Raw genomic sequence first — 71,213 nt, 5'->3', positions numbered from 1 at the left:
CTGCAGCCAGTTCAAAGCAGGATTCTCAGGGCCTGCCTGTGATGAGGTGCCCTGTCATTGCTCTCCTTCCTGTGCCAGAGGAGCTGAGATTTATCTAGAAGTCACCTTGGAGAAAGGAGAAAAAGAAGGACTAACATTTATTGTTTGCTGTGTACCAGGCACTCAGTTAATGATGTTTTGTTCAATGTCTAGTTGGATCTTTACAACAAGCCCATGAGGTTGGTGTAGAATTATTGTCTGCAATTATGCCTAGTGCACAGATGAGGAAAACGAGGCCCAGAAAGTTTACATGGTTACATTACTTGCCAGGGGCACACTGCTCACAAGTGGAAAAGCCAAGATTCCAGCTCAGGTAACTGACTCAAGAGCTACATTCTTAAATCTGACCCACAGGAGGGTGTCAGCTCTCAACACAATCAGTCTCAACAACCTGGCTGCCTTGTCCAGGTAGCCAGGCCCCCAGCAGAGTTGTGCCCAGCAGATTCCAGATCAGGGCACAATGTCACTGGCCAAAGCCAAGCCCAGATGCTTCTGGCCTGAAAGCTGACCAGTCCACATCCATCTGTCTGTCTCTCCCTCTCTGCCCATCCATCCCATTTGAGGCAGGAAGATACTGTGCAGTCTCAGCCCTGCAATTCCTTTCCTACCCTGCTCCCCTCCTCATTCATCCCAGACCAACACCTTTCTTCCTCTGCAAAGGGAGCGCTCAGCAGAAATGCAAAGACCATTCACCCATTGAAAGTGTACAACTCAGTGGATTTGAGTATATTCACAGGGCTGTGCAACCATTACCACAATCTGATTTCAGAACATTTTCATCACCCGCAAAAGAAACCCTGTACACATTAGCAGACATTCCCTATCCTCCCTTCCCCCAGCCTAATCAACTAACAATCTACTTTCTGTCTCTACTGTATAAATTTGTCTCTTCTGGATTTTTCCTATAACTGGAATATGACGTGTTCTTCTGGGACTGGCATCTTTGACTTACCATGATGCTTTCAAGGTTCATTATGTTGTAGCATGTATCAGTACTTCATTTCTTTTTATTTTTTAATTTTTATTTTATTATTATTATTATTATTTTGGCCACGCCGTGCAGCATGTGGGATCTTAGTTCCCCCACCAGGGATCGAACCCACATCCCATGCAGTGGAAGTACAGAGTCTTAACCACTGACCACCAGGGAAGTTCTATTTCATTTCTTCTTATAGCCAAATAATATTCCTTTGCATGGATATACTGCATTTTATTTATCCATTCATCAGTTGATAGACATTTGTGTTGATTCCACTCTTTGGCTATTATGAATAATGCTGCTATGAACATTCATATAAAGGTTTTTTGTGTGAACATGTTTTCATTTCTCTCGGGTATATACCTATGAGTGGAATTGCTAGGTCATAAGGTAATGCTGTTTAAATTTTGAGGAACTGCCAAACTGTTTTCCAAAATGGCTGCACCATTTTACATTTCTACCCAGCAATGTATGAGGGTTCCAATTTCTCCACTTCTTTGTCATCATTTGTTATTATCTGTCCTTTTGATTATAGCCGTCCTAGTGGGTATAAGGTGGTATCTCGTGGTAGCTTTGATTTGCTTTTCCCTTATAACTAGTGATGCATCTTTTCATGTGCTCATTGGCCACTTGTATAGAAATAACTATTCAAATCTTTTGCCCATTTTTAAAAAAATTTTATTTTATTTATTTTTTTATACAGCAGGTTCTTATTAGCATCAATTTTATACACATCAGTGTATACATGTCAATCCCAATCTGCCAATTCATCACACCACCACCACCACCACCCCACCTCTTTCCCCACTTGGTGTCCGTACGTTTGTTCTCTACATCTGTGTCTCATTTTCTGCCCTGCAAACTGGTTCATCTGTACCATTTTTCTAGGTTCCACATACATGCGTTAATATACAATATTTGTTTTTCTCTTTCTGACTTACTTCACTCTGTATGACAGTCTCTAGATCCATCCACGCCTCAACAAATGACCCAATTTCGTTCCTTTTTATGGCTGAGTAATATTCCATTGTATATATGTACCACATCTTCTTTATCCATTCATCTGTCGATGGGCATTTAGATTGCTTCCATGACCTGGCTATTGTAAATAGAGCTGCAATGAACATTGTGGTGCTTGTGTCTTTTTGAATTATGGTTTTCTCTGGGTATATGCCCAGTAGTGGGATTGATGGATCATATGGTAATTCTATTTTTAGTTTTGTAAGGAACCTCCATACTGTTCTCCACAGTGGCTGTATCAATTTACATTCCCACCAACAGTGCAAAAACGTTCCCTTATCTCCACACCCTCTCCAGCATTTGTTGTTTGTAGATTTTCTGATGATGCTCATTCTAACTGGTGTGAGGTGATACCTCATTGTAGTTTTGATTTGCATTTCTCTAATAATTAGTGATGTTGAGCAGCTTTTCATGTGTTTCTTGGCCATCTGTGTCTTCTTTGGAGAAATGTCTATTTAGGTCTTCTGCCCATTTTTGGATTGGGTTGTTTGTTTTTTTTAATATTGAGCTGCATGAGCTGTTTATATATTTTGGAGATTAATCCTTTGTCCCTTGATTCGTTTGCAAATATTTTCTCCCATTCTGAGGGTTGTCTTTTCGTCTTCTTTATGGTTTCCTTTGCTGTGCAAAGCTTTGAAGTTCCATTAGGTCCCATTTGTTTATTTTTGATTTTATTTCCATTACTCTAGGAGGTGGATCAAAAAAGATCTTGCTGTGATTTATGTCAAAGAGTGTTCTTCCTATGTTTTCCTCTAAGAGTTTTATAGTGTCTGGTCTTACATTTAGGTCTCTAATACATTTTGAGTTTATTTTTGTGTATGGTGTTAGGGAGTGTTCTAATTTCATTCTTTTACATGTAGCTGTCCAGTTTTCCCAGCACCACTTATTGGAGAGACTGTCTTTTCTCCATTGTACATCCCTGCCTCCTTTGTCATAGATTAGTTGACCATAGGTGCGTGGGTTTATCTCTGGGCTTTCTATCTCGTTCCATTGATCTATGTTTCTGTTTTTGTGCCAGTACCATATTGTCTTGATTACTGTAGCTTTATAGTATAGTCTGAAGTCAGGGAGTCTGATTCCTCCAGCTCCCTTTTTTCCCCTCAAGACTGCTTTGGCTATTGGGGGTCTTTTTTGTCTCCATACAAATTTTTTAAAATTAATTAATTTATTTATTTTTGGCTGTGTTGGGTCTTCGTTTCTGTGCGAGGGCTTTCTCCAGTTGCGGCAAGCGGGGGCCACTCTTCATCGCAGTGTGTGGGCCTCTATCATGGCCTCTCTTGTTGCGGAGCACAGGCTCCAGACACGCAGGCTCAGTGATTGTGGCTCACGGGTGTAGTTGCTCTGCGGCATGTGGGATCTTCCCAGACCAGGGCTCGAACCCGTGTCCCCTGCATTAGCAGGCAGATTCTCAACCACTGCACCACCAGGGAAGCCCCTCCATACAAATTTTAAGATTTTTTGTTCTAGTTCCGTAAAAAATGCCATTGGTAATTTGATAGGGATTGCATTGAATCTGTAGATTGCTTTGGGTAGTATACTCATTTTCACAATGTTGATTCTTCCAATCCAAGAACATGGTATATCTCTCCATCTGTTGGTATCATCTTTAATTTCTTTCATCAGTGTCTTATAGTTTTCTGCATACAGGTCTTTTGTCTCCCTAGGTAGGTTTATTCCTAGGTATTTTATTCTTTTTTTTGCAATGGTAAATGGGAGTGTTTCCTTAATTTCTCTTTCAGATTTTTCATCATTAGTGTATAGGAATGCAAGAGATTTCTGTGCATTAATTTTCTATCCTGCAACTTTGCCAAATTCATGGATTAGCTCTAGTAGTTTTCTGGTAGCATCTTTAGGATTCTCTATGCATAGTATCATGACATCTGCAAACAGTGACAGTTTTACTTCTTCTTTTCCAATTTGGATTCCTATTTCTTTTTCTTCTCTGATTGCTGTGCCTAGGACTTCCAAAACTATGTTGAATAATAGTGGTGAGAGTGGACATCCTTGTCTTGTTCCTGATCTTAGAGGAAATGCTTTCAGTTTTTCACCATTGAGAATGATGTTTGCTGTGGGTTTGTCGTATATGGCCTTTATTATGTTGAGGTAGGTTCCCTCTATGCCCACTTTCTGGAGAGCTTTTATCATAAATGGGTGTTGAATTTTGTCAAAAGCTTTTTCTGCATCTATTGAGATGATCATATGGTTTTTATTCTTCAATTTGTTAATATGGTGTATCCCATTGATTGACTTGCGTATACTGAAGAATCCTTGCATCCCTGGGATAAATCCCACTTGATCGTGGTGTATGATCCTTTTAATGTGTTGTTGGATTCTGTTTCTGAGTATTTTGTTGAGGATTTTTGCATCTATATTCATCCGTGATATTGGTCTGTAATTTTCTTTTTTTGTAGTATCTTTGTCTGGTTTTGGTAACAGGGTGATGGTGGCCTCATAGAATGAGTTTGGAAGTGTTCCTTCCTCTGCAATTTTTTGGAAGAGTTTGAGAAGGATGGGTGTTAGCTCTTCTCTAAATGTTTGACAGAATTCACCTGTGAAGCCATCTGGTCCTGGACTTTTGTTTGTTGGAAGATTTTTAATCACAGTTTCAATTTCATTACTTGTGATTGGTCTGTTCATATTTTCTATTTCTTCCTGGTTCAGTCTTGGAAGGTTATACCTTTCTAAGAATTTGTCCATTTCTTCCAGGTTGTCCATTTTATTGGCATAGAGTTGCTTGTAGTAGTCTCTTAGGATACTTTGTATTTCTGCTGTGTCTGTTGTAACTTCTCCTTTTTCATTTCTAATTTTATTGATTTGACTCCTCTCCCTCTTTTTCTTGATGAGTCTGGCTAATGGTTTATCAATTTTGTTTATCTTCTCAAAGAACCAGCTTTTAATTTTATTGATCTTTGGTATTGTTTTCTTTGTTTCTATTTCATTTATTTCTGCTCTGATCTTTATGATTTCTTTCCTTCTGCTCACTTTGGGTTTTGTTTGTTCTTCTTTCTCTAGTTCCTTTAGGTGTAAGGTTAGATTGTTTCCTTGAGATTTTTCTTGTTTCTTGAGGTAGGCTTGTATAGCTATAAACTTCCCTCTTAGAACTGCTTTTGCTGCATCCCATAGGTTTTGGGTCATTGTGTTTTCATTGTTATTTGTCTCTAGGTATTTTTTAATTTCCTCTTTGATTTCTTCAGTGATCTCTTGGTTATTTAGTAACGTATTGTTTAGCCTCCATGTGTTTGTGTTTTTTATGTTTTTTTCCCTGTAATTCATTTCTAATCTCATAGCGTGTGGTCAGAAGAGATGCTTGATATGATTTCAGTTTTCTTAAATTTACTGAGGCTTGATTTGTGACCCAAGATGTGATCTATCCTGGAGAACGTTCCATGTGCACTTGAGAAGAAACTGTAATCTGCTGTTTTGGGATGGAATGTCCTATAAATATCAATTAAATCTATCTGGTCTATTGTGTCATTTAAAGCTTCTGTTTCCTTATTTATTTTCATTTTGGATGATCTGTCCATTGGTGTAAGTGAGGTGTTAAAGTCCCCCACTATTATTGTGTCACTGTCTCTTTCCTCTTTTACAGCTGTTAGCAGTTGCCTTATGTATTGAGGTGCTCCTATGTTGGGTGCATATATATTTATAATTGTTATATCTTCTTCTTGGATTGATCCCTTGATCATTATGTAGTGTCCTTCCTTGTCTCTTGTAACATTCTTTATTTTAAAGTCTATTTTATCTGATATGAGTATTGCTACTCCAGCTTTCTTTTGATTTCCATTTGCATGGAATATCTTTTTCCATCCCCTCACTTTCAGTCTGAATGTGTCCCTAGGTCTGAAGTGGGTCTCTTGTAGACAGCATATATATGGGTCTTGTTTTTGTATCCACTCAGCAAGCCTGTGTCTTTTGGTTGGAGCATTTAATCCATTCACGTTTAAGGTAATGATCTATTTGTATGTTCCTATGACCATTTTCTTAATTGTTTTGGGTTTGTTTTTGTAGGTCCTTTTCTTCTCTTGTGTTTCCCACTTAGAGAAGTTCCTTTAGCATTTGTTGTAGAGCTGGTTTGGTGGTGCTGAATTCTCTTAGCTTTTGCTTGTCTGTAAACGTTTTAATTTCTCTGTCGAATCTGAATGAGATCCTTGCTGGGTAGAGTAATCTTGGTTGTAGGTTCTTCCCTTTCATCACTTTAAGTATATCATGCCACTCCCTTCTGGCTTGCAGAGTTTCTGCTGAGAAATCAGCTGTTAACCTTATGGGAGTTCCGTTGTATGTTATTTGTCGTTTTTCCCTTGCTGCTTTCAATAATTTTTCTTTGTCTTTAATTTTTGCCAATTTGATTACTATGTGTTTCGGCGTGTTTCTCCTTGGGTTTATCCTATATGGGACTCTCTGCGCTTCCTGGATTTGGGTGGCTATTTCCTTTCCCATGTTAGGGAAGTTTTCGACTATAATCTCTTCAAATATTTTCTCAGGTCATTTCTCTCTCTGTTCTCCTTCTGGGACCCCTATAATGCGAATGTTGTTGCGTTTAATGTTGTCCCAGAGGTCTCTTAGGCTGTCTTCATTTCTTTTCATTCTTTTTTCTTTATTCTGTTCCACAGCAGTGAATTCCACCATTCTGTCTTCCAGGTCACTTATCCGTTCTTCTGCCTCAGTTATTCTGCTATCGATTCCTTCTAGTGTAGTTTTCATTTCAGTTATTGTATTGTTCATCTTTGTTTGTTTGTTAATTCTTCTAGGTCTTTGTTAAACATTTCTTGCATCTTCTGGATCTTTGCCTCCATTCTTTTTTCAAGGTCCTGGATCATCTTCACCATCATTATTCTGAATTCTTTTCCTGGAAGGTTGCCTATCTCCACTTCATTTAGTTGTTTTTCTGGGGTTTTATCTTGTTCCTTCATCTGGTACATAGCCCTCTGCCTTTTCATCTTGTCTCTCTTTCTGTGAATGTGGTTTTTGTTCCACAGGCTGCAGGATTGCAGTTCTTCTTGCTTCTGCTGTCTGCCCTGCCTTTGTTCATTTTTAAGTTGAGTTATTTGTCTTTTTATAGTTGAGTTGTAAGAGTTCTTTGTACTTCTGGATCAAAGTCTCTTATTTGATATAAGATTTGCAAATATTTTCTCCCATTTTGTGGGTTGTCTTTTTCCTTTTCTTCATGGTATTGGTAGCACAAAAGTTTTAAGTTATCATCAAGTTTGTCTATTTTCCATTTTGTCACTTACACTTTTGGTATTCTAAGAAATCTTTGCCTAACCCAAGGTCACAAAGATTTATTTGTATGTTTTCTTCTATGAGTTTCATAGTTTTACCTCTTACATCTAGGTCTATGATCCGTCTTGGGTTAATTTTCATATATGGTGTGAGATAAGGTTCCAACTTCACTCTTCTGGCATGTGGATACTCAGTTGACCCAACACCATTTGTTGAAAAGACTATTCTTTCTCCATTGAATTATCTTGGCACCCACATCAAAAACCAATTGACCATGAATATAAGGGTTTATTTCTGGACTCCCAATTTTATCCTGCTGCTCTATGAGTCTATCCTTATGCCAGCACCATGCTGTCTTGATCACTGTAACCTTGTTATAGGCAAGAGTGAGTCCTCCAACTTGACTCTTACATATCAAAATTGTTTTGGCTACTCTGGGTCCTTTGCATTTCCATATGAGTTTTAAGATTAGCGTTTTGGTTTTTTTTTTTTTTTTTCAAAGCTATCTGGGATTTTGAGAGAGATTGCATTAAATCTGTATGCCAATTTGGGAAGTACTGCTATCTTAACAATATTTAGTCTTCTGATCCATGACATAGAGTATCTTTCTATTTATTTAGATCTTTTAAATTTTCTTTCAGTAAGGTTTTGTAGTTTTTAGTATAAAAATCCTGTACTTCTTTTATTAAAATGTGCCTAAATATTTCATTATTCAAATACAATTGTAAACAGAATTGTTTTCTTAATTTCATTTCTGGTATGTTCATTGCTAAGATATAGAAATACAATTGATTTTTGTAGGTTGATCTTATATCCTGAAACCTTGGTGAACTTATTTATTCGTTCTAATAGGTTTTAGTGGATTCCTTAGGATTTTCTATATACCAGATCATATCATCTGTAAATATAAGTAGCTTAGTTCTCCTCTCCAATGTGGATGCCTTATATTTCATTTTCTTGCCTAATTACCCTGGCTACAACATCCAGTGCAATGTTGGATAGAAGTGGCCAGAGTCTTGTTCCTGATCTTAGTAGGAAAGCACCTATCCTTTCACTATAAGTTTGATGTTGGCTGTGGACTTTTTGTAGATGCCTTGTATCAGGTTGAGGAAGCTCTCTTCTGTTCTCAGTTCATTGAGTGTTTTTATCATGAACAAGTATTGGAGTTTGTCGAATGCTTTTTCTGCATCGACTGAAGTGACTGTCCTTTACTTATTAATATAGATGTTAATTCTTGGCTTTTGAATTTCCAAAGGTAGAGCTCCTAGCTATAGGGGGAGGAAGTAATAGCCTATGGACCATGGAAGAGAAGTTAGAGAAGATGATAGCAGACACTGGTGAGTGCCTCTCCCCCAGCTGAGCTTGGAGTGGTGGTGGCAGAACTCCAGGGAGGCTTGAGGACCTGAGAAGGGCGGGCTCCTGAGCCACATGTCCTGTGTGCCCCGGGAGATGACAATCGGAAAAGAAATTGTCTCCTGCCACCCATTACATGGTGTGGCATAGGGAGCCCCAGGAAGGTGGGCCTGATGCAGGCCCTTGAGTAGTTCCAGTGTGGAAGGCAAGGCTTTTCCCATAGGACAGAGAGGGGCATGGATGTGTCATGGAGCACGGTAAGGCCAGAGGGGCCTCGGGGTTGGCAGATATGGCAGGCAGGGACCATGTGGCCAGGACCAGATGGGAATGAAGATGCTTCCACAGAAGCCACCATGGAGGGAAGGCCATGCTCCAGGACTAGACAGGAAGAATGCTAGCATAGGATGGAGCATCTCCCAAGAGCAAGAAGCCTCTCCCTATACCCCAAACCCTGAGAATCTAAAGTCACCCCAGGAGAGGGAGAAGAAGGAGAAAATCCTGAACTGGCTGTATTTAACTTGGAATTTCTGAGTTTTACATCTGAAATGGCAAAATTACTTTTTCTGCCACCAGGTAGAATGGAAGCTTGAAAAAAACTAAATTAAAAAAAAAAAAAGCAAGCTTCTTTTATTTTTTGTACACCTGAGGATGTGGCTGAGTCAATCAACAAACACCAGTAAAGCACGCAAGGAGTGCCAAGTGCTGGGTTCGACACAGTGGTGTCTTCATAATCTACAGGTGTGGAGGGGAGCGACAGCCGGCACAAGGCAGTTAGGGGTGGGTCCTGTGACTGGTGAGGGTGACTGGGCCCAGAGCATGCTGGCCTCTCCCCACTCTCCACCAGCAGCCTGAAAAAGCAGACATTCTCTGGATGGTTTTTCCGGCTCCCAGGTGCTCACGGGCTGGACTCCTCTGCTTGACCAAATGTTTCCTGGAAACTTCATTGATATCAGCCTGTCAGAGAGAGGCACTGGGAGTCAGAACCCTGGAGGACTTGAATCAATGACTCGACAGATATCCTGGGCATCAGAAAGGTCACATCAGCATCTGCATCCACCCCACCCCAAGCACGCATATTGGAGGTCTACTTGGGGGTCCAGAGGCCTAGGAGCCGAGCATCTGTAGAAGTCAGAGTTTTAGAGGCAGAGACAAGGCTCAGGGACCACCGACGCAGCCACTCTGTATCATCCCATGAAAAATGCCAACAACCCAGACTCAGAGAGAGGAAGACAGCCTGAAACCGAAACAGGAAAAATCACAGAGTACCCAACCTCCACCACGTTCCTCTGACCCCTGTTTAGCACTTCACAGTTTAGAAAACCACTTTAGCAATAGAGTCTTACTGAATCCCTGGAAGATAGGTAAGGGAGGTCCACCCAGTGTGGCCATTTTACAGATGAGGAAACTGAGGTCCAGGAGGGCCAAATCTTGCCAAGTTCATGCAGGTAGCAGATTACAGACCTGGAGCTGGAACCCAAGGCAAGGTCTCCCTGGTCTGAAGTTAGTTCCACCACAGAGAAGTAAAAGAACAATGACAACAACGGAGATGATGAGACCCCAAAAAAACAGGAAGAGAAGTGTCATGGGGCCCAGATGCTCTAACCACTGAAACCAACGTCACGACGTACCAGAAGCCCCAACCTGCGGTGCATTTAGTTGACCTCTGCTGCCACCTAGTGGCGATTCTACAGCTCATCAGCCGAGAGCGCTTTTGGGTGACTGATTTTGTTCTGTAGAGCAGGAGTTCTCAAAGGGAGACACGTGCTCAAAACTATTTTCATATGACACCAAGATATTATCTGCCTTTTTTACTCTCATATTATCACAAGTGTACAATGGAGTTTTCAGAAAACTACGTGTCAAGGGATATCGCAACCGACCGAAAGCAGAAGCAAATATGGGAATCCAACTGTCCTCTGTTTAAGCCAGACATTAGGAGATTTGCAAAACTGTAGAACAGTGCAACTTTTCTCATTATTTATTTTTGTTTGGAAAGAATAACTGTTTTCATTAAAATATGTGTGCTAAAATGTAATGGGCTTATTATACTTTAAACAAATACTTTAAAAATTCTCAGTTTTTACAGATGGCCAAAAGATGCTCAACATCACTAATTATCAGAGAAATGCAAATCAAAACTACAATGAGGTATCACCTCACACCAGTCATAATGGCTATCTTCAAAAGTCTACAAACAATAAATGCTGGAGAGGGTGTGGAGAAAAGGGGACCCTCCTGTATTGTTGGTGGGAATGTAAATTGGTACAACCACTATGGAGAACAGCATGGAGGTTCCTTAAAAAACTAAAAATAGAACTACCATATGTCCCAGCAATCCCACTACTGGGCATATATCTGGGAAAAAAACATGGTTCAAAAGGATACATGCACCCCAACTGCAGTGCTGTTTACGATAGCCAAGACATGGAAGCAATCTAAATGTCCATTGACAGAGGAGTGGATAAAGAAGATGTGGTGCATACATACACTGGAATATTACTCTGCCACAAAAAAGAACGAAATAATGCCATCTGCAGTAACATGGATGGACCTAGAGATTGTAATACTGAGTGAAGTACTGATAAGTCAGACAGAGAAAGACAAATATCATATGATATCACTTATATGTGGAATCTAAAAAAATAGTACAAATGAACTTATTTACAAAAGAGAAATAGAGTTACAGATGTAGAAAACAAACTTATGGTTACCGGGGGGAAGGGGGAGAGGAATAAATTGGGAGATAGGGATTGACATATACACACTACTATATATAAAATTGATAACTAATAAGGACCTACTGTATAGCACAGGGAACTCAATACTCTGTAATGACCTATATGGAAAAAGAATCTAAAAGAGTGGATATATGTATTCATATAACTGATTCACTTTGCTGTACACCTGAAACTAACACAACATTGTAAAAATTCTGTTTTAATTTCTGTAAATGTTATAATCTATATAAACAAAAATTCCTTGCGGCCCTCCGTAATTTTACAGAGTGAAAGGACTGCTGTGGAGAACCTCTGCTGTAGAATAATGGTTACTGGTATTCTTTTCGCCGTCCCCAGGAAGGCAAAAGGGCAAATCTGAAGTTCTTCAAGACCAGGATACAGGCACCAAACCTGGTGCTTAGCGTGAAATTCTGTTCTGTCTTCAGCCTCTCTGAAAAATGGAATTCTGGGACTTCCTTGGCAGTCCAGTGGTTAAGACTCTGCGGTCCCAATGCAGGGGCACGGGTTTGATCCCTGGTCGGGGAACTAAGATCCCACATGCCGCAAGGCTCAGCCGAAAAAAAATGGAATTCCATTTGTAAACATACTCCTGATGATGACACAGATCAGCCTGTACTAAGCTTCCCGAGGGCAGGATCCCTGCCATGGTCACCCAGCATGCCTAGCACAAGCACCTGGTACAAAGTCAGATTCAACACACATCTTTTGGGTTGAGTGTATAACGTGTGGACTAAGGAAAACCCCCAAACTGTTGGTCCCAATTATTCCACAAGATTATCTCCTCCAGGAGAATCTAACAGGAAGTGGGGCCATTGCTGGTTGACCCCTCCCAGTACTGGCTACACATGAGGTTTGTCTGGGTTGCGGTCGAGTGCCTTCATTAAGATTGAGGCCCATCCTTTTGCTGTCCAGGTGTTCCTGTGTGTGTGTGTGTGTGTGTGTGTGTGTGTGTGTGTGTGTGTGTGTGTGTGTGTGTGTGTGTGTGTGTGTGTGTGTGTGTGCGTGTGCAGGAAGTGTGCTGTAGGCTGTGTATAACTGGCACTGGGGTGGGCAGGGCAGGCAGAGGAAGGGCTGTTACTTAGAGCCTGAAGTTGGCCTGTGCAGCTGAGCCAGCGGGAGCCTGAGAAATAAGTGCCCAGCATGGAACCCAGCTCTGCAAATAGATGTGCCTTTATTTCTAAAAATTATAAAATCAATATATGCTCACTGTAAAAGATTGAAACACTATAGTGGTGCACAGAGAAATCACCATCATCATCAAAGTAGAAATTGAAAGCCTTCCCCCAATTCCATATTCCCAAAATAGCCACTATTAAGTTTGGTGTGTATCCTTCCAGATTCTTTTCAATATCTATATAATTATGCATAATTAGAATATATTTATATAACATATATATATTTTTTTTAATTAATTTATTTTTATTTTTGGCTGTGTTGTGTTGCTGTGCACGGGCTTTCTTTAGTTGCGGCGAGAGGGGGCTACTCTTTGTTGCAGTGTGTGGGCTTCACGGTGCCTTCTCTTGTTGCAGAGCGTGGGCTCTAGGCACGCGGGCTTCAGTAGTTGTGGCTCATGGGCTCAGTAGTTGTGGCATGCAGGCTCAGTAGTTGTGGCGCACAGGCTTAGTTGCTCCGCGGCATGTGGGGTCTTCCTGGGCCAGGGCTCGAACCCGTGTCCCCTGCATTGGCAGGTGGATTCTTAACCACTGCGCCACCAGGGAAGCCCCAACATATATATTTTTAAAGGAGTAACATCACACATTTTACTCTTCCACTTCATTTTTGCACTTAATATACGGCCAGCATCATATTTCCATGTTAACTTACCTCCTTCAATCATGCAGAGGAGCCAAGATGATCAGAAGAACCTGGGACAGGTTCTGACACCTGAAGAAGGTTGTTGCGGATCTCAGCTCATCAGGAGCACCCAGCAGAAGACCCCACCTGGCCTCGTGAATACAACACTCTTCTGAACAAACTGGCAACCAGCAGCAGCGCCAGGAAATGGTCTAGCTGAGGAGGACTTAAGAAACATGTTCTGGGTTGTGTTATACAAAACACCTCAGGTTCCCCCGGGAATGAACCAGATGCTAGTCAGCCTCTCTTCACCAGCATCCATAGTGCCTGCCAGGCCCAGCGATGCATGCAGACCCATCTCTCATGTAAACAGAACCGTCTCTAATACGCCAGAATGGAAGTACCACAGGGGCCCTTCATGGCTGTCCCCAACATCAAGGACAGCGTCTGCATGTAGTCAATGCTCAAAAATGTTTGATGACTGAAGGAAGGAGCGAACATCCTGCTGCTGGCGGGATGAAGAGTTTAGATCGCAGCCTATAGAGCTGCCCGGGGACCCCACAGTGCCAGGGGCAGTAAAGGAGAAAAATCAAGGAGACCATACTGAGGGTTTTATTTCAAGCAGGGAACCCTTTGCTACAGTAACAGCATAAGTTGAGGAGACTGAACACTTTCAACTTGGTGCCAGAGCCATGCTTTGTGCTGGTGCTGGGTCTGTTGGGGGAGGGGATTTTCAGAGACATTCTCCAAATCACTCAAGGGGGATGGGAGGCAGTGGAAAAATCAAGGAAGACCCTTTCAAGGGGGAAAAAAGGGGTGGTGGTGGGGAATCTAAGGATATTTTCCCCACCAGGATCTAAGCCAGGAATAGATGCATCACGCTGGCTGGTGGCGGCTTCCCAGGGCACTGTGTTGAGAAGGATTCGGGAGCGGCATTCAGCTCACGAGGAAGGGGCTGTATGACTGATTAGGGACGCTCCTGGGGGCTTGGAAGTGGCAGTGACATCATGGACACATAACAGCAAAAGAGCAGTGGCCTCCCCACATGGTCCCAGGGAGAAGTAAAACTTAGATTAATGACATCATAATGGAAATCAGACTGTGGACAAAGAGTTCATTTTGTTGTGTTTTGTCCTCCATGTGAAAATAAGGCCCAGAGAACGCCCACCCGACCTGCACTCAATACTGCCATCCCGGAGATGCTGCAGCCGCGCATGCCACTGTCCAGGGAAGAGAAACCTGCTACAAGGCTTCCCCGCCGCCCTGCCCACCTGAGGCAGCTGGGGAAAAAGGAGCGAGCTTGCCATCTGAGTTCCTCTCCTCACCTGTGTTGAGAGGGCTCCTCTCTGGGCCGGTGACATCCACAGGGGTCTAAGCAGAGGGAAGAATGAGGGTGGCCAGTCTCTTGGAAGCCAGGCGGAAGCATCTGATACAGAAATGTTTTTATTTGGGAACTCAGAGACAACTCCAGCTCCTCTGTGAATTCCCAGCGAGTTTACAGCAGTCTTGGGGGCAGGGTCTATTTGACCCTGCTTGATATCAGGTGCCAGTGAGGATCTGAAATAGATGGTCATGAATCAAAGGTCCTTCCAAGGCAGCAGCTCAGCGGCCCCAGCCCAGAGGTGAGGAAGAGTGCTTGCAACTGGGAAAGCAGGGATTCTGGAGGTGAGACCGGGTGGCTGAGGGTCGGCAGGGAGGCATTCTTCCTCTTCAGTAAATTCGCTACCACAGGTTCTAGAGACGCCGCCATCAGCATCAGCTGTAGCAGAATGAGGCCCTGGTCAGGTGATGCTGGCTCTGGAAAGAAAGAGGAAAGCTAAGACTTTCATCTAACTGGGGTTATCAGTCAGCGAGATCCAGGAGTCAATCTATCTGAAAACTGTTTTTGTGAAGCAACACTGGGCAAAGTATCGCCATGAGAAAAGACTGGGGAAAGGCTATGAGGTTGTCCGGGGTTATTTGTAAAAGTTCGATAAAAGATATTGTAGGAAAACATGTATCTTCCTGCCTTGAAAATGAATTTTCCTGAAGTTGAAAAGTGGGCCAATGAAGTCTGAATGTCACAGCAGAGGGCGAACAAGCATCATTCCAGGAAAGTTCTGGGGGCAGGGGATGCTGGCAGGCCGGTAGCGATGGTGCAGTTGGATTCACAGGCCTCGGACCTGTGAATTCAGGTCAGTGCTTGGATTCACAAGTGCTGACCACTGAGCGGTGGTTGGGACCCCACTTCTACCACCAAAGGTCATCTTCCTTGTACAGTCTGATCCTGGTTTCTCTACGTGAACAGACAAAACTAACCACATCACAAAACCACCACCTTGTGCGGTATTTACTGGGTTTCAAATGATCCTTGGGTCACTCATATGTGTGATCTGGGAGCGAGATAACTGAGTGGATGAGTGAGAGGGAAGTGCTCTTCCTTCCCAGGACTTCGTGGGGGCGGGGGGAGAGCTCTGTATCTGGTGGTTGGAAGGGGGCTGGAGCTGCTTGGGGCTGGACTCTATTCCCTGCAGGCACCTGGAAACAATTCCACGCCGTTCCCACCACCTGTGCCCAGGAATCGAGATAGACAGCGTCCCACCACTTTTTAGGCTCCCTAATTCTCTAACTACCTCATCCCACTCTGTCCTCAGTCTAGGTTACGAGGCAGGCACTGGCTGCCTTGTCTTCAAAAAGTGGGTTTTACTGCTGCCTGGGGCATGACCTGCCCGAGATTTCAGCGCTACTTGATAAATTCAGATCCAGGACTCATTAAAGGGCTTTGGTGTTCTTGGATTAGAGCAGGAAGTTGAACTCCTTGGGTGAGGCTTGTTCAAGATGAGGCTCCAGAAGAGTCACTGGGAATGCCCTCCTCCACCTGAGAGGCACCAGCCCCCTCGCCACCCCAGCAGAGAAAAGGCACACAGACATCTGTGCCCCTTGTCCTATCAGAGCACTTTCAGAAGGAAAAGCTTCCAGTTGGGGCACTGCTCTGAAAGGCCAAATCCAGGACAATCAGGATTGGGCTTGCTAGAAACGCCTTCTTTCCTCCTGAAGTAGCCAATCACCAGGGTGGCCACAAGTGGCAGGGTGCCATGGCTCAGGCAAGCGTCCAGTGACTCTGGGATCTGTGAAGCCTTGGCATTAAAACCGCTTTGCAGCTGAAGATTTAATGACATGGAAAAATGGTCCTGAACTAGTAAATGGGAGGAGTGAGTTATAAAATACTGAGTAAAGTTGGATCCCATTTGGGGGATAAAAAAGTTGGAAGAATATTAACAAGGTCATGAGATTACAGGTATTTTTATTTTGTTCTTTTTGTTTATTTGTATTTTCTATTTTTTCCTACAATAAAAATTGATTTTATGATAGAATTTTTTTAAAGTCACTTTCATCTGTTAAAAGGGGGATGTGGCCAGTATCTGAGCACAGCTTTAAGAACCAGACTTCTCTTCCCTGTCCTGGACATAACCCAAGTTCAGTGACTCTTTACCCAGGATATTTAATTATGCAAAATGTGTTGCTGCCCTTTTCCTTTTGTAAAAGAGGGTAAAAAGCCAGAAAGCTGTGGATACAGGTGCTTTAGTGAAAAGCTAAAGCATGTGATTTAAAGCCAGCGTCCAGGGCTGGGCCTGGGCTCACTCTCATGAGCCTGATCCATCCTGCCCTTCCCTTGGCTCTAGGGTCTGGCCCCATCCACGCATCCTAGCCAGACTCTGATGCCCCAGGGCAGTCAACAGGGAGGTTGGTTAGACCTTCCTGATGAAGACAATCCTTTTTGAGAGAATTTGCAGTCACCACGACCGAAGCAAAATGGTCTCTTGTTTTCTAGAAAATTCAGTGACTCATCCCACTTTGTCTTCTGAGCTCTGCAAACAACTAGTTTGGGGCTAGAGAAGGAGAAACAAGGGAGGAAAAGAAGGGATATTGGAAGTTGATCATCCATCTACTCAACGGTGTTTCTGAGTGGCCATTTGTGTGCCAGGCTTCGTGAGAAGCACTAGTGATACAGAGGTGAAAACATAGTTATAGCTCTTCTGGAACCTTCGTGCTGGCTGGGGAGTGAGGAAAGTTGGCAGGCAGTTATAATGCATGGGCATGTGGTAGGGACAGAGCAGAGCCTACAGCAGGCACACATCCTCCTGGCTGAGACATCAGGGCAGGCTTCCTGGAGGAGGAGACCTCTACACCAAGGCCTGGACAACAAAGAGGAGTTGGTGAGGCCAAAAACAAGAGGAAGGCCTGAGAAGAGGGTGTCAGGCAAGGGCGGCATGCACAAAGACCCTGAGGCGAGAGTGAGGATGGTATGTCTAAGATGCTGGTGAGAACGAGGTTGTTAAGGACTGACACATAACCTAGAGGGCAATGGGAAGCCATTGAGGACACTGGAGCAAGGGAGTCACTTGTTCAGATTTCTGTTTTTAGATCCCTTTGGCTGCAGTGACCTTTCTACAATGAGAACAGGAAAAGGAGAGGGTGAGGGAGGCAGGGATGGTATAGCAGAGGCTGTCCTCTAGACTCTGGGAGCCTGTCCTCAGACCTAGACTGAGTTCAGTAGGGAGGTGGGGAGATGGTGCCTGTGTAACAGGCGGTGGGCACCCTGGTTCAAGTCCTCAGTCTTGAGCCTAGGTTATTTAAATTGTACAGTGAAGCTAAACACGCGTCTCTCCAAGGGCTGTTGAAGCTACTGAACGGGAAACAGATAGGTGAGCTCACTATAAACAGGTAAGTTCTGTGTCGACCTCAGTCACTGAGCGTCCAGCTCACCATCAGCCACAGGTGGGCATTTCAGAAGGGCTTTTTGATGACAAGAAGGGTGGCAATTCTAGCCCAGAATTAACACAGATTAAACAGGAAACAAATGACAGAGGGATATTTCAGAAGGCCACACCATTTTGACCTCAAAGAAGAAAGTTTTAAGCTCCAGGAGGGCACAAGTGGCTGGGAAGGAGGTGCACTGACCTTGCGCTCAGGGGCTGGTCGCCACGTGGTCCCCGCGGATCGCCTGCAGCGAGAGCTCGTACCCAAGGAACATGGCCGCGCTCATGGGGAAGCCCCGCACGGCATTGACCGTGATGCCTCTGAAAAACACCTTTGGCAGGAGGCGGCGTTATCACAGGGCACTGACCTGCACCTTCCGCAGGGCTGCCACCGAGGGCAGAGCCAGGGCCGGCGCTGCTGCCCACCCACGCAGCCCCCTGTCCCAGGCTGGACCCTACAGAGCCCAAAGGACCGGGAAGGTGGAGACCCTCCCCCGCCAGCACACACACACCCCAGCCACGCCCCCACCCTCAGCCACGTCACTTCTGAAGGCGCGTTCCTTCGCAGGCCCGGTACGCATGCGCTACATACTATGCGCCAACAGGTGAGTCCCGCGAACACCACATACACTCGTTTAATTGTGGCGCTCTCTCGTGAGCATGCGCACAGATGCTCGGTTCTCGGGACTCTGCAAGTCAGAGCTCCACACGCTTTGCAGGGGTAGAGCACCCGGCCATGACCAACAACTGTGACAGGTGCTTCACAGGACGTCCCCAAAGGGGCAGGGTAGGGGGAACTCAGGCCCTGCTCAAGATGACACACCTGGAGTCCAGGTACAGTTTGCCAGTTAGTAGCTGTGTTACTTGGGAAAATAGCAAAGTCTCTAGAAGTCAATTTTCCCAACTGTCAAATAGGGGTAATAATACTATTGACCTCCTACAGTTTTTGAGGGAATAGATGAGACGTTGCTTTTAAAGGCATTTTCACAGTGCCTGTCAGGCAGTAAAGCACTCCTTAATTGTTGACAGTCACACCACCATCCTTATCATCAGTACTCACCACTTCATACAGAGTAGCACTCCACTTTGGTCATTAGTATGAGTGCTGAGGAGTATTAGTACCAGTGGCCTAAACCCGGCCTTTAATACAAGACTGTATTTGTCTTCACCCCTAGGGAATATGGTAAGATGCTTCCCTTCCACCCTGAATCTTCCTGCCTGGTGCTGGGTAGACACTGATCTTTGTGACGTGGTTCCAGCCCTTGGGAAGTTTATAAGCTACTAGGGAAGATAAGCCCCATTCAGGAGTAACTACAGTATAACCTAGAACATGATGAGAATAAATAAAGGCCTTGGTGAGGGGTGGGATGGGGAGGAGCTGTCATTAAATGTCTTCTCTGGGAAGAGATCACATGTCTGAAGGTAAATCACTACCCAAGTGTGAATGACCTGAGAACTGTCAGGTATAAGATGTAAACTTGTTTATTGATGCCTGTATAATTTACTGTTTACGGACTAGACCTGGTACTATAATTTTCAGAAGGTAGAAATCCCTTGCATGTCCCCAGTTTTCTTAGTTGTTGGACACTGTGATGTCAGGGTAGGTGCAGGCCACTGTCATGGGCCAGGACGTCAGGTGACAGACATCCCTTCAGGAGAGGCGCCTGCACCATGGCACTCGTGGCAGCCTGGGACATGCAGCTTCGTCAGGAAGGAGAGAGAAGGGCCTCAGTGTACCTTGGTGGGTGAGGGAGCCTTGGCCCCAGGGAAGGGAGCTTAAGATCCCCAGAGGTGAGCAAGTGGCCCAGCCAAACCCTGGAGCAATTCAGGTAGGGGGCAAGAGGGCTCCTTGTAACATTAGTACTCCTCTCTAATGTCTAACCTTTCTGGAATTCCACAGGCTCAGCCAGGGTGACTGAATAGCAGCAAGGAACTGGGTCAGGCTCTGAGAGGAAAATTCCATGCCGGGTGCACACAGAGGCTCCCGTGTGCACCGGGGTTTGGCTCTGCAAGGCGAGGCAAGCCAGGCAGGACGCAGCTTGGAATGTGATCCTCCTCTCCCACGGCACTGGGCCATGCAGGAGCCGTGGGCCACTTCAGGCAGCCAGAGGTGACCTCCCCCTAGCTATGGCCTGCTCTGCTGTGAGGCCCAAAGATGGCAAAAAGAGTGCAGAGCTACTGGCTATCACCTTGGCTTTTGGAACACAAAAACAGTAGACAGAGTCTTTCCTCATGAATCCTCAATGGCTCCCCACTTTCCAAGGTCAAGTCCATACCCTTCCCTGGCCTGCCAGGACCCACATGCTCTCTCCTTGCACTTCTCTGAGCTGCCTCTTACACTTGACATTGTGGGCAGTATATTGGCCTGCCATTCATTCCTCCTAACAGGCCAGCTCTCTCTCACCACTGAGCCTCTTCTGGTCCCCTCTGCTGGAATCCTCCCCAGACTCGGCTATACCCTCTGGTAGCCCTGCCATGGCCACCCCAAGTAGGATTATGGCCCGCTGTCTTCTGTGCCCTCAGTATCTCTGCCATCACAGCACTTCTCACACCATCCTCCAATCACCTATGACTTGTCTGTCCCTTCATTAATAGTCCCAGTCAGAGTAGTGACAGCAGGGCTGTGTGTGCGGCTCACATCTGAATCCCTAGCATCTGCACGGTGCTTGGCCTAGAGGAGCCTCTATAAATCTTATTAAATGAATCAATGGATGGATGGACAGGCAGATGAATGAATGAGTGAATGAATGAATGAATGCATGAACGAACAAACTCCTTGCTGTGAAAAAAGAATGGTCTCTGGGCTGAAAGCATCCTGGTGGTGGTTGTGGTAGTGGGGGATTCCTGGAGTGGAGGGAGGCCTTCAGATCCCCCAAGTGGCAGAACCAAAGAGTAACCAACACTGGTGCCTACTTACAAATGGTCCCCTCCATCTCTCCTTAGAGTCATCCAGTCTCATCCCACTGTCACAAACCCCCTCACAACAGTCACCTCTGTGGAGCTAGAGGACATCAAGTCACTCCTCCAGCCTCCTTATTGCAGATGACAGCTCTCCAAGTGTGAGCCATGGCCCATGTGGTTTAGGACGATCCTCTCAGCAGGCAGAGAATGGATCCAAAACTACCCCACCTTTCTTCCGTTCTGACTTGGGAATGCCCCAGAAGTCCATGGACTTACTAATTCCCCTACCATAAAGACTGCTTTACTTGTAATCACTGAGTTACAAGGGGCTACTAAAATTGGGTACCATTGCCGTTATTTGACTCCTTTCCAATTCTTTACTATCACTGAGTTCTTCTTCCATAGGGAAGTGAGAATAGGTTGCAGCCTCAGTGAGCTGCAATAAAACTGTTTGGGAATGGGTACTCCACAAAGCCAGCACTCAAGCTCACTAGGATTGGAGCCATTCCTCAGCCTTGGGAAAAGGTGCTCCACCTGCCGCTGCTGGGGATCTGACTGTGAGACCACCCAACTTTCCAGGGCTGTATAAGATTATTTTTTTAATCATGTTGCTATGTATGTTTATATGCAAACACATATACAAACATACATAAATATACACACACACATATATGCTTGCATAGGCTGTGAATATTTTGAAAATATATCACAAGAAACTTATAACAGTGATTGCCTTTGAGAGAAGACTGGCAGGGGGTCACAGGAGGGACATTTAGACAGTATATCCTCTTATACCTTTTGAAGCTTCCTATGTTCACATACTACAAATTTTTTAAGCAACTAATAAAAAATAATTTCAGTCAATGATGTGGTTAATCAAGTTGAATATTGCTATCTCTGCTTAAAACCTGTCTCTGAATATAAACTGTGGGTCAGACACTTTTGAGGTTAAGAAATCAATCATCTGACCTCAGTTGTTTTCTAGGACTTTGCTTTTAACAGAACACAGTAAATTTTTGGAGGAAATAATATCTGCAATATATTTTGCTTCTACAGCACTTTTTGGAAAAATGATACATTAATATTTGGGGAAATAGAAAAAAAATCTCAAATAAAAACTGAGCATCTCTTTTGAATCTCTCTTATGTGTCACTCTGTATTTATTGGTTGAATCACAAACTGTGCTTCTGCTAAAAAAATACAAAAGACAATTGATTCAACATCTATTTATGATAAAAATAATAAAGGCCATATGTGACAAGCCCACAGCTAACTTCTTAATCAATGGTGAAAAGCTGAAAGCATTTCCTCTAAGATCAGGAACAAGACGAGGGTATCCACTCTTGCCACTTTTATTTAGCATAGTATTGGGAGTCCTAGCCACAGCAATCAGAGAAGAAAAAGAAATAAAAGGAATCTGAATTGGAAAAGAAGAAGTAAAACTGTCACTGTTTGCAGATGACATGATACTATACATAGGAAATCCTAAAGATGCCCCCAAAAAACTACCAGAACTCTTCAATGAATTTAGTAAAGTTTCAGGATACAAAATTAATACACAGAAATTTGTTGCTAACAATGAACTATCAGAAAGAGAAATTAAGAAAACAGTCCCATTTACAATTGCATAAAAAATACCTAGGAATAAATTAACTAAGGAGGTAAAAGGTACTTGGTAAGCTATAAGACATCAATGAAAGACAGTGAAGATGACACAAACAGTTGGAAAGATATACCATGCTCATGGATTGGAAGAATTAATATTATTAAAAAGACCATACTCCCCAAGGCAATCTACAGATGAAATGCAACCCCTATCAAAATATCAATGGCATTTTTCATGGAACTAGAACAAATAATTCTAAAATTTGGATGGAAAAACAAAAGACCCTGAATAGCCAAAACAATCTTAAGAACAAAGAACAAAGCTAGAGGTACCATGCTCCCTGATTTCAAACTATACTACAAAGCTACAGTAGTCAAAACAGTATGATACTGGCACAAAAACAGCCACATAGATCAATGGAACAGAATAGAGGACCCAGAGATGAACCCATGCTTATATGGGCAATTGATCTATGACAAAGGAGACAAGAATATACAATGGGGAAAATACAGCCTCTTCAATAATGGTGTTGGAAAAACTGGACTACTTTCTCACACCCTATATAAATGCAAAGTGGATTAAAGACTTAAATGTAAGACCTGAAACCATAAAACTTCTAGAAGAAAACATAGGCTATACATTCTTTGACATCAGTCTTAGCAATATTTTTTGAGATCAGTCTCCTCAGGTAAGGGAAACAAAAGCAAAAATAAACAAATGGGACTATATCAAACTAAAAAGCTTTTTCACAGTGAAGGAAACTACCAGCAAAATGAAAACGCTGCCTACTGAATGACAGAAGATATTTGCAAATGATATATCTGATAAGGGGTTAATATCCAAAATATACAAAGAACTCATATAACTCAACATCAAAAAACCAAACAACTCAGTTAAAAAATGGGCAGAGGACCTGCAAAGACATTTTTCCAAAGAAGACATACAGATGGCCAACACGCACATGAAAAGATGCTCAAAATCACTAATCATCAGGGAAATGCAAATCAAAACCACAATGAGATAGCACCTCACACCAGTCAGAATGGCTATTATCAAAAAGACAAGAAATAACATGTGTTGGTGAGGATGTGGAGAAAAGGAAACCCTTGCACACTGTTGGTGGGAATGTAAATTGGTGCAGCACTATGGAAAATAGTATGGAGGTTCCTCAAAAAAAATTAAAAATAGCACTACCATACAACCCAGCAATTCCACTCCTGGGTATTTACCTAAAGAAAATAAAAACACTAACTAGAAAAGATACATGCACTCCTATGTTCATTGCAGCATTATTTACAATAGCCAAGACTGAATTAAATGTTGACATCTGTGAAAACATGGATGGACCTAGAAGGTATTATGCTAAGTGAAATAAGTCAGAGAAAGACAAATACTGTATGATTTCACTTATATGTGGAGTCTAAAAAACAAAACGAACAAACATAACTAACCAGAAACAGAGTCATAGATACAGAGAACAAACAGGTTGTTGCCAAAGGGGAAGGATGTTGAGGAGGAGAGAAATAGGTGAGGGAAATTAACAGGTACAAACTTGCAGTTACAAACTAAATGAGTAATGGGTATAAAATGTATTGTGTGAGGAATATAGTCAATAATTATGTAATATCTTTGTATGGTGACAGACGGTAACTAGACTTATCATGGTGATCATTTTGAAATGCATAGGAACATCAAATCACTATGTTGTGTACCAGGAACTAACAAAGTGTTGTAGGTCAATTATACTTCTAAAACAAACAAATAGAGAAAAAGAGATCAGATTTGTGGTTACCAGAAGTGAGGGGTGGTGGGAGGGGATGTACAACATGTCATGTACAACATGATAAATATAATGAACACTGCTGTACATTATGTATGAAAGTGGTTAAGAGAGTAGATCCTGAGTTCTCATCACAAAGAAAAAAGTATTTTTCTATTTCTTTAAGTTGTATCTATATGAGGTGATAGATGTTCACTAAACTTATTGTGGTCATCATTTCATGATATATGTAAGTCAAATCATTATGCTGTACACCTTAAACATCTACAGTGCTGTATGTCCATTATATCTCAGTAAAACTGGAAAAGAAAAAAAAACAACTGAGGTGAGAATTCTAGGAACATGGCAGAGTAGAAAATACCAGGACTCTGTCTCCTCACCTAAATAACTATTACACAGACAGAATTTGTCTGATGTAACTACTTTAGAACTCTGGAGTTTACTGAAGGCTTCCAACTTGCAGGGGAGGGTTTGGGCAGTGGTTAATTTCAGTCAATGTCAGCATTTAGCACAGTAGCAGCTACCCATCCCCCATCCCAAGCCCTTTGGCAGGCATCTATGCACGTGTTCCTGGAGTAACCTGCACACAGCTTGTGGGAACCAGGGTGGGCAATGAGAACCTTGTCCTCCAAATACTGGACATCTGTGTTCTGGTCACTGATTGCTGTTTCTGATCATGAGGTGCAAAGAGGAGGGCATTCATTCTTGTTTAACCTCCCCCTCCATCTTGCAACCCCCTTGTTCACTGGCTGAAGTGACTTCCAGGGAATTTAAAGGGATGGTGCCCCTTTCCCTTCCCTTCATTTCTCTCTTTTTCCTCTTTTGGGAGCCAGACATTAAAGACTAGGACATTCAAAAGCAACTGCATGTATGAGGAAAATTAGAAAGTGACTGCGTATGCCCAGGGAAAGGCACGGGCTCAGAAAAACACTGAGAAAACCTTAAGTTTACACCTCAGGTTGATCATTGGCACAGAGATAGCCTACAACAATCAAAAACAATAACGAAACCCACCACACCCTGCGGAAGACTGAGAATTGGATTTCCAGAGTTACCACATTATTAGATTCAAATGTCTAGTTTTCAATAAAAAATCACAAGGCATATAAGAAACAGGAAAGTATGGTCCACTCAAAGAAAAATAATCAAAATAAAATGTCCCTGAAAAAGACCTGATAGCATATCTACTTGACAAAGACTTTAAAATATCCTTCTTGAAGATGCTTGAAAAACTAAAGAAAGATGTGAAGAGAGTCAAGAAAATGATATGTGAACAAAATAGAAATATCAATAAAGAAATAGAAAACCCAGAAAGAAAGCAAACAAATTCTGGAGCTGAAAAGCACTGAATGAATGAATGAATAACTGAAATGAAAAATTTACTAGAATGATTCAAAGGTTTATTTGAACAGGCAAAGGAAAGAATCAGCAAACTTAAAGATAGGACAAGAGAAATTATTGAGTCTGAGAGAAAGAAAAAACATGAAGAAAAGTAAACAGAGCCTAAGGGACTTGTGGGAAACTATCAAACAGAGCAACATATTCATTGTGGGAGTCCAAGGGGAAGAGAGAGAGAGAGAGAGAGGCAGAGAATATTTGAAGTAATAGGGCCAAAAACTTCCCAAACATGATGAAAGACATGAATACAAACATCAAAGAAGCTCAATTAACTCCAAGTAAGATGAACTCAAAGAGAACTACAAGAAGACACATTATAATAAACTTTTGAAAGACAAAGAGAGACTCTTGAAAGCAGACACAAAGTATCCTCTATAAGACTTTCCGCAGATTACTCATCAGAAACTTTAGCAGCCAGAAGGCAATGGGCGAATATATCCAAAGTGCTGAAAGAAAAACACCAAAACTGTCAACAAAGGATTCTATATCCAGAAAAACTATCCTTCAAGAGTGAGAGAGAAATCAAGACATTCCCAGATAAACAAAAGCTGGAGGAGTTCATCACCACTAGATCTACCCTGTAAGAAATGCTCAAGAGAGCCCTGCAGGCTGAAATAAAATATCACTAGACAGTAACTTGAAGCTGTATGAAGAGATATTGTAAAAATCTCACAAAAGGTAAATACATGGGGAGAGTGACGCTAGCATCATGGCAGCCCAAAATGTCCCTTATTTTGTCCTCACTTCAACAACAAAAATTCAGCATCCATCCATGAACAAAAGTGCCTCTGTGGGAGTTGTGGGATCCAGCACTATACACCAAGGGACCCAAGAGGAGTCTTGCCCACCTGTGCATCAGCTAATAGGCAGACAGACCTCAGTACTGGCAGCAAAACCTGCAGTAGCCTGTGAATTGGCTCCAGCCACTCTTGGCTGTAGTCCAGGAGCAGCTGGAGAACACTGACTTGGGAGGTCACACACAGACGAGAGAGCCTTTGTGGAAGTCCAGGTTTCCAGAGGAGAAGCTCTGGCACTCCATTGGAGCAAAAAAACAGAAGTTTGGACACACTGGCGTGGCAGTTAGTAAGGATTGGAGGGCTTGGGATGAGGCAGTCACGTGAGATAAGGCCCAGAGATCAGTAGTAACATTAACGCTAATAAAACTACTACTAATAATGCTAATGATAAACAGATGACTCTTTCTAAATGTTCTCTATGTGTTATACATTAAACTGAGCACTTTTTATATGCCTAATTTAATTTAACCTACAAATATCTCTGCTGTTCATGGTAGGGGTGATTATCATTGGAGAAATTGAGGCCCAGAGAGGGGAAGGTTGCCTGGATTCCCCCAGTTCACAAGTAGCCAGGCCTGGCTTTCAACTCAAGTCTGCTGACTCTAAGAGGCATGCCAAGAAAGCCAGGGGCCCATTCGAGGAAGAGCAAGCATGAGGGTACTAGGGGGTATAGTGGGAGGCAAGATAGATGGGGATGTTTATAACTTTGGACACTAGATGTGGAAACCTGATCTTCATTCTGAGATAGTTTAGAGGCAAGTAGAGGCTTGGGTTTAGGATAAGCCCTTTAGGTTCAGGAGAAGGAAGACAAGGCCAGGCTGGAGGCTGCCTCAATAGCCGAGACCAGAGGTGATGGGGTCTGGACTTGTGTGGGGTGGAAAGCAGAAGACACATCAGGGAATTGGAACCTGCAAGATGTGATGATTGAGGTGGTTCTGGGAATTCCCACTTATAGGAGGGGTGAGGCTGAGGTGCTGAGCAGGGAGTGAGGAAGGAGCTCCTAGCCTTTCTGGATGAGGAGGCAAGCTTCGGTAACACAGATGTGGGTCCAGACCCCGGCTCTGCCACATACCAGCTGTGTGACCTCAGGTAGGTTACCGGTCCTCTCTGAACCCATCAGCTGGGTGCACACCCACTTCTTCCTCCAGCCCGGGGCGAGGACTGGATGAAACAAGTGTTTCATAATTTAACTGCCAGCACCTCGGTTTCCTGATTCCCTTCTCTGTAGTCTCACATCTTCCAAAATCTCTGACCCTACCTTCCAGGGACTGACACTGACCCTGCATGACTGCTGTGGGGCTTACTTTAAGACCTTCCTTCTGGTAACTCTGGGAGATACAGTCCAGGACACCTTTGTATTTGTTTACATAAACCCCGTCAGCTTGCAGTCGACTCTTCACGACATCCATAGGAGTTGCTGTCCCCCAAGAAATTGCTCCTGTTAAGAGAGAGACAAATAGGTATCAGGGGCTGGCTGGTTGGGGTGTGGAGGGGACCTGGCTCCCTGCAGATTTCCACCATTCAGAGGCTTAATATGCTGCTGGGGGACGTGGAAAGAGCTCAAGGTCAGGACCTAGGAAGGGGGTTCTTGATCCTCCCTCGCCATTTGCTGTGGGACTTTGCAGAAGTCTCCTGCCACCTCTAGGCCTTGGGTTTGTCTTCTGTAAAATGGGCCAGCAGTACCTATCTTCATGGGGTTGCTATGAGGACAAATAACCTGATGCATGTGAATCATTTAGCACAGTGCCAGGTCCATCGCTAGTGCTTCCTAAGCAGAAGGCTTTATTAGCAGCTTTTATTGGAGCAACAGGCCCCATAGTACTTTCTGGGCACAGGGGAGGGAGACCAGGGTGAGGCCTGAGGCTGAAGGCTGGCAGCTCCCCAGAGGCAGGATTTACTCTGAACATGAAGAAGATGCTAAACAAACACTTTCAGATAGCCTGCTTGCCAAGGAAGGGTTAGCTTAGGGATTGCAGAGAAGAGCAGGGGCAGGTCTTTAAAAAGCTCTTATCTTTTCCAGTGATGTGGGATAGAGGCCTTAGGACCATGTGCCACTGGGTCATCTCCATTGGATAAGTTCAGGTGTCCTGGTTTCAGTACTTTTGTGACTTTAAAGGACTCTATGAAAACAACGCCAGGTTATTGTATAAACAGAGAAATTGGCACATTCTTTGATGGGGAGAGAAAAACAAACCGATGCCAAAGTCCAAGGCAGCTGGTTTGCAAGGTTTTGTAACTGCTGCCCAGCGGCTCCCAAAAGAGGCCTTAGCCTGTCCCCAGACCCCTGCCCATCCCAGCCTCCTGCCCTTGGTCCTCTGGGGCCCCTCTGGACCTCTCCTCCCTCCTGCCTTCTTCCAGGATAAATGGGGCCGCTTTCCCTGGAGTCAGCCCAGGTGCTGCCCTGGCACACTCCCCTGTTCTCAGCCCATGGGAGAGGGTATTACAAAACCATGTTTGACTGCCAGGCCACACGCACCTGCTCTCACCAGAAATGAGAGCAGCTGGGGCCTGTTTGCCTTCTCAGTCAAGAAGTATTTATTGAGCACTTACTGGGAGCTGGCACAGGCTAGGCCTCAGGCACAAGGCGGGGGAACAGGAACACTGGGGTCTGGTGGCTAAGATGTGGGCTCTGTTATGTGTTTCCTAAGTTTCAAGCACAGCTGATTAGATGATGAGGAGGAGGAATGACAATTTTCTTCTCTCCAGTGGATCTTTCCCATCAGCATCAAACATACCATGTTATCTGCCTTTTTTAAAAAAATTTTTACTGGAGTTTGGTTGTTTTACAAGGTTGTGTTAGCCTCCACTGCACAACAGAATGAATCAGCCATACACATACAGATATCCCCTCCCTTTTGGACTTCTCTCCCATTTAGGTTACCACCGTGCATTTGATAGAGTTCCCTGTGCTATACAGTATGTTCCCATCAGTTATCTGCCTTCTTGAGAAGCAATCCTCTCTTGACTTCCGTATCCCTCTCTGACTATAGCTGTGTTTCTCTCTTTCCCAATATAGCACATTCAAATCTCTCAAAAGTGTTGTTTGTACTTGGGTTCTCCAATTTCTTTCATCCCATTCTCTTTTGATCCCACTTCAATCAGGTTTTCACACCCTTCTCTTCATCAAAATGGGTCTTGTCAAAGTCCCTGATGACCTATGCATTGCTAAATCCAAGCAGTGGGAATAGCAAGTGCAAAGGCCCTGTGGTGGGGAGAGAGCCAGGCACGGTCAAGTTGTAGGAAAGAGACCAGTGTGGCTGGAGCAGAGCAATGTAAGGGGACGGTAGCAAAAAAATGAGAGCAGAAGGGTAACAGGCAGCTGAAATGCTGATGGTCTTGAAACCATTGCAAGGTCATTGACTTTTACCCAAAGTGAAATGGGGATGCAGCATGGGTTCTGAGTAAGGAGGTTAAGTAACCAGTCCATGGTCACAAAATGACTAAGTGTGGATTTGAACTTGGATCTTTCTGACTGCAGAGTCCCTACTATACTGTCTACATTAGCTGTGTGACCTTGAGTTGGTCACGCTGAACCTGTTTTCTCACCTGAAAAATGGGGAGACTGATTCCTACCTTCTGGGGCTAATGAAAATGTCACATTGGAAAGGTTTGCAGGGTGCCAGTATTCAAAAAAGGTGAGCCATGATAACAGATTTTCTTTTCAAAGCTCAGTGATACCTGACACAGAGTAAGTGCTCAAAATATACCTTCCAGCTGAAAACTGTAAGAGCCTAAATAGGGACTCAGAGAGAAGGGGATGGGAGAAAGAGGGGGGACCATTCCCCATTCGTAGCCCTTCGTCTGCCTGGCTAGGTCTGGCCATAGCAGGTACTTAACAAAGAATTGTTGGATGAGTGGCTGGATGAACCCTGCCCTTCCCCCGGGCTGAGAAGGGCACGGTAGGCTCCCCAGCTGTCTCGCTGCCGTGGTCGGCACGGGGTCAGGGGTCGGCCATGCCGCCCTTACCTGCCATGCCGCCCGCCAGCCACACAGCACAGGGGCTGGGGCCTGTGTGGGCCTCGGGCGTAATCCAGTCGCTCAGGAACACATAGGGGATGAAGTAGAGGCAGTAGCCCGGGATGTCCCGCAGCAGCATGGCACTGGCGCCCCGGTACAGCCCTGCCAGGCCTTCAGTCCGCACGATGGTTATGATGCAATGCACAGGCCCCTGGTAGGCTGGCTGCTCCCCAAGAGCTGCCACCCTGTTCTTCAAACCGAGGTTGGCTGCAAAGACAGGGCAAAAAGATGGCAAGTGACCTGGGGGCAAGAGAATGACCATTGTCTGGCATTGGAGTCAGCCCAGCCCATTGACAGTTCCCACTCACGTCACCAATTGATTTTTACCAAAACTTCTGACTGTCTTGGCAGCTCAAACGGGGATTCTGAAGTCCCAACAGGGAGCTCCTGCCAGCATGTGCAGCCAGACTGGACAAAATCCCAGCCAGGTGATAAAGCACCTGTTGCCTTAGAATGCCCAGAGGTTCTCGGTCAACCATCACTATGTCTTTTTGAGTAGATGTGATTGCACGATGCCTTGGATCAAATATGCTGAGGCATACCAAGCTCCTTCTTGAAGCAGAGGCTGGAAAACCCAACACACTGTGTGTGTGTGTGTGTGTGTGTGTGTGTGTGTGTGTATGTGTGTGTACTCGTGCATAGTGTGGTAAAAAGTGTATGAGATTTGGACCCAGACTGTCCTGGTTCCAAATCCTGGCCCTGCTTACCAACTTTCTGACCTTGGTAGGCACCTTTTTAGCCTTTGTTTCCTTACCTTTGAAAAGGGGACAGGCCAATACTGTATTGTATACTTGAAAGTTGCTAAGAGAGCAGATCTTAAACATTCTCACCACATACACACACAAAATGGTAACTATGTGAGGTGATGGATGTGTAAACTGACCTTATCTTGGTAATCATTTCACTATACATACGTGTACCAATTCATCACATTGTGCACCCGAAACTTACACAAGGCTATATGTCAACTGTATCTCAATAAAGCTGGAAAATTGTATTTTTTAAATAAAAAAGAGAACAGGCTGTTGTGAGTATAAACAAGGTAATACCTATAAAGAGCTCAGCATGGTGCTAGGAACACTGTAGGGGTGCAATGTTATCACCAGATTATTACTGAGGCCAAGTTGACTGGTGTGAGTTGGGTGCAGGATGCACTGGCTGGAGGGCTGGACATGTTCTCACTGACTCTCTCCAGCCCTGGCCAGGCTGTGCCCTGAAACAGCTGTAGGGCAGTACTGGTGCCATTGGCCCCTCAAAGTCCAGGGGCACAGGGTGCTGTCTCCTTAGCTGACCTCTGGGGTCTCTGCTGGCAGATCATCAGTTGTTATATCAGTAGCTTCTTTACAGGATGTGTGTAGCCAGCAAGTAGCGACTCTGTCTGTCCCTCTAATTCTTCCATCGGGCTTCTTGCATCTCCCTGTCTGATGCCTGTCTACTCTGCTACGGACCTTTTAGCACAGCTTTGACTCATGGCCAGAGAGACCTCCTAGTCCCAGTGCAGATAAAGCAGACTCATGTTCTCAACTTTCCCTTCTTGAAGAACTAACATGACATGGCCAGGACAGAAACAGAATGAAGCTTGCCTGTGACCACATGCGTATTTTGCCAACTGGGTTTAATTCCCTGTAAGCACCCTCTCAATGGGGTTTTACACATGCTGGCTAAAAGACAGATCACTTTTGTTATATAGGTGAATATCCAAGCCCCCTACATAGCCCCATCTTTATCAAATGAAGGTTAGGAAAAAATACTCAGCTTCATGATGCCACAGTCCAAACCGGAGATTTAGGAGTAAAGTACAACCTGTCCTTTTCACTCAACCCGGAAGTAGACGAGGTCCAGGGGCAGGTTCCTATTTGCCTGGAAAGTATGCTTGAACAAACTAATCCTCTATTTTCTTTCTATGTTGGGGGAACAGAGGCATCCTGGCCACGTGCATTAGGTCAACTACAGCGTGGGCAGGAGGCTGAGTCTCATTCTATAGTCTATAGCAGGGAGTGAGCAGGGGTGGTGGCCACTTTTAGGGGCACAGGGCCCTCTGAGCTCAGAGCAAGATCAGACACTGTGGTCTTTGAGAGTCCACTGAGAGGTCACTGAACACCCCTTTCTCTCCCAAATCCACTATGATACCACCAGGGTCATCCCGGGAAATTCTGACATTAGCCCACATAGATGTTAATTGTCCCAACATATAAACTTTGCCTGGGCCATGCTCATGTCAAAGTAACAGTGATCTGTACCAGGAGTCAAGGTTTTCATGAATCAACTGTGGGTATCATGTAGCTTTCAGAAGTTACTGATTGAAAGAGAATGTCCTGATAACATTCTGCTTGTCTGGGGGACAGATGTTGAAAAAAAAACTTGTCCAACCTCCAACTGACTTTGTCAACAAAAACCCTGTACTTTTTTCCTTTTCTTTTCAGAATAAGCAATAAGGAAATTCTCTCACATTCTCCTAGGGTTGTAACATAAGCGATCTAGCTTTTATTGCTTGAAAATGATCCATTTACAATTATTACAGCAATAGAATTGTCATGGTGACCTGGAATACTGACATGAGTCTGAACTGGTGGCCAAGGCCATCTGGACACAAGTTGATACTGTGAAGCCCTTGGAACTCCTTCCACCTCCCTCATCCCCAATATTTTTAAAGAAACTTTTTATTTGGAAATAATTTCAAATTTGCAAAAAAAAAAAAGTACAAAAAAGGAAAACTGTACACAGAACACCTTTACCCAGATTCACCTATTGTTAACATTTTACCTTATTTGTTTTATGGTTTGTGTGCTCTCTCCCTCCCTCCCCCTCTTCTCCCACCCAGCCCCCCCCCCCACTTTTCACTCAAACACGTGTGTGCAATTAAACTGAACAGATGCCTTTGTCCCAGTGCCTAAACTTTGCCTGGGCCATGTTCATCTCCAGGTAACAGTGACCTGACCTGGAGTCAGGGTTTTCACGAATCAGCTGCGGGTACAATGTGGCTTTCAGGAGATACTGATAGAAGGAGAGAATCTGATAAAATTGGAAAAACACTTGGCCAAACAAGAACTGGCCTTGACATCAAGACCCAAACCAGAACCAAATCTGTACTTTCATTCTTTTTCTCCCAAAATAAGCAATAAGGAAATTCTTTTGCACACACATGCATACATAATTTTATTCTCTGACCCATTTCAGGGTGAGTTACATACAAAATGGCCCTTTACCCCTAAATACTTCAGTCTGTGTTTCCTAAGACTCAGGATACCATTCTACATACTGTGGGACAACAGCTGGGTTCATAATCTACATGGACAATACTTGTATCTAATGTACTGCCTATGCTCATACCTTCCTGTGATCTCATGCTGACCTTTAGAGTGTTCCTCCCCAACCCCCAGGACAGGATCCAGTCTATCAGGTATTATATTTAGTTGTCATGTCTCTTTAGCTTCCTTTCATTTGGAGCATTTCCACAGCCTTTCTTTGTTTTTTTTATGACACTGCCATTTTTCAAGACTACACCGCCCCCTTTCTTGTTAATAGAACTTTCCTTATCTGAGGCTTGTTTGATGTGTCCTTGTTATTACATTGAGATGATGCATTCTTGGCTGGACTTCTTCCCTGTTCTTAAGTCTCACCTTTTTTCCCATAAAGACCAATCACTCTTAAGAGCCCCTGTCTTCTCCTCTGGCCTCCTCTGCCTGTTTTTATTAGTTTGTTTTTTAACTGAGGTATAATTTACATTCCATAAAAGGTGTAGCTTGTACGTGCACAGTTGGTGAGTTTTGACCATGGCATGCACCAGACACCATATCCTATTGAGAAAATGACGTCTTAGACTTGAAATAAACTGTTTTGGTCACTCAGGCAGAGCTAAGAAGCCTACCTAGCCTCTCCTGCTTTTCAAGGCAAAAGGATTCTGTGACATCAATGACGTGTCACTCAATGAGAAGTAAATCTCTTTTGGGTGACAGTTGTTACGGGCCCACCTACTTTAGCAATAGTGGTATGGACAATTCATAAGGGACCACAAGGCAGAAGACCGCTGGGATTCTGATCAGTTGCTCAGAGCACAAGATGCTCTGTGGCTCAGCTGGGGAAGGAGTTGCCCAGGAGCCTTGGCAGCTAGACTTAGAAAAGCGCCGAATCAGAGCTTCCGGTAACTCTAGCAGTGGACCAAATTTAGTTTGTGTAAAACAGATTTTGGTGACCCTTAAGAACTGACTTGGGAGGTTGCTGGCAAGCAGCTCTTGGAAATATGCACAACTGATACATGTGGATTTGTCTTTGTGCAAGGAACCCAAGGAAGGAAGTAGGCACCCTGCTCACACTGAACCACTGTCCCTCAGCCTGTTGTTCTGGAACCTTCAGGGCTTTGGCTTGGGGTGTACACATGCAAGTGAAGGGTTCACATTAGGTATATTTACTTCTAGAACGAAATGTATTTAGTTTCTCTAATGAGAATTTTTTGTTCTAAGATGAGGATAAGATGATGAATCAAATTTTGATTATTTCTTATCATGAGCACTTTGCCATTAAGGCCATTTTTTGCTGTACTCTCTAAATCAAGAGCCTTTTACTATGATAGGTAGAGTTACACTCAGGATGCCTGTGGTTTTCTTTGTTTTCCCAAATTCATTTAGGGTCACAGTTCTAAAAAGACCCCTCCTCCGGGCTCCCCTGCCTTGTCCAGCTCAGTCCCCGCCATTGTTCCTCGGACCACACACTGTGGCCGTCTGGCTCCACCGCTCAGCAGCAGTGTCTGGTGCCTTGCTTGCTGGCTCCTGCCTGGGTCAGGAGGTCCCTCTGTAGGCAGGTGCCTCTGCAGGGAGCTCTGCAGCGAGTGCGGGTGTCCAGGTTTGGCCACTTCTAACAGGTACACATGCAGCCACTCCTTGGGGGATCCTCCTACCTCAGAGAGGCTGCACTGGCCCAGATGCAGGCTGAGGTCCCCTCAGATCTGCCACTAGTGCCCCTCTTCTCAGAACCCAGGGTCCTGCCACTGCATCCCGCTGTACCCTTCCCAGACACAAACACGAACAAGTTTCACTTCTTTCCTTTTTCAGGCAATGTTGTTCAATTTCTTCAGTGGGTCATGACCTTGGAAACAGGAAAGTCAGCTGAAACACAGTGACTGGTCACTGATCCACTGAGGTAAGGAGGGCCCAGGCCTCAGGAGCCTCTCTGGAAGGGAGAGCGCCACCAGTCCTCCTCTGTGTGCCTATGTTAGGGTGGGGTGGAAATACAACATCATTTCTCAACAGGTCACTTTCTCCAGAAAATCCTTAACAAGTCCGCCACCCACTGATGAGGCCCTGCTGGTCCCCAGTTAGCGATGTGCAGGCTCACCAAGTGTTCTGTGCTCGAATGCCTCTGGGCCAGCAGGCTCTCAAATGGAAGGGGGCAGCATGGGGTGATTTCAAGGGACCCACCAATCCACAAGCATTATAGATTGACAGAATTCCTAAAATATCTCACATACATGTCTGGCCATTTTTCTCATATGTGTAGGTGCTATTGTGGGAACACAATAACAATTACTTAAATACACTGATGATCCATGGTAGCTTCTTGTCATATGTGTTTTCTTAATCTGTGGACACAAAGTAAACAGCTGTTCTATGGGTTGGACTCCATTTTATATATTTAAAAGGTACTTGTAGAAAAAGCTGGGACCCCTTGTCCATACCAAGGCTGTACCCGCTATCATGGTCTGTCCTGGCTGCTGCTGTTTTCTGAGCATGTTGTTTTGCCTTAACCGGTTCAGTGAGTTTCCTGATGATAGGGATCACACACTGTGGCCTGTCCCAGGCACTGTGGCCCTGTGCCTGACACTGTGGGCCTTATGTGCCTCAACATCCATTCAGTGAACACTTGAGCATCTGATCGGCAGCTCTAGCACCGGGGCCTCCCAAAGCTTCACCTCCTGTGTTCGGCATTCCTCCAAGCCCAGCCCTGTCTGGTCCTTGTGCCAGAGACTATAGACGCTAAAAGAAACTTCCAAATCATAAGCTGCCACACTTGTTGAAGAAGCTATGGAAGCATCCAGTAATGTGGATGGACATCCTCCAACAAACAGGTTGGGTATAACCTCTGTGGTTTGGGTTTGAACAAGCTGAGGGACCCCTCAGTTCACTTCCCCAGGGTATTACCAACTGGGAAGCTCTGGCCCAGTTCCTGTTTCTAAAGAGTCCAGCAGTTTTCTCATGATCTAAAGAGTCCATGATAGGCAGATGGTTTAGTAGAAAGAGCCCTGGATTAGGAGCAGCTGGGATTTGCTCTGTTGCTCAGTTGCTATTTACTGTACAACCTGGTGCAAAGGACTCAACCACACTGGGCTGCAGTTTCCTCATCATACACAAAAGGCGAAGAATCAGTGGCCTGTCCACATCATTTGGCTTTTGTGAAAATTGAGAATGTTGGCAAATGTACTTTACTAAAATGTGTGTTGTGCAAATGTACTTTACTTGAGGCAAATAGTTATCGTTCCTGTCTTTATTACCTTGCCCTGATGTGACTTCAGATTCCGGAAGTGCTGGACCTGCTAATCTCAGGCAGCCATGCCCTGCTGTCACCTGCCATGACCTGCCAAGCCTGCTGTGGAAAGATTGTACATACCGACCCAGCTCTGAGAACTACCAACACTAGTGTCAAGTCTAGAAACCAGGACAATATTTGTCCTTGTCAATTGATTGGAAGAACAAATGGATGTGTCCCCACTGTATGTAACTTATACAATGGTGTGTTATGTTGTGTACACCTCCATTAATCTTGGCAAGCTATGTGGGACCACAGTTTGAAAAATATTCAGTCACACTGTCCAGAACTCAAGGGCGCCTCTTGAACTGCATGGCTATATGCCTGGCCTCTTCACAAACCTCCTCCCTCCACTTCTGGGTTGCCATTGCTCCAGCCCTCACTTCCTACTGGCACACAGCCTACTTGAGAAGAAGGCCCCGACTGTATGGTCCTGGCTAGTCTCCAGGTTTTTGTGCCCCTTATCACATTCCAAGGGTTCCTGCCTTCCCAGAGGCTTCCTTCTTTAGGAACTGAATGGAGCAATGTGTATCTCTTTACGGAGCTTAGCATCATTAATTCCTGCCCTGAACTGGGAAATTCTTAGAAAGTCCACTGTATCAAAAGGGTAACCTGCCTGGAGATAAGTATGCTTCGGCAGCCACACATCTTTATGGGAGCAATAAAACTGTGTTGCCAAAGAGACAAACTGATGTAGTCAGGGCCTCTGAGGCACAGTTGTTGACCTTCTCAGCCAGACATTTCAGAAGATCCAGGGAGAAATGGTTTCACCCCATTTTGCCATCATGCAGATTCTTGAGCTCAAACGGGCTTTGTGTTCAGGTGTGTGGCTGATGATCTTACTTGCCCAGATCACCCCGCAGCTGGCACTCCCACTGTTACCATCCAGTCCAGCTTGTCTCCTCTTGGCATGTCCAGATATTAGGACCTTCTCCTCCTCGAATCCTGGCCACACTCTGTCCCTTTCATTCCATCAGATTATCTTAAGTATGATAGAGTCAGCCTTCCTCAACTTCCTTCCTCTTGCCTCAAAATTCTCTCGCAATTGTCTCTTTCCTTCTCCCCTCCCAACTTGGAAAAGAAAGTCTTTTTCCTTCTTTACCCATTGGTCTCCGTCCCCACTGTCACCCTGACTTCAGCAACTCTCCCTCCTTCCCTCTCCTTCCCGACGTTGGTGACACGAGTCTCTCAGGACTGTGTTCCCAGGGTGTGGAGCTGCATGGCCCGGGGCGGAACAGCCCAGGGAGCAGGGACAAGTCACTTAAGCCCAGCCTCAGTTTCCCCACCTGTCAAATGGAGAATGACAGTGCGGATTTCATAGAGTTGCTGTGGTGACTGAATCACGGGATTTGTGTTATCACAGAGCACATGGCTGGGGCGCAATACTTGTTAACTACAGCTATTAGCATCAGTATAGCTCCCGCCCAAACTCCTTTACAGCGTTTTCTCATTGACGTCTACCCTGGTGGTTATTGCAGCTCACCTTGGCATTTGCATCTAACGCCATGACTTCAGCTGTCACTTCTATGTCTGTCACACCCCTGTCTAGACCTCCAGCCCTGACATTCCATTTGCAGTCCCTCCCTCAACAGGAACCAAGGTCAAGTCCCCACGTTCTCACTCGAGCCTACCCCTCCAGCCAGGGTCCAAACCAGCAGCAGCAACAATGGGTATGTGTGCTCACCCACTCCACGCCAAGCCCTGTCTTGCATGCTTCATCTGCTGGTTAATTCCCTGCGTGGGAGGTACCACCTCCCTCATCGCCACCCAACGTTGAAATCCTGGGTCATTTTCGACACTTTCCTCTCTCCTGCTTGGCCTGGTGGTTCTACATCATCAATGCCTTTTCCGTCTGCCGCTCCCCTCTACTCCCAAAGCCCACGGCCCTGGGTCCGGCGTTCCCAGCCTCTCGCCTGGTCTGTGGAGCAGCCTCCAAATCAGCCTCCTCACCTCTACTATTCCCACCCCCTTCCATCCCTTCTGAAGGCCAGGTTCACTTCCTACCACACAGCTTTGCTCAGGTCATGCTGCTGTCCAAGACGCTCCACTGCCTGCAGAATAGAAAGGAAACCCATACTCGGCTAAAAATCCAAGCTCTTCACAACTGACCCTGCATCTTCCACCCCTCTCCCCTCATCCTGCCACATGCTTGCCTTTCCTGCCACTGACTCTTTTTTTTTTTAAGATTTTTTTTTAATGTGGACCATTTTTTTTTTAGCATCTTTATTGCAGTATAATTGCTTTACAATGGTGTGTTAGTTTCTGCTTTATAACAAAGTGAATCAGCTATACATATACATATATCCCCATATCGTCTCCCTCTTGCATCTCCCTTCCACCCTCCCTATCCCACCCTTCTAGGTAGTCACAGAGCACCGAGCTGATCTCCCTGTGCTATGCGGCTGCTTCCCACTAGCTGTCTATTTTACATTTGGTAGTATATATAAGTCTATGCCACTCTCTCACTTCGAATGTGGACCAGTTTTAAAGCCTTTATTGAATTTGTTACAATATTGCTTCTGTTTTATGTTTTGGTTTTTTGGTTGCAAGACATGTGGGATCTTAGCTCCCCGACCAGGGATCAAACCCACACCCCCTGCACTGGAAGGTGAAGTCTTAACCACTGGACCACCAGGGAAGTCCCCTGCCACTGACTCTTTCCTTACATCGTTTCTCAGTCTGAAACACCTCTCCCTCCCTACATCCCCACCTCCAAATCCTAGCCAGTATTCAAACACCCAATCAATAGCCACTTCCTCTCTGGAGCCTTCCCGGTCTGCAGAGCCAGATTCTGAGGTTCCAGGGCCTTCCTGGGGCCCTTCTCATTCTGGTGCACACCTGATTCCCCACCAGACTGAGTGCTCCATGAAGGCAGGGGCTGTGTGTGTCTGATACCTGATTTACCTACTCTGCTTGGCTCAGAGCAGGGCCTCGGGAAATGCTAGTGAATGAATGAATCAAAGAGTGAATTCAATCAAGTGTAACCCTCAGCCCTTTGCCTCCAACTGGGCCTGGTGAAACTACTATGATGGTCAGCACAGAGTTAATGCTGAGTCCTCCTCTGATTCCCCAAACTCTGGCCTCCTGTGGTGTTGAGGGCTTTGTGATCTGCACATTAATTAGGCTCTTAATGAAAACACAGACCTGAAAGCTCCCAGATGGGGGAGGAGTGAGTGCCATTGGCCACTGGGCTCCAGGATGCGACTTGGCCCAGGCAGCAGAGGGACCTCACCCCTGAATTCCAGCTCGGGCCCAGCAGGGTGCCTAGTGAGGCTCATGCCTGGGCGAAGGGTAATGATAACTTGAAAACGGGACCTTCACAGGCACCTTACTGTCAAGGCCAGATCTGAATGAATTCAGGCCAAGTGACAGAGGCCCCAGGAGAAAACCTCTGTGAAGCTGGAAGAGTTTTCATGAGGATAACTGCCGTCTAGCACGTACTGGTAGGCAGCGCCAAACGGACCCTCCCTTTAAACTTTAGCAACTGCCTATGTAATTTGGTAAAACCCCTCTGTTTAACAAATTTCACAATACGTACCAAGAATCTTAAAAATGACTGTAGTCTTTGACCCAGTCACGAATCAAAGAGCCCACACATTTAGGGAAATGACTGTAAATGAAGGCAACTCTTTATGGACAAATTTGCTGATCACATCACTATTTTTAGAAGAGGAAGAACTGTAAACAACCTAAATGTTCACTAGTAGGAAGACTTCTAAATAAGTTTAATTGCATAGCTAACATTTATTTCGTGTTTTCAATATACCAGACATTGTGTAAGATCTTCCTGTGTTACGTGTTATCCCATCCCATCCCAGTTATGAAGGAGCTACTCCTGTTACGCCTTTTATGCAGTTGAGTAAACTGAGGCTTGGCAACAACAGGTGGAGGTAAGATTAGAAGCTGGTGGCCTAACTCCAGAAACTGAATTCTTACTACACTGTATCATCCCTCTCAAAATGTGTGTGTCTGTGTGCATGTGTTTATTTGATGGAATATTGTACATCTATTTTAAATATTATCCATCTATTTTAATTTTAGAATTCTATTTTAGTAACATGGAAGATGCTTCTGTTTTACATTGAATTAAGAACAGGATATGAAACTGTCTATATAACATAAGTACAACCTCTTAAAACATTTAATCCATGCATATAGAACAGGAAAAGGAAACATATTAATGTGTTAACAGTGACTGTATTTGGGTGGATGGGCGCTTTCTCCCTCCACATTCAGACAGTCAGGATGAACTCAGTGGCTTTATATTTGCACGTCTCCAACCAGATGAGCTGAGTTCTCACCTCGCCATGGCCTCCTTTCTACTTGACACATGCCCCAAAGCAGGGAAGCCAGAGGCCTCTGGCACCTGCCTTCAGTACATGGCTTAGTCTCTCATAGCTCGTTGTCACCACCCGGGAAGTGGACTGGCAATTCTGGGGTAAAGCCACAAGCCATGAGCAATCCCACAAGCCCTGCACAGGGCAGCCTGCAATTACCCATCTCAGCCCAGTTATCAGGGAGAGCGGGCCTGACTCAGAGCAGAGACCACAAGCTCGCAGCCAACCGCAGCCCCACACTGTCCCGTCCACACAATGCTTTGGGCTGCATGGTGTTACGTTGGTGTGTGTTTGGTTTTGTTTTTACTTGAATTATCTGACAATTTCCAGTTGGAAGACCCTGGGAAAATCTAGCTTTCTGCCTTCTCTTAAAAAGCAGAAGATCCAGGCCGCGTGGCAACAGTCAGGCGGAGCAGGGTTGCAGCCACCCCTCCGACAGGATCTGGGCAGCTTGCAACCGTGTGTACCACTCCCGACCGCCTTCCCAGCACCAAGGCCGACACATGTGCTTGAACTGCTGTGTTTCTAACAGCAGAGTGATATGGAAAGTGAAGCATGTTCTGTGTTTCAATAAAAAGAGGAAAAACGAAACACAGGTTAGGAGGGCTGTAGGTGTCCAAAAAATGGAAAAGGGTACATTTTCCAGGTACCTGTGCTTACTTATGTTACCTCCCTGGTCCCAGTGAGTCTTTTAATTTTCTATCTCTGGCCTAGAGGGTTCCCGAGGAAAAAGTGAAAGATAACCACATCCTTCCTCATCTTCTGGAGAGATTCCTGGCAGAAAGTACTGCCTGGTGACCCACTGCCTGCCTCCCATGCTTTATCCCCAATAGTTGATCCTGACCAGCACCTGTAGTCGCCAAAGCCCTTTCCCCATGCATCTGGGGGGACAGGGGAAGGTAAGGAAGAGTGGGCCATGCAGAGCGGAGCTGCCCAAAGCCACAGGACTCAGACCCATCCCTCGGAGCCCACAAGCTATGCCTACTACTTGAACAATGTCATTTTGGAGACATGTTCCAAGTTCCCTTTCCTCCCTCAAAGTTTGCAACTGGTTTTGCACATGATGATTTTGTGCAAAGACCCAGATATTACCAAAGTTGTCGTAGCCTCAGCTTCTACAAAACCCTGGGGCAGAAGCAGAAATAGCATCAGTGGGCTCTGAGTCAGTTGCCTGGGTCTGTATCCCAGCTCCACCTTCCACTAGGGCAGTGACCTCAGGCAGGTGATGGAATCTCTCTGTGCCTCAGTCTCCCCTTTGTAAATGTCTAGGAATTGGGTTGTTGTGAAGATTAAACACACACTAAGTTCTTCGCACAGTGCCTGGCACACGGTAAGGGCTAAGTAAATACTGGCTTCTCAGCCCCCAAGGCTGTGACTATTCTGGGTTAGTCCAGATCAGAGACTCTAGGGGCACAGCTGAGGCGGACCCTCCAGTCTTGGTTTCTACCTTCCCTCCGCCCACTCAGGTCAACCGTTTTGTGTCTGCACTGCCAGCTAAGCCCCTGGGATCAGGTGCTAATGACTTCGAGCTTTGCAGGGCTGGGAAAAATCTGTGTGCAGAACCTCCCTTGGTCTCTTATTAAGAGCCTTCCCTGAGCTCCCCAAAGGTCAGCTTCCTGGCACACTGGGGAAGACAGAACAAACACATTTTTATTTTCTGTTGCTGCCTCAAGCGGTTTACTTAAGAACCGGTTTCCTTCTGGCACCATGCGGATGAACTTACAGCCTGAGGCCATGGTCCCGTCTGTACAGGAGTAGGGTCAAGAAACCGCCTCCCGCCCTGAGATGCTGGAGAAGGACAGGGAGGGCACACCATCCCCATGTTCTCCCTGCTCAGAGGGCTTATCCAGGAAACAAGACTCCAGAAGGGTCCCGACTTCCTGGACAGGCAGTTCCAGAGAGTCCCAGCCCAGGTGGGCTGTGCCTCAGGCTCCCATGGCCCAGGAGAGCAGGCATGGGTGGCCCTCGGTGCTGCCCTAACTAGGTGCACGGTACTGACCTCCAAGCTCTCCTTCCACCCCTCCCACCACCTGCCCCAGAGCCCTTCCTGACCCCCAGCCTGGCTGAGAGCCCAACCCACTCCCTGCCACCCACCCTATTTGGAGTGGCCCAATTCCTGTCTGCCGGTGTGCTGGACAGAGCACTACAAGAGAGATGGAGTCTTTTGTTCATCGCTGTGTCCCCAGCACCCAGCCCTGTGCCTGGCACACAGCAGGTACATAATTATGGTGTGTTGGGTAAATGAACAGGGCTAACAGTCATGCTGACCTCCCACTGTCGGGTGGATATTAAATGAGATGATGCACATACAGCACTTAACACAGTGTCAGGACACGATGAACACTTCGCAACTTTGGCAGCTGCTAACGGAGGCTGCTCAGCTCCCTAAAAGTGAGGCTCCTGCACGCCCAGCGTTGGGGGCTTTCTTGGGTCTGGCTGTTCTGCTCCTATCCTTCCTCCAGTCTCCGGAGGCTTCTAGTCTGGCCTCAGGACCCCTGTAGCTCAGCCCTTAGCCTGCCAAGTCAGCCACCATTCTAGAACCCTCTGCAGGAAAAGTGTAGGTGGGTGAGGACAGAACAGAGAATGGAAGCAAACACTGTGGAGAAAGTTTACCAATTAACTTGCCTCCAAATGTGCCGGCATTTATTGAGAAACACCTTCCTTGGTGTCTAGGCTGGCTGAGGGCCCCCTCACACGTACACAAGCATGCCTACCCCTCTCTCCTCCCCTTCCATGGACAAGGCGCCCTGGCTGTGAAGGAGGTGGGGCTGCCCCCAGGAGCCTCATCACCGAGACTCTTGCAACATCTGGACCCCAAAGAGCTTTAAGGCCTATGGAGAGATTTCCTCTGCACCCTAGACTAACACGGCTTTTTGGAAGTAGACAGGATAGCGCAAAAAACCAGCCTGGGGGCCAGGACTCCTGGGTTCTAGGCCTGTCCACGATGCCCTTCATTTCTCTACATCTTTGCTTTTGCCTCTGGGATAGGACCAGATCAGCGAGCTTCAAACTCTTCTCAGAGGTGTGACCCCTTGGTCAAACTGAGCTGTACCAAGACACGATTCAGTATGTCAGGTAGATGGAGGCGAGGATCTGCCTGCCCTGTATCTCCCTGGGCGGCCCCCATGGGAGCACGCTCTGTGACCCTCCGGGTGAGCCAACCCGTCTGTTGCCCTGCATCTCCCCGCATGCTGACAGTGACCGTGAGCATCCAGCAGGTGTGACTCATGTTCTTGGGGTGGCAGGGACCCCTGTGAGGGGCATCGGCACTCTGCTCAGAGTGTGTGCAGACCTGCCCTACACACCGCCCCGGCTGAGCAGGGAGTGCAGGCTGACTCGAGGAACCTGGGTTGGCGGCAGGAGAGGCACTGGCCTCGGACGCTCCTGAGTGAGCTTTTGGGGCTTCAGCCACGGGGCAGAGCCGACCCCCCGCCTCTGTGGGCAGAGGGTTCACATGGAGGCCATTCAGAAGGCTGCCAAGGAGAGGGGTCTTACCCACGAGATCTGTCAGGTATGTATCTGAGGTGACAGGAAGGACCTGGGATGCAATCCTTCCATTATACAGAAAAGGAGACTGAGGCCCAGGAAGGGATAGTATCTTCCCTGAGGAGACAGAGTAGAATGAGAGCCAAGGACCAAACCCCAAGGTATTGAAATTTGTCTAAGACCCCCCAGTTCATCTTTCCTCGGGAGCTGGCACTTTCTACTCTGCACAGCAAGTGCCTTCCCATTCTTTCCATCCTGCTTTATCAAAACTGCTCCAGGAGAAGAGTCAGAAACCTCCTTCCCAGCAGGGAGGAGATGACAGCTCCAGCTCGCGGCGCAGGAGTAGCTATGTAGCACATAAGAAATGAAGCTCTAATGGGACATCAAGGGTGAGGGAGGGGCGGCCCGCTTCATGGCCCTGCAGCCAGTCCAGCTTGAGGCCTCCCTGGCTGCACTCCCTGGTGTGTGGGGGGCAGGTGTGGGTCTGAGACCTGGGCAGTCACACAGGGCCCCTCACTTGACAATGCTCTGCTGTTGCCCTTTTAAAATTCTTACTAATTTGTGATCAAGAGATCGCATTTTCATTTCACCCTGGGGGGCTGCAAATTATGTAGCTGGTCCTGACTGGCCAGTCATTAATTGTGTGTCCTTGCATAAGTATCTTAACCTCTGGGAACTTCAGTTTTCTTATCTGTAAAATGGAAAAAATCACAGCACCTTCCTCAGAGAATTGTGCTGAAGACGAATTAAGAGAACCTATGCGGGGCTCTTTGCAAGCGCCGGGCACGTAGAAAATCCTTAATCAGTAAGAGTTACCACTATAGATAAAATGATTCAACATAGATGCCCTGCTCCATAAAAAGATTATTAACCAAATCCCAGATCTGGGAAACCAGGAAAGGGTCACAGGTCCCCAGACACCAGGCCACCTCCCCTGGCCGCTTACCTTCCCGAAATGGCTGTGTTTGCATCTGCAGCCGGATCTTGATGAGGTCCACGGGCGCACCCAGCCCAACAGAGACCACGCCAGCCACCATGCTGGCCAGGAGCAGGTCAGACAGCACGCGGGGTGAGCCGGCCTCGGGCTCCTGGCACCGGTGGTGGCTGAGGAACCTCTGTGTGTTGCTGAAGACCCCAAACACCACTGAGTTGTAGACAGCGATGCTGGCGAGGGGGAAGGCCATGCCCTTGAAGAAGCCAAACACCTGTGGGGAGACCCAGGGGGAGGAGGCATGAGGGCCTATGCTGCCCTTGGCAGAGACCTTGCCCTCCTGGAGCCTACGGGCTGGCGGGGGAGACACCATAGGAAAAGCAAACCAGTACGTTGGTGGAAAGAATAAAAGAGGATGCTGATGTGAGAGGAGAGACAGGGGAGGGCGAGAGCATCCTTAACCCGAGGAGGAACCGGCTTCTGCATGAAGCTTTGGTTCCTGAGCCGTGATGTGCTGGGCCTAGAACCTGCATTTGTCACTGGAGTGGCAGTGTTCTTGGGCTGTGGCCGAGGGCAGCCCATGGAGCCCCAGTGGGTAGTGGGCTTACCAAGCACCACACACTCTTCCCTCATGTGTCACTCCAACAAAAGCATTCTCTGGGCATGTGCCAGGCCCTGGAGGACAAGAAAGACACACTCTCTTCCCTCACTGAGCTCACAGTCTGGGGGCAGGGGAGGGGGGACCCAGACAGACAAACTGACAGGCAATTAAAATATAATGCGCTAAGCCTGTAGTGAGGGGGTAAGAAGGGTCCCACAGCATCCCAGGGGCACCTGGGCCAGCATGTAGCTGGGTGCCCCGAGCATGGGAGTCTATTGGGAAAAAGCCAGAGGGGGAGTCCCCGGATGAACAGCACGAAGAGGCTTCTGTCCATACACACCGCGTTCTCAGCAAACACCACAGATGCTCCACTGAAACTGGAAAATTCCACAGGCTCTTCGAGGAGTCAGTGCAGCAAACATGACACCAAAGATGAAAAAGCACCGGGAAGCCACTGTAAAAACTCCAGGCTGTACTCAAACCCACTAATCCTGACCTGAATGCATGCCCCCTATTGGCAAGGGGCAGGACACCTCCTCACACAGGCGTCCACACACACGTGTGCACGCAAACACATATGCACGCACGCACCATGCTTCAGCCTCTTCCTCTACAACAAGGTCCCTCAGATAACTTGAGACATCACTTAGCTCTGAGCTGTTGTGTCTCAGAGGAACGCCCACAGTCTCCACAGAAACCCCAGAGTGGAGATGCTGGCTGGCAGACACTGCGGAGAACATGTGCCAAAAAGGAGGCTCAACAGCTGCCATTCAGGGGACGCAGGAATCGGACAACGTTACCCCGGAACAACGAGTGCTGGGTTTACAGCGCTCACCCTGATTTTAAAGCAGACGATCAAGAGAGTCAGAACAACACCAGGACACAAGACATATTTTGTCTGAAGAGAAGAACCTCCAGGTGCAGGCAGGAGGCTCTCGAGCTCCAGGGCACTTCCTAGGACGGAGCCTGGGGGGGACAGCAGTCAATAATGGGGCCACATTTCCAGTGACTCAAAGAAAAGCCCAGGGCTGCCACAGGGCTTACACCTGACTATTTCTTTAAACCAACAGGTCATTTCATCCTAAATTTTAAAATTTATTTTAAATTCCCCAAGGAGGAGCCTTGGAAAGTCTTCCAAAAGCACATACTCATTCTCAAGAAGGTCACCTGATGCTTCTTCTACAAAATGTTATTCAAAATTTCCTCTTTGCAGAGAAAACCCCTGGGTCCCATGGTCTGGAGTGACCTGTGGTACAAGCCCGTTCCGGGTGTCTGGGATCAGAAGAGCCTGCCCCCCACACCCTCCGCCCCATGCTGGGAGAAAGGGAGCCTGCGAACACATGGTTTACCGCCACACATTTGGTTTTGAAAACCTGGCAGGTCATCCTGTTTTTGTAGGAATTTTCCACATTGTGGTTCTAAATGCCTCCGAATTTCTCCGGAGAGGTGACACAAAACCAGTTTTTTTCCTCAATAACATCCCACTTGGGGGCAGGGTTAAGTTTAGGTAACACATAATATTGGAGGAGTGGTGTGAGATGAAGAGAGAAAATTGAGCCGAAGGTGATGAGCGGAATGAACAGGCCTCCTGCTGGGCGTGCCGCGCGTGTGAGGGCTGTGACCTCGGTCCCCAGGAGGAGACCCCACCCCGGGAGCACTTACACTCTCCCTCCTGTACACAGTGCGGATGCAGCTAAGCGTGCTCCCGTAGCCAGTGCCGGCCTGCAGGCGAGCCTGCGGAGAAAGGCAAGGGCGTGAGGGCCAGCCGGAGACAGGTTACATCCCCACTTCCCTCACGGCTCTGGGCTCCCAGCACGGAAGCCCAGAGAAGGGAAGCCCCTGCCCCAGCGACCCCGTCAGGAAGGAGGCCTGGACTTCAGTCCCGGCCTGGCTGGCCTTGCGTCCTCTACCTGCACCGCCTCCCTGCAAGTCCCGTTCTCACCTTGCTAAATGCAGCAGGAGTCCCCTTGGTCTGAGGGAAGAACAAAGGCCAGTTTGTTGTGCAAAAGCAATGTTTGTGTGGGGACATATGATGCTGCTGCATCTTGAGTACAAAAAGCTAACCCGCGGCTCTGGCCCACCTGCTGTCCGTCACTCTGCCCTCCTAAATACTCTCAGGAGCAGCCTGCTCTTCTCATCTCCAGAACCCCTGCATCTCTCACCCTGATGATGGGCTGGGCTCCTCCCTGGCCTCCTGCTTCCCCCACCCCAACTCCTTTGCCTATGTCTACACAACAGTCAGACTAATCTTTTCCAAACAACGATGAATGTTTGTCACTGCTCTTTCAAGCTCTCCAGTGGCCTCCCACCAAACTCAGAATAAATTCCACCCTTAGCCAGCACCCAGAAGTGTGGCTTTCACCACTCGCATGTCATTTCCTCCGCACCCATTGTGCCTGCCACACGGCACATTCCTGGACCCTGGAGCATCAGTTTTTTCTCACTTCTAGAATGTTCCACGTGTGTTCCTCCCCTGGAAGGCTCTTTCTCCAGCTTCTGCTCATCTTTTGGGTCTGAGCTTAAATGCTGCAATGATGTGATCTGTTTGTCTGTTTACTTAGGGTTTATTTGGGCCTCCCTCTGGGGCAGGGCCGTCTTGTATTCCCCTCTCGTCCCTGGAGCCGAGCGTGGCTGTGGCACTCGGCCCTTTGCACTGGCTAACCAAGGGGCCGGAGGGTGAAACCGTGGCATCCTCTAATGGAGGCTGGCTCTGGTGACTGGGGGCATCCGTAGACAGGCAGAGGGTCTGAGAAAAGCCACAGAAGAGCCCAGAGCACACTTCACTCTGGGTCTAGACCAGAGCAAAAGTCTGTCAACTCTTGAGGAAGCTGCCACCGAGGCCAGCAGCACAGCTCAAGCCTCTAAGGCCTCCAGTTGTAACAGGAGCTAGCATTTAGTATGCACCAACTGCATTCTTGGGAAAACACTGGAAATCTTATGGAACTTATCTCACAGAATCCCACAAATGCTCTGAGGCATGGATACTATCCCCACTTCACAGATGAAGAAAGCTGATTCCCTGTATATGTTTCCGATCGCTGCTGTAACAAATTATGATAAATTCAGTGGCTTAAAACAATGCAAATTTAGTCTCTTACAGTGCTCTAGCTGGGCTATAGAGAGCTGAGCCCTGAGTAGAAAACCCTGGTCACATTGCATCAGACATAAACTTTAAATGCACCAGCTGTGCTGGGAGCCAGCAGTGAATCCTGACCCCAGCTCTACTGCCACCAAGTAGCCAGTGCTGGCTCTCCCACCTGTGGTGAGGCAGCTGCGGGCAGGGAATGAGTCTTTGACCCAGGTCAGCAGCCCAGATCCTTCTAGCTTGGCTCTCCCAGGGGTGAGTCTGGAAACCAGGAACAAGTCACTCATCTGCCTCCCCACACTCCAATGTGTGTATTCTTCAGGACAGGAGGGGATCGCTCACTGCTCTATCCTCACTGCCACTTGACAATCCTCATGACAGCCCCACCGGGGAGGTGCTCTTTGCCCATTTTACAGATGAGGAAACCGAGGCTTGGGGAGTTTAAGTGCTGTGCCCTAGGCACAGGAGAGTATGTGGGAGGCTGGAACTGGACTCCAGGTTATTCTGACTCTGAGGCTCTTGCCCAGACCTTTCTCAGTGAACAGGAACTCTAGAGAAAATGCCAGCCAGAATGAAGGGGGATGTTCTGGAGAGAAACAAGGGCCCCAGGCCACAGCCCTGGGCTGGACCCAGAGGCCAGCCATGTAAGCCAGCATCTTTAGGCTGGGACCCTCAGCAGAGAGGTTCTCAGGCTGAACAGAGACAAGATTTTATGTATCAGGAAAGGTTCCCTGCAGAGGCTCAGGGGGCAGAGTGGAGAAAACAAGGAGAGTCCTGGTCTTTACAGGTGACATGTGGCCAGGCAAAGAGTGGCCAGGCTTGCCTGTGCCAGGGGCAGGGGATGAGGATGGGGGTTCCAACAAGCTCTACCATCCCCTAGCTGCAGGTGAGGGAAGGATGCTCTACCAGGGAGAGACACTGGTTGCCCGGGTCAGAAATGTGGCTGTTAGGCCTGCCGGGGCAAGGACTGGACTTGCTTTGTCCACCACTGCTGCCCTGCCAGCCCCACAGTGCCTGCACAGAGAGCATCCAAGATGCATTTGATGTATGAGCAAAAGGCTGGGCTTGTGTGAGGGATGTGAGGAGCCAGGAAATACCTTTAACTATTTAGACACATAGGCTGACCTCCCCATCAAGAAGAGAGCAGGCCTGGGCTCTGACTGAGGAGGGGCCCACGGTCACGCAGGGAGGAAGATGGAGAGAAAGCGGACCACAGTGGCCACTGGAGAAGGGCCTGGGAGGCCCTCTTTGTGCACGATCCTGGCAGAGCGTTAGATACAAACGTGGAAGTCAGGGTGAGGAGGCACTATCTGTGGCCATGTTCTCAGGGTACAGCTGTGAGTGCTGCTCACCATGGGGACAGGTGGCAGGGGTGGCGGTGGACCCAAAGAATGTCCCTTTGTAACATCTCACTCCTCAAGCCTTCGATTTGTTGTGTGACCTGAGGTGACACCCTTCCCCTTTCTGGGGCAGTTTCCACATGTGTAGAACAAGAAGCGTGGATGATCCCAATGCCAGGTGGCTTTGCTGGCTCTGTCAAGTTATAACGGCTTCCCATTCCCAACCTAAGTCTAGAGTCCTAACCTGAAGTTCAAGGCCTCCAAGGATTGAGTGCCAACCTACCGGTCCTGGATTCTGATCCGTAGCTGCTTTCAGAAACCTGATGCATCAGCAGAAGTGGCCATGTTGGCCCTTCCGAAGCATGGCCCCCTGGAGGTGTCCCCACCTCACTGTCTTTGCCCATGCCATTCTCTGTGCCTGGAGTATCTTTTCCAGTGGCCCAACCTTAGATTATGGGCCCAGATTCTGGTTCCCTCGCTCAATAGAGGCTTGCAGGAGAGCACTCACGGTGCCCCACCCCTCCCCTGCAGCTCATGAGAGCCTGGAGGCAGAAATGGAGCTTCACAAAAACAAAATCACTGCCCAGCAAGGAGCGGGGAGCATTCCAACCGGGCCTCCTAGCGCTCCGCCCCCGTGGACTGGCACAGAGAGTCTGCCCTGCGCTGGTGGCCTTCTGGGGGTCAGAAACAGCAGGCACATTCCCGGAGTCAGACTCACTCCAGGCCCCTTTCCAAAAGGTAATGGCAACACGGCTACTGTACCTTGACTGTGTCCAGAGGGTGGCCGACGATGACGCTCGCTGCACCTGTGGATCAAAGAGGACTTCCTGGTTACTCAGTCCCTGGACTCCTCACTTGTACTGGCTGGCTCTTAGGACGGAACAGAGGACTCAGACACTTACGTTCACTTATTCAGTCAATGCCCAGTCACCAGAGGGGACCCCGCCCCCCAGTGTGTTAGGCACAGGCTCACGCATGGGGGAAGGCAAAGAAAATGGAGTAAAACCTGGGCCCTGCCTCAATAAACAAGTACCCTAGAAAAAGGGAGGTAAAGGTGCTGGGATAACTGGTTACCCACATGCAAAAGAATAAATAGACCTCTACCTCATACTATATACAAAAGTTAACTCAAAAGAAACTAAAGACCTAAACGGAAGCACTGCAACTATAGAAATCATATGCTAAAATACAGGGGGAAATCTCCACGAATGTAGATTTGCAACAGATTCTTATATATGACAACAAAAGTACAAGCAACAAAAGAAAAATTGGATGTCATAAAAATTAAAAACATTTGTGCATAAAAGAACACTCTCAAGAAAGTAAAGAAACCTACAGAAGGGGCGGGGGGGAATATTTGCAAATCGAATATTTGGTAAGGGTCAAATATCCAGAGTATGTAAAGAACTCTAACAACTAAAAAGAAAAAAAAATTTTTTTAAGGGCAAAGGACTTGAGTAGACATTTTTCCAAAGAAGATATACAAACGGCCAAGTACATGAAAAGACGCTCAACATCATTGGTCATTAGGGAAATGCAAGTCAAAAGCACGGTGAGATTCTGCTTCACACCCACTAGGATGGCTATAATAAAAAAAAAAGAAAGAAAGAAAAGGAAAATAACAAGTATTCGTGATGATATAGAGAAATTGGAACTCGTATATATAGCTGGTGGAAATGTGAAATGGTGCAGCTGCCGTAGAAAACAGTTTGGCTTATTACAAAGTTAAACATAGGATTACCCTATAACCCAGCGATTCCACTGTTAGAAATATACCTAAAAGAACTGCAAACAGGCACTCAAACAAGTACATATACACACATGTTTATAGCAGCACTATTCAAAAAAGCCAAAAGGTAAAAACAGCCCAATGTCCACTGCTGGATGAATGGCTAAATAAAATGTGGTATATCCATACAATGGAATATTACTAGACATAAATAGGAATGAAGTACTGATACATGCTGCAGTGTGGATGAATGTGGAAAACATTATGCAAAGTGAAAGAGGCCAGACAAAAAAGGTCACATATTGTATGATTCCATTTATATGAATTATCCAGAATAGGTAAATCCATAGAGACAGAAAGCAGATTAGTGACCGCCAGGGTTTGGAGGAGGGGAAATGGCAGTACCTGCTTAATAGGTCCAGAAACCTCTCTGGGCATGAGAAAAATGTTTTGGAACTAGATAGATGGTTGCACAACACTGTGACTGTACTAAATGCCACTGAATTGTATACTTTCAAATGATTAATTTTATGTTATGTGAATTTCACCTCAAAAAAAGAGGGAGGGTATGAAGAGAAAACCCAGAAACTTTTCAGGTTCCTGCAGGTTATTTAGCTTTTCTACACCTCCCTTTTAGCATGTGTAGTGGGAATAATATTAGCACCTACCTCACGGTTCCATTTTAAGAATGAAATGAAGTAAAAAATGTAAAGTACCAGCAGAGCTTGACACTTACAGGATGCTCAAAAGGGGCTGCCATCCCTATTGATTTTTTTTAAGAAGGCCTCTTTGAAAAGGTGATGGATACTCTGGATCTTTTCAATGAAAAATGCCCATCCGCACACACATTCACAAGGCCAGAACGATTTTGGAGGCAAGCAAGACAGCCTTGAGGCCATGCCACAGAAGGCAGTGATTGTGAGACTGAAACAGGAGCCATCCTTCTGAGACCAATTCCCCATCGCGCTGATGAGGAAGGAAGTGTCTCTGCTAGCAGGAGTGACTGCACCAGGTAGGGCAGATCAGGGGTCCTGGAATATTAGATATCTACAGAGCAGAGAAACCAGCTATTCCAGAACAAATGTTCCCTTGGTCTAGAACCTCTAGGCCCCTCTCAACCCCTCCTTCCCACAGAACGGGGCAGAGGCAGAAAGATGGTGGGCAGCGGAAAGCCGGGCCATTCACTCTACAGGAACCCCTCCCTTCAGGGGAAGGAAGGAGCTCCAGTCCTCAGGCTCTGGCTGTATCCCTCAGCCCAGGGCAGCAGCCCCAGACCCAGCCTTGGGCCATTATCTCCCTGCATACTCATTAGTCCACCCATCTGAAAGCAGGGATACAGATAAGAAACAGAATTATCAGGTCAGTGATTTCCAGACCTTGGGATATTACAGACCAGTAAAATTTCGAACAAAATGTGAAAGATGTAATGGTGAAAGTTTATCATGACAGGTCACTGAGAGAGAAAACAGCTATAGATGAGTACAGGGCTTAAAATGGCCCTGGTACCAGACTGTCTGGGTTGGAATCCTAGTGTTCATCCTAGATGTATGGTTTTGGGCAAGTCATTGAATTTCTCTGAGTATCCATTTCCTCATCTGTCAAATGGGGATGTAATGATAGTAGCTACCTCATAGAGCTATAAAGAAATATACATAGACATGAGACCACATATTGTATGATTCTGTTTATATAAAGTGTCCAGAAAACGCTAATTTATAGAGCCTGAAAGTGGTTGCCCAGAGAGAGAGGGAGGGGATGGGGTTTAATTGTAAATGGGCATGAGGGATCTTACTGGGGGATGAAATGTTCTAAAACTAGTTTATGGTAATGGTTGCACCACTTGGTAAAATTACTAAAAATCACTAAATTGTACACTTGAAATGAGTGGATTTTATGATATGTAAAATAACCTCAATAAACTTGCTTTAAAAGTATCCATGTAGCATTTAAACAGCACCTGACACTTATGAAGTATTCACTGCTACTATATATTCATGTTCATTTCATGGAAGCAAAAACAAAAACAAACGAAACCATGTTGACATCAACAAAGTAAGGGCAATCGCAGAATAAAGGACAACCCACTACTTGCTGTGTGAGTTGGGGAGGGTCTCTGTGTCATCAGAGATTTTGAGCTACTTTGACAGTCTTACCCTCCAGGACATTTCTCAAACCAAGCCCCTGGCAGCCCTACTGAAGTTGGTCTGACTATTTAAAGGGCAGCCGAGGAAAGCCTCTCCCTCCGAATGGCTGAAAGGTCGTCCAAAGAGGGTCTGGATGTGCCTGGTAGATCCCTGGGCACAGCCCCCTGACTGGCAAAGTTAGGAGAGGCAGGTCTCAGCCTTACCCAAGGAAGCCTGTGCAAAAGAACTGCCCCCAGTGAGAGGAATCACCTTTGCTTGGGAGGGTGAGAAGCAGGGGCCCTGCGGCCACCTGTCACCTGTGGGGGACAGACATGGACTCCTGCTAGGAGGTGGGAGGGTGCCACCAGAAGGGGAACCACCCGGGATCCTAGCTGGTTAGCTACTTTTTTTGTTTTTTTTTCCTTTCCTACAAATCTCCTGGTCTCCATACCTAGAACACTTGGTGGGGCACAAACACGCTAGCCATAGCCTCTACCTGAGTGTCTCAGGATTTTACATTGGGGAGGGGCCGCATTCGCCAACAGCTCTTTTCTGATGGTCCTCTTAGATGGAGCCAAAAGAAAGGCTATATCTGACAATAAGCAAAGTCCCTCAACCCCGTCCCCCCCAATAGCTGAGCAAAGAGGAGGGATAGACCTATTGGAAAGAGAAGAATGGAGAAGCAAGGCAATGGATGCGACTATCGCCCAAGCAAACACACCCCAGGCTCAGCAGAGAGCGGCTCCAAGAGTGGTAGGAAGGGACCGGCGGGCCCAACAGTGCCCGAGGAGAGGCGTGACAGTTGGCTGTGCTGAAAACGCGAAGGGTTCCTCCTATCTGGCAGCGGACACCTGCAGCCGGTGCCGGGCTCCCAGCTCTGCCCTCCGCTCCCCGCAGCCCGACGCCACAAGGGTCGGCCTGACCGCCAGGCCGGGCTCCGCATCCCGCGCGCGGGGGCGGGCGGCGGTCAAACGCCACCCTCACACACGAGTTCCTGTGAGCCCAGAGTCCCCAGACTCAGGTGCGCACCAGGGCGCCGAAGGGTGTGTACGCGCCGGGACGTTCCATTGGCTGTCCGCTTTGACCAGCGGTTTAATCATTACAGGATCAAGTCCCGCGGACCCAAACTTTGAGGCAAATCGCAAGCTCGGGATGAATCTCCCCCGGGGTCGCGGCAGCAGGCGAGGAGCGGCAAGACCAGCCGGGCGGCGGGCAGCGCGCACCTAGGGCGCGTGTGGGCAGCGCCCGGGCGCGGAGCTCCCTGACCCGGCACGGCGTGGCAACTCCGCCTGCGCAACTCCCGGCTGGCTCGCTCTCTTTCTCTCGGGCCGGGCTGTCCCGTCAGCGCACTCACCTCTGGGGGTCCCTCCCATCCGGGGATGCGCTCACCTCCGATCCAGCCCGCCACAAAGTCTTCCAGCTGGAAGTTGCCCATGGCCGGGGCCGCGGAGCCTCGCGTTCCCGGAGCCGGGTCGGTGCCCATTCAGGGTCTGCTGGTCATGGCCCACGGGCGAGCGCGCCGGTCGGGCCAAGTCAGGGACGCGGAGCTCCCGGCAGGTCCTCCTCCACGCCGGGTTCGGAATGGCTCGGAATCGCCGAAGCGCGCGGGCCGCCCGGGTCCCGCTCCAAGCGCCCGCGGGCAGCTGACATCACGCCCCCAGTAGACCTTAAAGGCGCAGCGCGCGGGCCGGGCGAGGGAGTGTCCACCGGTAGTTATGGTAGTTCTTCACATCTCCTCCGAGACACTGGAAATGATTTCAGGGACATTTTTCAAAGTTCATGACAAGAGGTACAGAGGAAGGCTTTATCCGAGGTCCAGAAGTATTTAATTACAAACACCAAGGTCTCTCTGTGATAGGATTATTTAGCTGGGTGGACACATCCTCTTTCAAGCTAAAACAGAGCTGAAATAATTATAATTGAATGTCCAACTATCAACTAAACCAGAAGTTCTCAATTCTTTGAGCTGATTGAAAGCCATAGACAGTTTCGCTATAAAATACAAAGGACACACAATTTTCCATAACAACTTTAGTGGTCAGGGGCTCTTCTCCCGCCTGCACTCCACACCTTTCTCTAGCCCCCAGGTTTCAAAACCTTATTTATTCCTGAATTACTGAAATAATGTGTGGAAAGCACCTAGCCCAGGGGCAGGCTCCAAATCAGCGCTAAATAAGTACTCGCTCTTAATAATGTTCAACATTTCCTGGGCACTGAAATCGGGCCCCCTTCACTGTACCTGGGCTTACTCCTCACAGCAGCCCTGTGAGATGGGTGTTATTATTATCCCCATTCCTAGGGAAATGATTGTATGACACACAGATTTTAATCTTTTAGAAAACTGGTCCAGATTAGGAGATGAAAGTTGTCGCACCTGAGTTATAGGTTTAGCTGTGTGAGGACAGATTTGAGCTTATTCCCAGAAGACCTGGCTGCCACGGTGGAGAGCCCAGGGGAGACCCCACCCAGACTTGAAGGTCCTGCAGCACCCCCGGCTGAGGGCACACAGCCCCCTGCTGAGAGCCCACAGCCCCCTGCTGAGAGCACCCGGGCCAGGTGGGAATTTCCAGAGCCGTGAAAACTCTCAGTCTGCCCCTGGCCAGGCTTTCAGGAGGGATGAGGCTAGCCTGGAAATTTCCTCTGAGAGCTGCCTGGGCGTGAGGTCTGGGTGGCCAGGCAGCACACTGTGCCTCTGGAAGTGCCTGCCTCGAAGCTCCCCGAAGCCGCTTATGCCGCACCCACAAAGCCCCCAGGGCTCTCTGAGCCAGCCCCCACCCTCTGCAGACAAGCAGACCCAAACCCAGCTCAGCCTCCTTGGCTCAAACACTTCCGACCAGTCCGCAAACGCACTACCCGCACGCTCCAGACAAGCACACGGAGCCAGAGCTGCCTTGCCCTGAGGATGTTTTCAAGCCAGAGTCTGTGCACAGTCTTACTTCCTCACTCCCCCTCACAGTAGCTGTGAGCAGGCACTGGGGGTCATCCCGGCAATGGTCACTTTTATGTGTCAACTTGGCTGGGTGACGGTACCCAGTGATTTAATCAAACACTCATCCAGGTGTTGCCGGGAAGGGATTCTGTGGAGGTGACGACCAACTGATTTTAAGTCTGGGAGCTTATCCTTGATAATCTGGGTGAGCTTAGTCCGATCAGCTGAAAGCCTTTAGAGCAAAATGGAGGTTTCCCTGAGGAAGAAATGCCACCTGTGGAATGAGCATTTCCAGCCTGCCAGCCTGCCCTCCAGATTTCACACTTGCCCAGCCAGACCCTACAATTATGTAACATAGAATCTCCCTCTGGTTCTGTTTCTCTGGTAGAACCCTAACTGTGTACACCTGTAAAATAGAGATGAGGCGGCTCGTAGGAGACTCAGGGAGGTTTAATGAGACCCTAACCAGTCAGGAGGTCTCATGCCCCCCAGCTGTGAGCTGGTGGAGGAATTCTAGGGACAGCCTTGCTCTTGACCTCTCTCCACACACTTCTCACCCCGCCCTCCACTTTCCTATCCAGCCCCTTGTCCTGAAATGGTGCTTCATGGGGTGCTCATGTCTCCCTGAGCCTGTGCTGATCGCCATCAGCCATGGGCTCTCTCTTCCCTGTCCCACCCCCAGGCAGTGATGCTTATTGCCATTCCAGCCATGTCCCAGGCCCTGGCCCCAGAGCAAGCAAGACCTGGAGGGCCAGGGTCATGTCTGACTCTGCAGGGGCCCAGCTCCCTCCAGGCCCAGGCTCAGCCTGAGCCAGCCCGGAAAGCAGAGGGGTGGTCACCTCTCTCTCAGACCCCCTCTCTGTAGGCAGCCCTGCACCCAGCCAGGTCCCAGCTGGAGGTCCATGCTTACCGGGAAATGTGACCTGGCTACGTGGAGGTGCTTTTGGTCCAGTGAGAGGTCCCTGGCCTCCCTCCAAGAAGGAGGAGGACGGGTGTACCTCAGTGTCCTGCTAGTTTCCAGCAGGGACCCAGCCTTAGCACCTGGGATTGCAAAAAATGGTGAGGGGTAATGTCTGAAGGAAGGGGCCTCTGCTGGGCCTCTCCCACTGGCACATTTATGTCCCATCATCAAGACCATCATGGTGTGGCAGCTGCCCAGGGCTCCTTCTTCCAAAGCAAGACAAAGTTTGCCACTGAGGCTTGATCCGAAAAGGGCTGAGAGGAGTGGGGCTACCAGTAGCACCTCTCCCCCCTCACCATGCTGTGCCCTGCCATGCTTGGGACGCATGCCAGGACAGTTATGAGAAATGAAAGGTCTCCAAAGAGTGGTCATTGTGTGAACTCACCTTGAAGCCGGTCCACAGGTGGAGAGCCTGACAGTTCACCAAGGCCTGCCTGCTCTTTTGGAGGACCACCCAGAGGGTGCCAGGCGGATTGTCATTCCCTCAGTCCTGTGTTGGCACCAAGTAAGAAAGCCTTGAGTTGGCAGGCAGAGGCTCCGGAGCCCTGGGACAGCCTCCCGGGCCCAGAAAGCGGCTGCTTGAACTGCTAATGAGCTGCAGCAGAGCGGAGGGTGTGGGCTCCTTTCCAGAAGGAACCTCTGTGCTCCATTCCCAAATGTGGGCCACAGATCTGCCCAGCAGGCACACCAACGAGGGAGGTAGGGGGAGGCCCCAGGTCTCGTGGCAGCCAACGGCCTGGCCAGAGAACCCTAGACCCAGCAGAATGCTGACTCTGGGGAGGACTCTGAGCTGCTACTTGTTCCTGGCTTCCCTGCTTTGGAGCAGCATTTGTAGCGCTGCCGTGCACACTTGTATTCCACCCTTGGGAGAGAGCAGGTAAAGCAACTGAGGCACAGAGAGATCAACTCCCTGGGTTGCTAGAGTCAGAAAGAAGCCCGATTTCCTTTCTTCTTCAGCTCCTTCCCCAAAGGTAACCCCCAGAGCATCTTCCACTGCAGTGGGGATAAGCAGCTGGGCGATGCTGACAGTCTTTGATAATGAGTGGCCCACTTCCCATTTCTCATTTGCCCTTTCAGGTAAACAGTTTCCCAAGCACCTAGTCTGTGTCAGTCTCTGCTCTTGGGAAGGTCTCTGGCAGAGGGGGGACCGTTTGCCTGAGACGCCACATGGGGGCGGCTGTGAGAGCACTGAGGGGAGTCAAGTGTCAGTCAGCAGTCAGGGAAGGCCCCCCACTCCCCCCGGGCCTGCAGCCCCCTCCTACGAGCTGCACCCTGAGTCTCTCCAGCCTCATGGCTCCACCTCCTTGGCCAAGCCCAGGTCCCCCACCTGCTACACCTGGGCCAGCTGCTCCCACCTAACACCCCGTGGCAGAGACCCTGCCCTGCTCCCTGCTCTCCTCTGTCTTCTGGAAGCTTGCCCTCACCCGGTGGGGCGGCCTTTCTCCCTGACTACTGCGCTCTCTCTCCTTCTCTCTGTCCTCGGTACTCGCTTCCTGCCCCTCGTTCCGTTTGGGGACTCTCAGGGCCCTCACCTGGACCCTCTCCCAGCCATACCCGTCACCTCTCAGATCACAAGCTCGACACCTCATCTCCTACCTGTCTCTCCTCTACTCAACTCCTCTACTTGGATGGCCCCATGTCATCTCTAACTCAGCGCATCCTTTTATGGACTCTCTAACTATCCCTCCAGTGCCCCACCCAGCTGGCCACCCAAACCAGACGCTGGGCATCACCCTCGATTCTGCTCTTTCCCCCAAGGCCTCATCCTATCAGCCATGAAGTCCAGGGTCCATCTCCTCCCTGGCCCCGACATCCATCCCTCTCTGACGTCTCCCAGTGTGGCTCAGCCCAGCCCTGTGCCTCTGCCTTCCTGGATCATGGTGGACAGAAGCCCCTGGGCCCCTCTGCCCCAATCCTCTGTCCCCCCAGCAGCTGCCACAGTGAGCTTCTGAGACCTTGAATCTGCTCCTGCTCCCCAGCTGACAGACCTCCAACGACTCCCCATGGCCTTGAGTCTAATCCCACTTCCTTAGCTTGTGAGGGTCTGTGGGCCTGGGTCCGACTGCCTTTCCACTTCTCACCTCCTACCACCCCCGCCCTCCCCTCAGGCCAAAGCCCCAGCTGAGTGGTATGTCCTCCATGCCCCACATGCTTTTCACATGTGTGCCCGCCCACATGTTCCCTTGCTGGGAACCCACTTTTCCCCACTTCTTCTCTAGCTAACCCTCACATCTTACTCCTTTGAAACTCAACTCAGACAGCTTCTCCTGATAGGCTTTCCTTGAAGCTCTCACGGCCCACTCCATGCTGGATCTGCTGTCTTTCAACTGTATTTCCAGAACATTCCAGGCATATGCATAGCACTGCCATCACGCTCTATGGATTATAGTCTGTCTTCCCGTCAGGACTGTGGACACACTGAGAAGAGGGCACTGCCCTATTCTCCTCTGGACCTGCAGAGCCTGGCAGAGGCCTGGTGGACATCCCTGCTCAGCGGGCCTTAAAAAGGGAGGCCATGGAGACCAAGTCTGAAGGGCCTGCTGACTGCTGGCAGTCAAAGAGGGAGTCCAGATACAAGGCAGAGCAGAAGAGACCAGGGTCTTTCTTGGCGTGTCACAGAAGCCCGGCTCCTTGCAGGCCCTCAAAAGTTCCAGATGCTTTTCCAGCTCAGGGCCTTTGCACTAATCGCTCCCTCTGCTTGCAGCTCCCTCCTCTTGCCATCCTCAAGGCCAGCTCTACCTCCCTCAGGGCTAAGCTGAAACATCCTCTGCAGAGAGGGCTCTCTCATTGCCCTTGTCGAGGCCCCTGCTTCTCCTTCCAGCCCTCTCCGTGTTGCTCAGTCTTTGTGCAATACCTGGGAGGCCCAGGAGGGTAGGAGCTGTCTGCCTTGTCCACTGCCGCTGCATTCCAAGCCTCTGCTGCAGAGCAGATGAACGGCAATGACTAATGATTGAGTGCAAATGAATGAATGAAGTGTGACACATGCATGTCTTGTCTTTCTTCTTTGGGTGTTTGTACCTGCTGCATCACTCCTGTGCCGGCCTCAGACAGTGGGAGCTCTGGGGTCCCTTCCCTGACTCTGATGAGTGATTTTGAAGGTGCTACTGGAGTTTCTCATTTGGGGCAGGATTCCTTCTTTTACTGACAGTTGTTTGAGAGAGTCTGTTCAAAGCATGTTCTGACTGTATTTGGCCCAGTGTCCATTCAATTTGACGCTCCAAGTCAAGTAACAGAGGCGAGTGGCCGTGAAGTGAGGGGGCAAAGCAGCTGCTGGGAGGCTGGGCTGCCTGGGCTCTGCTTCTGGTGCTGCTTCTCACTGGGCACCTTGGGCAAGTCCGGGGCTCAATTTCCCCTCTGCTTTTTGTAGAGTTGAGACGAGTCTCCTCAGTGTCCAGAGAACTCTAAAATTCTGGGCCATGGAGATGCTGGCTGTGGGTGTCTTCTTAAGATATGTCAGCAGAGGGCGCTGCTGCACAGCACTTGGAACTCCCAGGAGGAAAGGACAGGCTTGGCTGCAGCAGGGGGGAGAGATTCCTGGCCCAGTTTCCCTGGCACTGGGCTGGCAGAGTCAGAGCCAGTATACACTTGGGCAACGAAAGAGGTGCTGACACAGGAGGCTCAGGAGGAGTCTGAGGGTGCCAGAGCGGACCTCTGAGGGGCTTGATGAGGACCCATCTGAGGCTTCCTGGGAGCTGACTCTGTACTTGGAGGGAGAGCCCCCAGTAAGGAGAGGTGACACCTCCATCTCTTCACTTGCCTTGACTCATCCAGGCCTCAGATTTACCAGGTTCTTTTCCACCTCAGGGCTCCAAGCTGGGCCAGTGCTATATGTTCTTCCTACACTAGCTCATCGAATTCTGTGAGGCAATTCCCCACTTTTCAGGTGAGAAGAATGAAGCTCAGGTTGGTTAAGCAATTTCTTCAAAACCACACAAAACCTCCGTGAGTGGAGGATTAAGGATTCACACCTTTTGTTTGACTCCAGGACCCAGCTCATAACCAAGGTGCTGCCTCCTGGCCAAGCCTCAGAAAGTGGAGGTGACTTTCCCCAAAGCCCTGCCCCCTCCCTGCCCTGGCCCCTGTGCATAAATGTCCTAACTTCTCTGACTCAGCTTCTCCACCATCGGGGAGATGGTATTAACCTTTGCCAACTACGCTCACATTCTTAGGGCTGCTGGAGCAGATGTCTCAGGAATCAAGGGGAGCGCCCTGGGCTGCCCTCAGTCCTTGCCTCCCTGCCAGGGTCCTGTGGGCTGAGATGGCTCTGTGCACATCTGAGAACAAGGCAAGCCTGCCCTTTTCTTCTCAGCTGATGGGCATAAGCGGGCTTGTGCTGAGGACAAGCGGAGGCCGGGCAAGTCAGGGACCAGGAAACCTGGGATTGAGGGATTTCCGCGGGAGGAGAGGGGCATGGGGTGGGCGATGGCGGGGGGACTCCACCGCAGCTGTTGAGGTCACGTCCAGCGGCCCCTGCTGAGCACTGCTGTGTGCTGAACTGCCTGGGGTGCAGAGAGCTGGTGACTCGGATGGTGAGAGCGGAGTCTGTGTCGGGAATGGCGGCCCCATCTCTGCCGCCGTGCGGCGAGTCTCCTCCACCGGCGGCTCAAACTCCAGCTGCGGGACTCCGATGGAGACCAGGAAACCTCATCTCATGCCTGAGCTGAAAAGAAGAGGAGCCAGACTTCGCAGTCTCAGGAAGGAGCTGGTCCTAAAAAGACGATCTGGATTTTGGCCTGCGGAGGCAGTAGAGAGGGCATCCATCACATCACAGGCAGAGGGCAGAGCTGAGTGACCCCAGGCAGGAGAGAGCACGGGAGCCAAAAGAGGTCGCCTGCTGTGGCAGAGGAGGCTGAAGGCTTGGAGTCTGAGCTCCAGGACCCTGGCTGGCCAGGTGACTCTGTGGGCGGTGGCATCTGCTGTCTATCGGCGGTCCCCAGTCCTCCTGCTGCCCCTGTGAGTGGACAGAGGACCCATCTGGAGGCTAGCTGCATCTCACCTGGACAGACCTCCCTGGCCCACCCTGAGGCGGGCCTGGGCTCCTTGCACACCAGCCTTGCTCTCTGTGGGAACCTGGCGGGCTTGCCTTGGGAGGCTGAGGCCTGTGCTGGTCCAGCCTCTCAGAAGGGCTGTGGTGTCCCTTCGCTCCCCTCACCCCAGCACACGCACAGCACACTCACCAGCCTCTGGGTGAGGGTGGGGTGTGGGCACGAGAACCAGCAACATGTTCCGTCTGCAGAGATAGCACAGGTCTTCCCACTTGCCGTGCATCTCTGGATGCATTCTTCCTTCCGGACCTCAGTTTCTCCATCTATTAAAAGAAAGGCCAGACTTAAGACCCCACACCTCGAAGAAAGAGACGGGGTGACAGAACTCTCAGCTTGGAACCCACCCAAACCCACTGCTGTCTGCTCCAGGGTCAGTGTGAACATGGCAAAGAGCAACTTCCTGTTTTTAAGAGAGGGGAGATTTAAAGGACTCCAGGGACATCTCATTTTTGATGCAAGTACAAAGAAAAAACTTAAAAGAACAAAATCTCAAAACCATGTGGATTCAATTTTCTCCAAAATACAGATTTCCTAAGTGACAAATCTGTAGCCAGGGAGAAGGCTGAGGAGAACCAGCCTTAAATGAGGTACAAGTCCACTTGGGGAGGGCGGTGCAGAAGGGAAATTGCCCACTGCCCCATGCCTTACATGGCTCTGCTGCAGCCGGGTCTCCCAGCAAAGCAGCCGAGCTCCGGCTCTGCCCCTGCCTGTCACTTCTTCCAGCCCCCTCTCCACATTCTCCTGAGGAGCTCTACCCTTTTCCTCTTGCATGCAGCCTCAGAATGACCAAGGTGGCTTCCATCCCCCTTCCTCCACTCCTCCCCTAAGTTTAGGCCCCATAAAACCAGAATGTGCCCCCTTTTCTGCCTTTATTGATGCCTCATCCATTCATCCAACAATGAATGCTTGAGTACCTCCCATGAACTAGGCATAATGCTGGGTTCTGGGGATACAGCCCTGTTATCTTAGCACATCCCTCCCAAGTACAGTGTTAATGCCACTCCCCTCTGATGCCACACCCCAACTCCAGGGCCTGCTTTGGTGAATGAGCCCTCTCTCCCCACAAATCCCCAGAATTTGGCACTATACCTTATATTAGAGCATATGGTAGCCCATCTTCCAGGATGGTCACCAATGTTTCTCACCACTCATGCCCTTGTGAGGTCTCTTTCTATACTGAATTAGAGCTCACCTGTGTGGCCAACAGAATATGGCAGAGGTAAAAATATGTGACTTCTGAGGCTCAGTTGTTAATAGGCATTACAGCTTCTGTCTTGGTCTCTGGGATCACTTGCTCTGGGGAAGCCAGTTGCCATGTTGTGCGGCTGCTCAAGCAGCCTTGTGGAGAGGCCCACGAGGTGAGGAGCTGAGGCCTCCTGCCATGAGCCGGCACCAATTTGCCAGCCGTGTGAGGGAGGAAGCAGATCCTCCAGGCCCAGTCAAGCCTTCAGATGACTGCAGCCCTGGCCAACACCTTAACTGCAGCTTCACGAGAGATCTCAAGCCACAATCACCCAGCCAAGCTGCTCCCAGATTCCTGAACCTTAATGCTGTGAGAAATTGTGTTTGTTGTTATGTTAAGCCCCCAAGTTTTGAGATAATTTATTACATGGAAATAGACATCTAATACAAGCATAATAGTTAAGAGCATGGACCCCAGAGCTAGATAGTGTTTAGATCCTAGCTCTAAAGCTTTCCAGCTCTGTATTCTTTGGTTGGCCACTTAATCTCCCTGTGGCTGGACATCCTCCTCTGTAAAATGGGGCTGCTACCTGTACCTAACCAAAGTCAGAATCAATGTGTTAAGTCATGTACAGTGCTCAGCCCTGTGGTTGGTGCACAGTAAACACTCAACAAAAGTTAACTCTCACCATCGTTCTAGCCTCTGCGTCCTCACGTGTGCTCATGTCTGTGTCAGCACACAGCAGCTCCTGGCCAGTGCCAGCTGGATGGATGAGAAGCAAACTGCTCTTGCAGATAAGCCCATCCCCTTACCCAGGATCTCTCTGCCCCAGACCCTTCCTGCAAACCACTCCCTCAAGAGAGCTCTCAGTCTTGAAAAGCTCCAGGGTCTCTTCAGCCCTGGCACTTGGCTGCAGGGCTCCCAGCCCTACCTGTGCTCTACAAGCCCCACACACGGACCGAGGGAGCCGTACCTGGGACCCAGCTCGGAGAGCACAAAGGAAGAGTGGCCCCCCTGGTTCCTAACTCACACCCAGACACCTCCCAACTGTTTGAGGGCAGTGAGGGCTCAAGGATGCCAGCCAGCACAGACCCAGCCCAGACTCGGCCCTGAGGAACACACAAGGGACCAGGCCAACTCCCCCCCTCCAAGAGCAAAGCCAAGGAGTCTTCCAGCAAGGGCACCTAGATTTCATCCATCACACTCCCAACCCCAAGTCCCCCAGCCCAAAGGGAAGTCGCAGGAAATATCAAAAAGTGGATTTTTTTAGAAGAAATTCTTCCATGTACCTGAAGTGTGACCGACTGATTTCTTTCCCCTCCTCCTCAACCTCCTCATCCTCAGGAAGAGTGGGGAGGAGGTGCAGGCATTCCCCTGGTGCAGGAACAGGAATCAGCCGTCAGGGGCGTGTGGGTCATGGCATCAGCACCGCGGGACAGACTGGCTGTGAATGTGGGACATGACGTGTATGACTGGGCACTCAAGGACACTTTCAAACAGAAGCTGACGTCCGTGTGCTCGGTCCCAGGAGTGGGTGGGGTGGGCGGACACACCCATGTGTCCTCATCCCACGTGCTTCAGCCTCAGGGCCCTCTGCTGTGGTGCGTGGGGGGAACCTGGAGTTGGGGCACCAGACAGCACGTCCACGGAGTCCAAGAAGGCAGGGCCTCGGCAGATGTGTGCTGTGTCGCCGTGTCCTGCCTGCTGCTCCGAAGAGCAGGAAGCTGGGGAAGGAAAGGCAGAGCGGCAGTGAGGAAAGGAGAGCTGGGGATGGGTCCAAGGGAGCCTGGCAGGCAGCAGCTGGCTCTCTCCTTGCCGTGTGAAGACTCACCGAGGAGGGGCATGTGGGGAAGTGCTCAAGCACTCTGGTCGCCCGGTCAGACAGACCTGGGTGTGAATCCCAGCTCCTCTGTTGGTGAGCTGTGTGAACTCGGGCATGTTACTTAACCTCTCTGAGCCTGTTTTTTCAACTGTAGGATGGCGAAGACACAAGTGTATGCCCCTAAGGATTATGGAGGTGGTCTCTGTGAGGTGCCTAGTACATAGTAAATGCTCAATAAACGGAAGCCACAGGTATTACTTCAAAGCATCAAATTAGTGCACCAACGCCAAACCTTGTAGTAGAATGATTTATTTACAAACTCGTCTCTGGTCTCTGCGCCTCTCAGGTGTCCAGCCAGCCCTGCTCCCTCTGCTTTGTGGAGGCACTTTTGGGGCAGCTGCTCTCCACTGGGCAGGTTTCCCAGCTAGGAGAGATGAGTGGGAGCAGCCGGGGTGGTAGGGTCACTTCCTGGGGGTGGGGCTGAACGTAGGGTGCAGGCTGAGCTCTCCCCTCTGCTGAGTCAGACCCCGGGGTAGAGCCACTGGCTAGCAGGGTGCAGGGTCTTCTTTCCAGCCCAACAGGGGAGGCTGCCGGGGCTTGGGGTCCTCCCGCCGGGAGGGAAAATGAAGGCCTGAAGGCTGCAGTCCCAGGCCAGCTCCAGTTCCAGGGCAAACTGAGCTCTGGGAACCTCACCCCCAGCCACTTCACCGCCTGTGTGCTGATCATCAGGCGCTGGGGGCTGTTCCCCGGTGGTTCCTGCCGCCCCCAGCTCCTGCTCCCGCACAGGGAGGCTGCAGCCGGCGTGGGCAGCTTCCCTGTGGGCTCCTGGCCCCGAAGTGGACAGGCGGGAGGCCCAGGGCTCGTGCGCAGCCACTCCTCAGGGGTTCTGTGGTAAGGCACGAATCCTGAAGCACAAAGGGCCTGGCCCCCGAAGGCAACGTCGCTGGAGACAGGTGCACCCAGGCCGCTGTCACGGGAGTGCCCTGCTGAGACCAGCAGGACGGGGCAGCGAGTCGGTGAGTGAGAGCGCCCAGAGATGAGGTCTGGGCCTGCCGGGCCAGCCTGGGTCAGCAGGAGACGAGATGGTCAGCCAGGCTCCCAGGACTGGCCTGTGCCTCCACTCCACAGCAGCGTAGGGGAAGAAGGCAGGGCCGTACCTCCTACAGAAGGGAAGCACTCGGTGATGTGATGTCACTCGCCCCTCCCAGGGCTCCCAGCTGGGATTAGAGCCCACTCATCCCACCTCCTCCATCCTGCCGTCACAGGGCAAGTTGCCAGCTTTGTGGGGCTGGAGTGGCTTTAGTAACTCTGGAGGGCACGGGCTTTGGGTCAAATCCCAGGATTGCTCTTGCTAGCAGTGCCTTTGGCCAAGTCACCTAACTTCTCCAAGGCTCATTCCATAAAATGGGAATAATAACAAGACCTACCTCATAGGACTATTACTAGGAAAAAGGAAACGACACACACGAATCATTTGTCTGGGAGCCTAAGGACTAAACAAATAGTAGCTACTACTACTTTCTGTCTTTTATAAGGAAACTGAGGGTCATGAGGCTTAAAACACATTCACCAGGCCGCTCTCCGAGCAAGTGGCCGAGCTGGGATTGAGGAGGCCTGCCTCCAGGCTCTGTGCCCTTATCTAACGACACGCTGCTCCAGGAGCCCCAAGCGACCTCGGGGGCCTGGTCAAGCCTCCTGGGGTGCGGGGCCCCGGGACAGAGGTCTGCCAGGGCTCCCAGTGCTGCCCCCTGCACCCTCTGTGGCCTCCCCAACTCACAGAACACCTGCCGCTGACTGTCACCCTGCAGCAGCAGCAAGCCTGCAGCTCCCTCCAGGTGGGTGGGTCACGGGAGCCTGCACACCACCTGCCAGGAAGGGCCAGGCTGGGAAAACTCTCCTCCTTGGAGCGGTAATGAGGGAAGAAGCCACTGGGCGGTTCTGGGAACTCCTCTCTGATACTCTGGTCTTCTCCTCGGTCCCTGCAAACCTCGGGCCGCGGGGCCAACTCCTCCTCAGCCAGGAGCTGCCCGTAGGTGCGGAAGAAGGGCAGGTACTCCAAGGCCACCAGGGGCCCATGGGAGAGGTCAAGGTTGCTGCAGGGCTCACTGTCCCTTGAACCGGTGGCCTGCAGTTGCCGGGACGGGGGCTCTGGGTCGTCCTCCTGCAGGAGGCTCTCAGAGGGCAAGACTCTGGGCTCAGCCTCGCAGCTCTTCTGGGACGTCTGGGAAGAGAAGGGAGTTCCATCTGTCACTGCACCCAACTCCCCCAGCCCCTTCAGCTCCCGCCCCAGCTCCTGCCTACACTGGAGGCCAGAGGGGTTTTCCAAATGTGGCTGTCCTCGTTACAACCCAGGGTGGCTCCCATCCAGGGTCGGCTTACCCACACGCCTCACCTGCAAGCTCCCCGCGGGACACACCGGCCTTCTTGCCCTTGCTCAGTCACACCAAGCAGGTCCCACTTTAGAGCCTGTGCTCTAAAGACTCTCTTAGACTCTCAGCTCAGAGGAGCCTTTGCAGCCCCCACCTCCCCCGTGTGACTCCGGATCACTTCGCCCTTCACTTCTGCACTGAAGCATTTTTCTTAGTCAGTGGTCTGCCTGCTGCGTGTGTGCGGTGGTCTTTGTCTGGTGATCCTGGCTCACTGTAGGCACTCAGCCTATACTTTTCCAACAGATGATCAGTCTAGTCTGCTGACTCTCAGTGCATCTCATACGCCCTTCACTCTGTCCAGTCCAGCCACATAGACCTTCTCTAGGTGCTTCTTACTTGCCAAGCATCCTCTTGCCACAGGGCCTTTGCACTTGCTAATGCTCCTGCTTGGAATCTCTCCCCTCTCCTTCTTCCTAGCTGACTTCTCCTACAGCTCTTGGCTTAAGGTCTCTTCCTGTACTCCCCTGGTCTGGTTGCATCACTCTACCATTGACTCCCACCATCCTGATTCCTCTCATTCAAGGCACCCATTCCTCTGCTGTGAAACATTCGTCTGCATGATTACTTGATTAATGCCTTTCATCCTACAATTTATAAAGTCCACCAAGGCAAGGCCCATCTGTCTTCCGTATCCCTGGAGCCTAGAAGAGCCCTGGCATACAGTAGATACCAAATATTGGAAGAAATGAAAGGAAGGTTGGAGGGAAGGAAAGAGGAAGAAAGAAAGAGTACTGAACTGGGCTTGGCCAGGAACAAAGTCTTTGCCAGACTCAATGTCAACAGGAGGGAGAAGCCATTTCTTGGGGGGGAGGGTGGGGTGGAGAACGAGGAATTACTTCCCAGGCCCTGAGGGAACATAGGGACCCAGAGCACCTGTCAGTGAAAAGCCAGCCCATGCTCCACCTTTGCCTATCAGGGCCATGGGTACGTGGTGGGGTCCATGGGGTACATGTGTGGCCTCTGGGACCCTATTGGAGGACCCTCCCAATAGGAGGGACCTATTGTGGTCTGGCCGTGGCCTTCTTGATCCTTGATGGGGACTCTGGGCCTTGAGCGCCCTCCCTCACCAAAGGCCATGTGGTCCATGCTCACCCCAACTCCTGTGTGCAGCTTGAGCACACGGTCCCCATCGTAAGTCTTAACCCTTGCTAAATGCCTGCTGTCCTACTGACTGCAGCTTCCTGGAGAGTGGGTACCAGGCCCTCTTCTGAGTTCCACGTGTCTCGCTCAAGCCACCTTTGCTGAGTTTCTGCCACTCCCCAGACACCCCATGGGCACTGTGCTGTGCAGTCCTCTCTCTCCAGGAATCCTAAAGAGGCCTGTGAGGAGAGACTTGCCTTTCCAGCTTTGTTGTGCCAAAGAGACAGGACAGACTAGTAGCAGTGCCGGGGTTTGAGCCCGAGTCTGCCCTGCTCTGAAGCCTGTGGTCTTCTCACTGTGACTTACATGGTATCGTGGGTTGAACTGTGTCCCCCACAAGAAATGAGGTCCTAACCACTGGTACCTATGAATGAGACCTTATTTGGAAATAGGCTCTTTGCAGATGGAACCCAGTTAAGATGAGGTCATCCTGGATTAGAGTGGACCCTAAATCCAATGACTGGTGTCCTTATAAGATGAGGGAAATTTGGACACAGACACAGGGAGAATGTCACATGACAATGGAGGCAGAGACTGAAGCGACGCTGCCGCAAGCCAAGAAATGCCAAGGATTGCCAGCAACCATCAGAAGCCAGGAGAGAGGCAAGGAGCAGATTCTCCCTCTGAGACCCGAAGAAGGAACCCTGCCCACACCTTGATTTTGGCTCCTGGACTTCAGAACTGTGAGAGAATAAATTTGCGTTGTGTGAAGCCACCCAGTTTGTGGTGACTTGTTTCGGCAGCCCTAGGACACTAGTTCACGCAGGTTGGCTGGACGGCTGGTTGTGTGGATGAAGGGATCTGGCATAAGGATGAAGACTGGCAGCACTCTCCCAGCCCCACCTGGCGAGCAGCTTGTGGGGAGAGGCCCATCGCCATGACGGCAGCCCCCTCTGTGGGCTGGGCTCACCTAGGCCTTACCCTTCCTGCCATGTGGTAGTGCTGGCCCAGCGTGGACCTCCCTGCAGTGGGCCAGCAGCTCTCCTGAACCGCAGCCTTTCCCGCCTGGGTCCTGGGTCCACTTCACCAGCCAGGCCTGGATTGAAGGAGGCCAGGTGTGCCTCCAATTCCCCAGAGTGGCTCGGCAAAATGGCACGTGCGCAATGCTGCTTGCGCTGTCCCTGGGACACCGCCTCCAGAGGCCGTTCCAGAGTCAGCAGTAGCCCCGAGTC

The 71,213-nt window shown here is 48.7% G+C and overlaps 1 protein-coding gene across 3 annotated transcripts; it reads right to left on the bottom strand.

The window, feature by feature from the left end:
* Positions 1-13,739: 13,739 nt before the first annotated feature.
* On the bottom strand, positions 13,740-58,979 carry SLC25A48 (solute carrier family 25 member 48). Of its 3 annotated transcripts, none has more exons than XM_036848585.1 (9): positions 58,808-58,979; positions 55,922-56,277; positions 51,443-51,486; positions 47,918-47,989; positions 45,670-45,928; positions 30,331-30,588; positions 27,644-27,802; positions 18,085-18,214; positions 13,740-14,940 (listed from the first exon to the last, which is right to left on the bottom strand). In XM_036848585.1, the coding sequence occupies exons 2-9, from the start codon at positions 56,013-56,015 to the stop codon at positions 14,925-14,927; spliced, it is 1,032 nt and encodes a 343-aa protein (XP_036704480.1). In that variant the 5' UTR covers positions 56,016-56,277; positions 58,808-58,979; the 3' UTR covers positions 13,740-14,924. The 3 variants fall into 3 exon arrangements, with proteins under 3 accessions (XP_036704480.1, XP_036704482.1, XP_036704481.1); XM_036848587.1 differs by having other exon boundaries at positions 27,669-27,802; positions 58,808-58,975; XM_036848586.1 differs by lacking the exon at positions 58,808-58,979 and having other exon boundaries at positions 55,922-56,290.
* Positions 58,980-71,213: the final 12,234 nt, after the last annotated feature.

Source organism: Balaenoptera musculus, chromosome 3, assembly GCF_009873245.2.
Source record: "Balaenoptera musculus isolate JJ_BM4_2016_0621 chromosome 3, mBalMus1.pri.v3, whole genome shotgun sequence".
NCBI classification, from domain to species: Eukaryota; Metazoa; Chordata; class Mammalia; order Artiodactyla; family Balaenopteridae; genus Balaenoptera; species Balaenoptera musculus.
This window is presented reverse-complemented; position numbering and strand designations above follow the sequence as displayed.

Coding starts and splice junctions, on each gene's coding strand:
- SLC25A48 (XM_036848585.1), bottom strand. CDS start 56,015: ATGGGCACCGACCCGGCTCCGGGAACGCGAGGCTCCGCGGCCCCGGCC. Junction 30,589..45,669: donor AACACAGCCATTTCGGGAAG/GTAAGCGGCCAG, acceptor CTGTCTTTGCAG/CCAACCTCGGTTTGAAGAAC. Junction 18,215..27,643: donor CCCCACAGCAGTCATGCAGG/GTCAGTGTCAGT, acceptor CTCCTGCCAAAG/GTGTTTTTCAGAGGCATCAC.